This window comes from Aplidium turbinatum, chromosome 6, assembly GCF_918807975.1.
Source record: "Aplidium turbinatum chromosome 6, kaAplTurb1.1, whole genome shotgun sequence".
In the NCBI taxonomy this organism is placed as follows: Eukaryota; Metazoa; Chordata; class Ascidiacea; order Aplousobranchia; family Polyclinidae; genus Aplidium; species Aplidium turbinatum.
In genome coordinates, this window is record NC_137477.1 from 15,090,415 (window position 1) to 15,162,503 (window position 72,089).

At 40.1% G+C, this 72,089-nt stretch overlaps 1 protein-coding gene across 1 annotated transcript; it reads right to left on the reverse strand.

The window, feature by feature from the left end:
• Window positions 1-12,495: 12,495 nt before the first annotated feature.
• On the reverse strand, window positions 12,496-24,356 carry LOC145772439 (uncharacterized). The gene is made up of 3 exons (XM_082584318.1): window positions 18,813-24,356; window positions 17,341-18,046; window positions 12,496-12,743 (listed from the first exon to the last, which is right to left on the reverse strand). Exons 1-3 carry the CDS (start codon window positions 24,354-24,356, stop codon window positions 12,496-12,498), a joined length of 6,498 nt encoding a protein of 2,165 aa, XP_082440444.1.
• Window positions 24,357-72,089: the final 47,733 nt, after the last annotated feature.

Below are 72,089 nucleotides of genomic sequence, written 5' to 3' on the forward strand. Positions count from 1 at the left end.
AGCATTGCCAACGTTGTGCCAATTCATAACAATTTTGGTGTTTTTTTTTCAAATTATGCAAATGTACACCATCATTTTGCTACAATTTTAAATTTTAATAATAAGCTATCAATGCTGCTATTGTTTTTCTAATATCGTAGAAATATAGTATGAATATTTAAGACCAGCGTTAGTCAGAAGTGTAGCCAACGCTTTGCCAACAAAGTAATTCATTTCAGTTTGTTTATGCCAAACTGAGCAGAAAACTAGAAAATGGTAAGAGCAACAAAACACGAACGCGATAACGTGCTTGATACCGAAACAGTTTAAAATTTCCATTAGCCAACACGTTTCCACAAAATAAACAAATTTGCAATGTCGGCTATATGCTGGATGTGTTGGCACATGGTTGTCAATTTTGTCCAACATTGCCAGCAATATGCCAACAATTATAATTTTTCTGACTATGCGTTCAAAAAGGTATCAAACATACAATTTCATGTTTATTTGTTTCATTTTTTAAAATACCAACACAAACTTCTTTTTATGTGGTTTAGTCATGGGTTTAGTAAAAACATAGCTGTGTGATTGGCAAACGTCGGTCAGAAGCATTGCCAACGTTGTGCCAATTCACAAAAATTTTGTTGTTTTCTTTCAAATCATCCAAATGCGGCCGGTAGGACCTACCATCATTTGCTACAACTTTAACAACAGGCTTTCAATGCTGCTATTGCTTTTCTGATAGCGCTACAGTACAAATATAACCTGCTATGAATATTTAAGACCAGCGTTGATCAGAAGCGTAGCCAACGTTTTGCCAATCAAGTAATTTTATGATGTCATACCTCAGAAAGTGTGAAATGCTGTTTCAGCTTCTCAATGCCAAACAGAGCAGATGTCCATAAAAAGCTAGAAGCGACAAAACGCGAACGTTATAACGTGCTTGACATACCGAAACAGTTTAAAGTTTCCTTTACACGTTTGCACAAAATAAACAAGTGCAACGTTTGCTATTTGCTGGATGTGTTAGCACAAGGCTGGCAATTTGCCAACAATTTTTCTGATCCAAAAGGACTTTTGACACTTCATTTCAGCTTCACTTGTTGCATTTTTGAAAATAGGCTATTAGTCTACATGGCTTTTTCATGTGTTTAGTCAAAATACATTACACAGTATAGTGCGATCAGCAAACTTCCAATAGCCTATTTCAGGGGTGTGCAACCTTTATTACAGAAGGGCCAGATATTAATATCTGGGTGAAACCGCGGGCCGCACGTTTATTTAACATATGCTTCCTAGTAGTTGGAGGCACAAAAACTTAGTTTTTCTGTTATTCGTGTTATTCTTATGGCATTATTAGGGGACCTTATCTCTTTGAAGAAATAATAAGTTAAGACGCATAAATTTCTGAAGAAAACTGCTATTCAAATTTATTGTCACACTGACTTTAAACGAGTTCCCTGAGAAATTTGCAGCTGGATTCTTTTCCAGACGACTTCTTCTGTTTTAGAAAAAAATTGTTCGCACAAATACGTTTTTAAAGCCAAAGCCATTTTTGAAGCCATGAATTTTTTCAAATATGGAATGTCATCTTGGTTGAGAAGTTTTCGGTAAGAATCGCCAAGATTCATTTTTAAATACTTTGCTTTCAAATCCGTTTTCTCTTGAAGATCAATCAGTTCGTTGGATATCAGCTGGTGCTTTGTCAATGTCTGTGTTGAATGGCGAAGAGAATAAGATTTGAAGTCCTTGAAACGAGCCAAAAATCATACAATAATTTTTCAAATTGGTCCGCAAGTTTAGTTTTCACCTCAGGATGCATTCCATAGTCTCTCAAAGTTGGAAAGTGGAAAAGATTTCCTGTCTGTATATGGGCTTTCCAAAGTCGTAATTTGTTTATAAAGCCTTTTATGTGACCATACATTTGATTTGCATACACTGATTTTTTTTCGCTGCAGTCTTGTATTGAGATCATTCAGGTGCGTAGTTATGTCAACCAAGAAAGCTAGATCGCATATCCACTTTTTGTCTTCCATTTCAGCTATTGGGTACCCTTTAAGTTTCAAAAAATTCACGACTTCTTTCCACAGTTTGTAAAATCGTCGCAACATGCATCCCTTTCTTAACCAACGCAACTCGAAAAAGTACAGTAGCCTACATCTTTATGTGTCGTGTTGAGACCATGCAGAAACTTTTGAAACTGACGATGGTTGAGCTCTCGTGCTCGAATTAAATTACTGCCTTAACCGCGGGCTCAAGACGTGTTTGAACTTCAAGGATTTTGCGCACAATTTTTGCTGGTGAATAGTACAATGAAAAATAGCTATGTCATCATCAATTTTTCTCTCCTTCAAGGCAGACTTCAAGGGACCTATGAATCCAATGCCAGTTCCGGACATGGATCAAGCACCATCAGTTACGATTCCGCATAAGCTAGACAAGTCCAGTTCTAGCTTCTCAAAAGCATCAATTATTTCAGTAAAGATGTCAGCACCAGTTGTCGTACCCTTCATTGACTGTAGTGACAGAAGCTCTTCCGTTTCGTTCAAGTCTTTGAGCACTCCTTTTTACATATATGGCCATCCGTGTTGTGTCCTTCTGGTCCGTACTTTCATCGATCGCAAAACTCCATGAAACAAAGTTCTTCACCTTATCCCTGAGAGCGTCACTAATATCACAAGCAAGATCATCGATACGCCTCGCTATCGTCCACCGTGACAGACTTATTTTCTCGAACTCACTCTTCATTTTAGGGCACATTTCTTCTGCGACATCGATAAGACACTGCTTCACAAAATTACTGTCAGAATACGGTTTTATAGTTTGAGCTGTTCCCGGTGCAATTCTGTGCCTCTGATCTACTGACGTTCCAAATAATTAAATACAGTCGGATTAGCGGTGGCTGGTGGGAGATTTCTAAAATGGTTAACAGAAGGTGCGAAATGTAACCTGCTATAATCCGCTCTAATGAATTGTTCGCAAGTAGACTACCAGACTAAACTATATTATAAACACGTTTCGCGGGCGGCACACAATTCAAAATTGGCACATCTTCGCGGGCCGCACAAATTTTCTTCGCGGGCCGCACGTTGCACACCCCTGGCCTATTTTATCAATATTGCCAACAATTGCATTTTTTATTTATTATCCGATCAAATTTAAAGGACAAACACTTCACTTCAGTATTACTTATTTCCATTTTTTAAAATATTAATAGCCTACAAACCTTTTTTATGCAGTTTTGTTTAAAAATATGTTTGTGTGAGCAAACATCGGTTAGAAATGTTGCCAACGTTGTGCCAATGGAACAACTATTCTAAAATTTTCTTTCAATTTATGCAAATGTACACCATCATTTGCTACAGACCAGGCCAGTGAGAAGATAAGTTGGGCCCGGTACCAATGAGATCTTTGGGCCTCTAAACAGTTTTAAGAATAACGCACTACATCTAAATATACGCGGTAGTTTGTTTGTTTTTTCGGACACCTTGAAGAAGTTACGGGCTCCTAAAATTATCCAGGGCCCGAGTTCAAAAGTACCCCCTGAACTCCCCTGACACCGCTACTGGTGGGCAATTCCCAGCTTCAGGAGCAGTCATGTTGCGTCGAAATCTCTAGTCAATTTCTTGAAGCGAGATTTCACAAAACGATCGCTACTTTTGCTTTCAACGATCCGGCGAATCGTTTTTTCTTCTCCGCGGTGCATACAACAATACTGCAGGCACAATAATTGTTGTGAAAACTCCATTATGACTCACTACTTAAACTTTGACTGGGCAATATGACGCGTTGAAGGGAAATAGGCAACAAAGCTTTAGAATGCGGCGATGTGTTATATCAACGTGAGGAGATGCAATTTAGCAGAAGAACTTGTTTTTTTTTTGATGAAGGAAGACAAAGGCCATGACTTAATCCTTTGCTAAAGGGATTATAACGTCACTCGATTCACTTCGACTGTTCAAGCATGGCGGTTGTGCGCAATACGCAATTAGGGGAAGTGTAGGACCTATGGAACACTTTCCCAGCCAGCAAGCCCATATGGGCCCCACATGGGAACCCATATGGGCTGATGTACGGGCCCCATGTAAGCTGCCCTTATGGGGCCCATACACATTGTGTCCGTGGGCATCACATTGCCCCCATATAGGCTGCCCATATTCATTTATGGGTTGCTCACACTCAACCCACAAATCTAATATGGGCTGCCCATATGTAACCCATAAATCTAATACAGGCTGCCCATACGTATATCAGCAGTGATGTACGCACATACAAAAAATATTGACGCCGTCAGCGCAAACGCAAACGTTCGAAAAACTATACGCCGCATGCGTCAACGCAACTTGTAAAAAAAGTTGGCGGCGTCAGCGCATACACTAGCGCAAACTCATTTTGTTTGCTAGGTACCAAACATTCACACGGTATAAACCACTCGAAACAAACAAGTTTTATTTTAAATTTTCCACGAAGAAACACAAGCATCTGAAAGTGTTCATCTGACATTTTGCTGCGTTTTGGTTCCAATATGTCTTTGCCCATTGAAAACATTCTTTCAACCGCAGCACTGGAAGAAGGTATTGGCGTGTTGTAGCGAAAAAAAATATTTTGGAAATCTTTCGTTGGAAAAGCGCCCACGGTTAATGGTCCTTTGTGTGGCCTCTCTTCCAAGTACGCTTTTACAACCTCGTCTATGCTGTCTTCGCCAGTGTCCTCATAAAGAGCATGGAGTAGCCCACGGGGTTCGTTGTCGCTGGCTTTCTTCGTCTGGTTGCAGTGGCTCTCAGCTTCAGAGTTTTTTTATATGTGGCGATTGCCTATCAAGAAAATTCTAGTATTCTACTAACTGTCGCTCCTAGTAATATACTAACTGTCGCTCCCTAAAAACCCAATATGAAAAACACTATTTTTAAAATGATTCCGTTTGAATAAGACTGATGTTGCTTTTAATGCCATAATTCTCTCAGTAAGCTCTATGCTTTTTTCTGATAAGATTTTTAAAAAGTGGGTTAATGGAAGACAAAACTGCCAGACACAAACAAGTTTAGATTCTGAACTGCACAACTCTTTGTTATTAGCATTCAGGGATACTTAGCATTAGCCTACTAGTGTTATTAGCAGTAGGCTACTCAAAAGCCTCTCACAATTGCCCCCTGGATGCATGTCTTGCTAAACTGCTCATCAAGTTACAAAACATATCTATTTGAATAAGACCTTCTGATGATCCGTTAGGTGAAACAATTTGTAAAGGCTTCAGATAGTAATAACTATATTTGATTTAATTTGCTCTGCTTTGCTTTTTTGCTTAGCATTGAGCACTTTTTTGTAGTATTGATAGTTTTCATTGTTTTATAATTACATACTTATGCACAGAATGTATAAATTGTCAAGTAAAAGTTACCTTAGCTTGATAGCCTACTGTATGTAGGCCTACACATTACTACGCTACATAGCCTACAACAAGAATAACCGGCAAAGGCAAAGTAATGTACTACATATAACATACAGAGTACAACATCATTGATTGATTGATTGAATTTTTATCCTCGGACTGGGAAAGCTTCTTGCAGAGCTTAAACCTGGCAGTTTCGCATACTTGTAGAGGCTTTGAATCACTGACGCAGGCCCGGTCACCGAGATTGACAGAGTGAAGTTTCCGATTGTTGAAGTCTTGTTGCCGGGGAACTATTCCATCCATCAGATGCCACTGAATGGAGAGCAGTCCTTAACGTGCGTTGCTCAAGCGCACACCCCGAGAGTCGAACCAGCGCCGCTTGATCTTGAAGCTTCTTCGTTCCAGAAGTGACGCGCTAACCAATTGAGCTATCTGGGCGGAATCACGGTCGGAGACCAAATATTTGAGTTTGTTTAGATACATAGGCTGCACTGCTCATTGCCTGAGAAGTTTCTGATTTGCCCCAAAATGCAAGACTTAAAGTGCCTCTGACAGGAAAATAAATTTGCTAAATTTACCTAAGATACCAAAGAGATGACACTAACAAACTTCCTGACCAACAAATCGTAAAAAATATTAACAGGCTACTAAGTTACACGCTTGAAAACTTTCGTTCACTTTCGGCAAATCTGGCACTCATTCAATTGCGAAAATAAAAACGGCAACCTCGCTGTGACGTCACCATGGGTGGGAAGGATACATTCTTTCTCTGTGGTGAGTTGGTAAGGTATGGTACGACTGCTCCAAAACGTCAATGTGTGGGGCTCTATTGATCTAAAGCATGTGCAAATTAAGAATTACCGAAATGAAAAAGTCAACTTATTATTACTATCAGGTTTAGATCAAATAGATTGAGTTTATTTTTATCAAACAGCATCTCAATTCAATTGAAATTGCAGTTTTTCTAAAGTCTTGTAGGGCCACAATTTGGATAATTTATTATTTGTCCTAATCTGGCTATAGCCATTTGCAGTGTAACAGCAGTATCTCACAGACAGTATCCTTAATTTATGGTTGAGGTATTGCCTGCAAATTGCTGTTTATGTGACAGTCAGTGACAAAGACGTGTGCTATCTTTTCATGCTTTCAAACAAAACAAGGTGCTGAGAAGAAAATAGTCAAAGTTTTCTTCAAGTGTTCGAAAGTGGTATGGACCATACAAAACTAGTCGTATATGTTCTCTTCACTTCACTGGAGATGATTTTGTTAACACCACCAACCCGATTTGGATCTTCTCAGCAACGAGTTGCGTGCTGGGAACTGTAGATGGTGCGTTTGCCACAAGTGCGAGTCCATGTCCCAGCCCAGTGTATGTTGCCATGAAATGCCACAGACGAAAGAACTTTTGAAGAAAGACGCATCTAACTGTGTTACTAATTTGACAGATTTTGAGGCACACTTACATCCTGCACTTCTGAGGACTTTTTTTTATGAGGAGCAGGAAGAACTGGAGAAAAAGCAATAAACCGAAAGGAAAAAACGGAGACCTATCAAAAGAGTAAGGATGCTACATTAGGCTAAAAATACCCTAAACGCTAAAGAATGCACACTAAACGAAGTGATTTTATTTTCTTGCAGGCAGTATCGGTAATTAGTCGCTTACAGGCATGTATTAATTGGAGTGGATACTACATTACTACAAGGTGGTGCTCTCGGAAGCAACAATCGGATTGTGCTGCTGTCATGCATTGTTTGGCGAATCCGAAACAATTTTCAAATCCAGATGGCCGTTACACCGGATTTCAATGGCCAACTGAAGGCACATTATGAGAGAGAGAGAACTTTTATTTATTTATGAATAGTGATGAATGATGATGAATTAAATATGAATGATGATTCGTACGATTTGTTCATTTTTCAATTCAAGTATATTTTAGGTTTTGTAGGAACATATCCAGTAGCCTACAGTTTTATTAAACTGCAAAAAACAATAAATCTTCGAAAAAAGCAACCGCTTGTACCAACTCCGACCAAACTGTGATCCACCAATTACATCTAGAAAGCATTTGTTTTATCGGGTAACGACGCCCACCCACGATGACGTAACACCACCAAAGTCGTCCCAGAGCAGTGAAATATGGAGTTTCGCCTGTGGTGGCGCTGCGGAACTGTCGTTTTGTATAAATTTCGCCCTAACCAGTCGAGCTTCAAGGTTAAGATTAAAAAGTTCGCTAAGCATAATTCTGCGCTAGGAAGTGCTTAGAAAAGTTACTATACTTAGGTCCAACCTGTTAGGGGCACTTTAACTAATATAAATTAAAGTGCTCACAATTGCTTACAAACGCCTTTAACACTGCTTGACTAAAAATACTTCACACTACGAAGCCAAGTCATTGTTTACATTTTACATGAAGCGACATTACCATTTACCAACCTACCTACCTACTTGCTTGCTTACATTACATTCCTGTTCTAACCCGTAATTTACTAATTTCTCAGTAGGCCTAAGTTGTTTTAACTAATTCTTTCTTTTTTTCTGCAAGACTTCAGTCTCCATGTGGGACTCTAGCGTCAAAGGCAGTAGTGCGATATACAAACAAACTCCAGCTGACTGAACAATAGATGACACTGTGACACAACACGAGAAGAATGGGCGATTGCAAGACGTCAACATTTCGCAGTTTGACAAAAAAAATTGCAAACAACAACTAAGACATTAAAAAGTATGCGTTGACGCTATGCGCTAAAAAACCGCGAAAACTTTATGGCGCAGCCTCAAGCGCAAACTATCCAAAAAAATGTGGCCGCAAGCGTTAGCGCAAACAAAAAGTCTACGCCGCAAGTATGCGGCGTAGAATTTGCGGCGCATACGTACATCTCTGTATATCAGGTATATATATAACTGCAGACAGATGCCAAAGTGCTCAAACTGCAAGCAGTGAACTTTGCGCATTGCATAACAAGGTGCCCCCAGTAAAGTGCTCAATCGGCGTAAGCCAAGCAAGCCGAGAACTTTGCGCAATGCATAGCAAGGTGCCCCCAGTAAAGTGCTCAATCGGCGTAAGCCAAGTATTTTTTTTTTTTCTTTCGCGCAACGCTCAGAGTTCAAGATGGATACCACTACATCCTGCAGGTTTACAATTTTCCATATGAAATGGATTTGTTTCCTGTCTCATCATTAGTGCGTCCGCTCCGGGAGCCGTCCACACACCCAAACACTCAGCAGGCACACCATACTTATACCTACCAGGGAGGCGAGGGACTCACTACGACCAAAGAGACCCACCGCGGTAGATGGTAATCTGTGGATGTAAATGTTTGGTTAGTGGCTGCCTCAAGCTGATCTGCTTATCTCGACTTTTCTCTTGCTGATCTTGGAGCAGACTAGGAGATGGCGGGTCAAGCATGAGAACTAGCGCGTTTTGGTAGATAATTAATTTTTAGATTTTATTTGAGTTTGTTTGTGTGTGTGTATCTTCTTGTTGCCCGCTTCAAGAAGGGCACCTGTTTGGAGAAAACGGGCCACTGCAGTCTGACATCTCATTTGGCGGAGATGCCAGAGAGGAGCGGCCAGATGGAGGGTAGCTTTCGCTGACCCCAGAGTCATCTTGGAATGGGCCGCTGCAATCCTGTCATCCCAGGGCGAGTGGGACAACGCAGAGGGACGGTTAAAGATCTCCCGCTGCAATCACTCTTCCGGCATCAGGCCGTTGCAGATGAGTGAGAGAGACGGGTTAAAGGTGGGTTGTTACGCCCTTGGCTGTCTAAAACTTCTTCAAAGATGATCTACGACCGTACTGTGCTAGTGAGACCCACCGCTGCAATCAGTCATCCCTACCACCGAGGACGACTGAGAGGGTGGTTGAAGAGTGGATCTCGACTGTTTCTTCTTTCTTCTGACCGTAGGAGGAGGTTTAGAAGGAGTAGAAATGTCAGATGACAAAGGAATGTTATGCTTTTGTGTTATGTCTTTCGTTTTTGTCATGATCACCCACAGGGCTTGAATGGTGGACCGTTTTGTGTCCTGCATATATGTGTCGCCTATGTCCAGAGATTTCTTCTTTTGGATGATGGTGTGTTTGGCGACATTCATCATGGTCAAAAGAATCGGGTTGTTCTTCTGTCCGTCAGGGATTTGGTTGTAGAGGATCAAGTCCTTTGTTATTTCCATGTCTTCGTTGGTTAGGCCAAGATATTGTTGTTTCAGGCGCTCCCATATTCCTAGCGCAAAAGAGCATTTGGTGAGGACGTGAGCAACATTGTCTTCTGGTTTTCTGCAGAATTTGCAATTTGTTATTTTGTCGGAATGTATTGATCTATTAAAGTCTCCCCATTTGTATCCTCCATGTGCAATCCGAAAGGACATGGAGGATAGGTAAGGTGGAAGGAGGAGTTTGATTCCCTTGTTTTTCAAGAGGATCTCATTCCAAGGAATCTTCTTTCCGTTTTCATCAATCTTGTCAATTTTCTTTTCATATTGCGTTTTCAGATTGAGATAGATGTTTTTTAGGAAGTATTTTCCCAGTCGTGTTTCAAGCCTTTGAGTTTGCAAAAGGACTTGAAGATGTCCGCATACATTTCGTTTGGATTTGGGGCATGCGGAATGCTGTTGGAGAACAGATGAGGATTGATGTGTCTCATTCTGTAGCTCAAATTGAACATGGCCCATTCGTGTCAGATTTCGGTGGCGTCTTCTAGTGAGAAGAGGTGGCGAATTCTGTCGATGCGGCTTGTTTGAAATTTTGATTGGATGTCCACCATGTTGATGCCTCCATCTTTGACAGGAGGAAACGTCTTGCTTCTCTGGAGCTGTTCGAATGGTGAAGGATACCAGAGGAAGTTGAAAAGGATTTTGTTTAATTCTTTGATGTGTTGTTGTGTTGGCATCAGGACTCTACTCAGATGCAGAGTGACGGGTACCAAGAGAGTGTTGATGATGGAGATCTTTCCATAGAGGGAGAGTCTTCGTGGTTTGTGGATGTTGGCGATCGTTTGTGTTTTCTTGATGGCGGTCTGCCAGTTCATCTTGTCAAGTTGTGTTTTGTTTGTGCCTAGCCAGATGCCCAGGATCTTGACGTTGTTCAAAATCGCAGCTTCTGAAAAGAGTTGCTGAACTCTTTGGGCCAGGTCAGGTTTGGACGCCAGGATCTGGGTCTTTCCCTGGTTCACTTTCTGGCCGGACATCGTCTGGTAGATGGCTAGTTCTTTGTTGATTTCCTTGAGAGATGGAATGTCTCTTGTGATGAATGTGGTGTCGTCCGCATATTGCTGGATTTTGATTGTCAGCTTGGAAAAGCGAAAACCGTTGATCAGATGGTTTTTTTCTATGCGTCGGGTGAGAACGTCAGCACAGATTATGAAATAGAGCATGCTGAGGGGACAACCCTGTCGTATGCCCCTTTTAACGTTTATTCGTTTTGTTAAAGCTCCATTGATTTCTATCTTGCTTTTTGTTTTGTGGTAAACTAATGACAGGTAATTCATCATTATTGGTTTTACTCCGAGTTTCTTCAAGATTCCATAGAGGAAGGAGTGACTAACTCTATCGAAAGCTTTTTCAAAGTCAGTTATCATGACGTACAAGTCCCTGTGTTGTGTTTGAGATGCTTCCAGGGCAGCTTGTATATTCATTGTAACATGCTCTATTCTGCGGTTTGGCAGTCCACATTTCTGATTCGGACAAATCAAGTTTGTGATCATGGGTGTGAGTCTGTTGGAGAGGATTTTGCTCAAGATCTTGTAGTCTGTGTTGAGCAGAGAGATCGGTCTCCAATTTTTGAGCTTTTCTTTTTCACCTTTTTTAAAGATTAACTTCACTTTTGCTTCTCTCATTGAGGGAGTCATTGTTTTTCTCAAGTAACAATTTGTAAGCATCTCTAGAATGTCGTGTTTCAGGAAATGCCAGCATTTTTGGTAGAATAATGAGCCGAGACCATCTGATCCAGGTGCAGAATCCTTGTTAAGAGAATCGATGGCGGTTTTTACTTCTTTTAGACTGATCAGCTGTTCCGCTTGTTCAGCTGCGTCTTCCTCAATTTTGGCCTCTCCAAGAATGTTTAAGTAGTTGTTTTGTTCTTGAGAGTTTATGTTGTCTTTTACACCCCATAGGGAGTGGTAGAAGCTGTGTACTTCTTTGAGAATGTCTTCTTTCTTGGTGAGAGTTGTGTTGTTTGCGTCGTGTATCTCAGTGATAGAGCTACTTTTACAATTTTGTTCCTCTGCTTTGAAGAAGCTTTTAGATGGCTCTTCATCGCTAGTTGGGATAGTTCTGGATCTGATTTGCGATCCGACTGCTTTATAATCGTAGAAGTTGTTGATTTTCTCCAAGAATTCCGGGCGACGATCTTCCAGGACGTGGTCTGGATGAGCGTCCAGAGTGTGGAGCATATTTTTCGCTTGATTGTAATCTTCTCTACGCTTGAGTGCGACATCTTGCGAGAGTTCAATCAGTCGATTTTTCAACATTTTCTTGCCATGATCCCACCTTATAAGCATGTCTGATGGTTCTACTTGGGGTACGTTTATAGTCCAATTTTCCCAAGCCGTTTCGAGCTCTGTTATAACGTGAGCATATTCTAATATGCTGTTATTGATTTTGTATGAATATTCACCCCATTTGGTGTGTTGTTGATATTGGAGGTGAATTATTGGTAATGTGCAGTGGTCTGATGATGTGAAGTATTCATGTTTGATGTTATGATAATTTTCAAGTGCATGTTCATTTATGTATATTCTATCTATCCTGGTCTTACTGTTGTGGTTTTGGCGCGTGAACAGTCTTTTGTAAGGATATTCTTGTCTGAATATGTCTGTCAATTGGTTATGATGTATTAATGTTCTAAGTGCTGTTTTATCCGGTGTAGTGAAGAAAAATTGCGGCTTAGCAGTGTCCAACGGATCAAGGATCACGTTAAAATCACGAAGTAAGACCACATGTTGATGTTCATATTCCAGCATAGCCTCGGAGAGCAGTTCAAAACATGACTTTCTCTCTCCATTGTTCTGCGGAAGGTATGCATTGAATATGTTTATGTTATTTTTACCACATTTGATGTTGAGGTGATGTATTCGATTTTGTACTATGGTGTGATGTGTGATTTCGGACCTATCGTGTATGTCCTTCTTTACGATGAACATTGTCCCTGCATAGAAGGGGGTTCTATGTTGTTGTATGTTATGTAATTGTTATGTTGAGCCCACGTCTCGAGTTGATCGGTGGGGATTCTGTGTGTTTCCTGAATTGCCAGTACAGAGAGTCTGTGAGATGTAAAGAAGTTTTTGACATCTCGCAATTTCTTGGATATTCCGTTGATGTTCATTGAGCCAACCTTGAGGTTACCCAGTCCGGCGTCCGAATCGTCACTCTCCGTATCTGCGAACATGATTATAGATAGGGTAAAAGCAGGTTAAAGTTTAAGGGGTTGGACTAGACCGTGTAGATGGCTGGGTCGTCGCCGTCTGAGTCCGTGAGCTCACCCACCGAATTGAAGACATTTCGATGGGGAGGAGAGGTCCCGGGCAGTCCAGCCCGCAGAGACTCTCTCGAAGAAATGGACTCCAAGTCAGGTCTTTCCATGCAGGTATATACATCCATGTGACATTTTCCTATTTGTGGTACGTAAGCACCAAAAATAGTACTACTGCCAACCTTGCCAAAGTGCTCCAACTGCAAGCAGTGAGCGTTGCGCAATGCATAGCAAGATGCCCCCAGTAATTTTGCTTGTTCAATTTCATTTTGTGTTTGTTTAAAAGATCAATAAAGTCGTTTGAGACAACTAAAAAATCTCAAAGTCTAGACAAATGCTGATCGAGGTGTATATCATATTAGTATGGGTTGCCCACAAACCTTTGAATCACTGTGTGGGTAGCCCATGGCCTGCCCGTAAAAAATGTGGGCAGCCCATGGCATGCCCATGAAAAATGTGGGTAGCCCATGGTCTGCCCATAAAAAATGTGGGCAGCCCATGGTCTGCCCATAAAAAATGTGGGCAGCCCACGTTCTGCCCATAAAAAATGTGGGCAGCCCATGGTCTGCCATAAACAAAGTGGGCAGCCCATGGTCTGCTCATAAACAAAGTGGGAAGCCCATTAATATTTCATGCTTAGCCCATGATCAATAATTTTATGTGGCTAAATTTATTAAAATGCATTTATATGATCACGCATTTGAAGATTGGAACTTTTATATTCCACCTTGTCATTTAGCAACACATTCTGCAAAAAAGACCATATTGGGCACATATGGCAAAAACACAAAAACCCACATAGAACCCACATGCCCACAAGCCCATTAAAATAGTATATGGGGCCCATATGGGCTTGCTGGCTGGGTTTTTTAAATGGTCATAACTTTTGTATTTTAACTTCAAACTACCTAAATTTTGGATTATATTATGCTGGTGGGTGGTTTTAACTTATTGTTCCCGACAATTTTCACCATATCAAACGTCATATAAAAACCGTTATGGTCTACTTAACCTAGCTGGCATCTTACGTCATGGAAATTGCTAGAAAATGTCCAAATATTGCACCATCGGTCGTAAGCCCTGATGAAATATTGCATTAGCCGCTTGAACACCTGTTTGAATGACTTCATAATTGTCTTTCATTATTGCGTCACAGTTACTGTCTACGTGCATTTGAGATATCGCATATTATTCTAGTCATTCGTAAAATTGTTTGTTGGAAGTCAGTCGCAAGTTTAACTGTTTGCTTGGTGCTTGCTAGCTGGACAAATTTTCCGTCTTTTATCCAAGTAATCTGTTCTGTAGTGACAGTTTTAGAGGCGTACGGTGTTGCGTTCCACTTTCGATAGCCGCGGGTTAATTTTACAGGAATACACTTTTGAAAAGACGTTTCGAAAGAGTGTTTATTTTTCGGTCATTACATGCAGACGAACGGATTTGGGAATCTTATGTTACAATTTTCCCACGAAGAGATTATGGTTTACCGCTGTGACCACTTATGATAAAGCGAAATAAAAATATGTTGCTTGGTTAGCTTGTTACGAGAAAAAACAAAAATTTTGCGAATTGTTCCATTGGTCCCACCCCTATGGGACCAATGGAACACCCGATGGGACCTATGGAACGCTAATGCATTAGAGTTAAAAGCACTGCTCATTGTCAAGCAAAATCTAGATTTTTAAAAAAGCACCACGGAAAACATTCAACACCAATCGAAAAAAACGAATACAAAGAAAAATAACAAAAAATGAAACCCACAAAATAAAGTCACGTGGTAAAGTTGTTAGGCTACTAAAAATATTAAAAACCTAAAAACTCTACCCCTCCAAATTTAAACTTTCTTACTGAAGTGCAGGCGTTCTCAAGATATCACCTTTCAAAGTGAATTCCTTATTCCGAAGTTTTCAGTAAAAACACTATGCAACGAACATTATATATTGAACAGTGTTGCCACTAACAAATTTTGGATAATAGGGCTCACATTGAACAGTAACATTTCGGCAACGACTGCATGCAAAGTAGGGACGGTACATTACGGGACGCGCAACTCCGTTGTTCCTTCAACATTAGAAGGGTCAATTGCCAATTTAACATTTTTTTTGCGCTTTACTGCTGGCTTGCTTTCAACTAAAAACCTTAAATTACTTTAAAACCAACTTCACTCTTCTTATATAACCCATAAAAAGTAAAATATTTTGTAAATTACAAAAAAACGTAACCCTTCTAGTGTTGCGGATAAGCCAAAAGCGGATGAAGTTTCGCATCCCTATGATCTACAATCCCTAATGCAAAGCTTATTTAAAACCGCATTGTCTCTTTCTTAGTTTTTTACCATTTAAATGACAAATCCAGCCAGAATAATGATAGCGCCCCTTACCTATGGAACACCTACAGTATGTGAAACAGTGTTCCATAGGTCCCACATAGCCATGATGTTTAGATAACTGGTTGTAAGTTTGAAATGATGCACTTCACTGTGCTGCATTCTTGTCTATATACTGTTTAAATAAATGGTTTCATCGGAGATTTTGCGCTAAGAGTCCTGCTTGCCCTAAACTCCTGAAGAATTCTTACAAAGTTAGACCTCAAAGGTACATTTTCAAGCTCAAAAACATAAAAAAGCGTTTGCGTCTTTCAAAACAGCTTTTTCCAGAATTTTCGAAGTTGATATCTGCTTACATGTCAAAACGGTGTTTCCAAATATAAATATTTTTTAAAATCCACTTTTGGTTTGGGAGCAAATCTGGTGTTCCATAGGTCCCGGCGTTCCATAGGTCCCACACTTCCCTTACGTGGAGAGCCGAAAGCACAATGCTTATGTGAACAGCGCTAACAGGAATTTTCGCTTCTTGCATCGAAAATATAAAAAAATCGAATTCAATTGAGATATTGATGAAGAGTTTCAGAGTGATTTCGAAATTGGAAGGACAGGCAAGGTGGCCGAAAACGGCAAAAACTAACTTTTGGTGTTTGAAAGACAATATGTTTGAAAGACAACAGCGAATGTTATTATTATTATTATTTATTTGCAATCAGACTCAAAGTCCATAGAATTCAAATTTTTAACAGTCATCACACAAAATATCAGACTAACACAACATCAAGCAGGCTACATCAAACAACGTACAAAATACTGTTGTAGTGAATTTAAAATGTAGAATTAAAGTAGTAATCAGAAGACATAACATTGCGCAACAGTGGATTAATTGATCTTTTGCAACGTTCTACAAATGCATAGCAATTTTTTCTTAATAGAGCATCAAATGTTAACACGTCGTTCTGTACCTGATAGGGTAAGGTGGGGCAAGATGATCATCGTAAAGTTAAAATCTCAATAAAATTCAAAGTTTAAATAATATTTACAAATTCTTAGCATTACAAAAGTATGTGTTCATCAGCGCATCTAATGGTAGCATGCTTTGCATTATAAGCCAACAGCATGAAATTCTATAGTCATTTGAAAAAATATGGACGAGATGATCATCTTGCCCCAGTACCGGGGCAAGATGATCACACATATGGGGCAAGGTGATCATACATTATATGCATTCTGTGAGGTGGGATTTATTATCAAAAAATAGAAAAAACTTAGTGTAGCCACAAATTGAAAAGACAAGCAACTGACATAGGGATGGTAGAAGTAGGGGATTGCTCACTCAAAAGTAAGGTGGACAACTGGAGGGTCATAATGTTATGACAAAATCTGATGCAACTATAGCTTGAGGTCTACTGCCACAATGTCGCATACTCAGGTGCAGTTTATATGACCTGCCCACATGTGTACAAAATGTGTATCGCCAAAATAAATGTAGGAAATATGTGATATCATGTTTATTTAATAGTGTTCAAGTCGTGATAATTCAGGGGTAGACTTCATGTAACACAGGTAACGGTAAATAGCTTCACACTGCTGCAGTAAGGTTTTGAAGATTTCCTAGCACCCAAAATTTTAACCAAATATAGCAATTCATTTGATGAGAATGAATTTACCTAAAAGCAAAGAAAACGTTGTGCAGTTCTTCTAATTTTTGAACTTCTTAGTGACCCTCCAGCTGTCCATTTCTCAAGAAAAATCAATAAAGTGAGTCGTCCCGGTATTCCACTGTCCCTAAACTGACATTATGAAAAACAACGATTGGTATGCAATATGTGAACTGCAAAAGAATCTTTCAAACGAACAGCAAAAAACATTCCAACACACGGCACATTGCTCAACAGCAGGGCCATAGGTACTACACAAGCGGGTATCATGGGATACAATTGAACAAAGCCCACTTCTTTACAGTAGCATGCACAAATGTCAATCAAAGACTAATTTAGGAATGTTAATCGTCTGATTTCGTGATATTTCCTATACAAAAATGTTGATTTTTATTCTGCACCCCAAACATAAATGTGCTTCCCTTATAGTTGGGCCTTGCTTGGAAAATCTTAGACAAAGTTTTTACAAATTAAATGCGGACAGGTTGGCATTAAAATACAGTTGGTGTGATTTTCTCTCACTTCCACTCCTGAAGTGAGGTGACGGCAATTTGTGAACAATATCACTTTTTGTGAATGAAGCACTATCATCTTCATCAATTACAAAGAGAAGCTTTTCAAAATTTCCTGGTAAGCTCTGGATTTTCTTCAGAAATACTCCCTCGTATTCGTTATCTTCAAAAGAGTCGATTCTTGCGATATATGGAACTACTCTCGATTTTCCGGTAATATTTACTACAATGAAGTCTCCTTCTACAATTTCTGTATCACTTAAATCGCAGTCACTGGAGCTATCGGCAAAAGGAATTGGCATTGTATTGCAGTCCTCGTCGCTGGATTCTTGTGGAGGGGGTCTAGCATTTTTGTTTGAAATTTTGTTCAGAATTCTTCTTCGTTTGGGCTTGTTCTTTCGCTGTTCTCGTTGCATCTTTGCATTCGAAATTTCATTTCTCACTGGAGTGTTTGTTAATATTTTCGTTGAGCCAGTTTTTCTCCTTTTGTTGGTATTCTTTCGTGGTGGAGCTTTGGGCAAAGGAAGAAGATCATGTACTGGTGTATGCGGAGACATGGTAGAGGAGCATGGCTGATGATCTCCTAGTTGTGGAGACATGGTGATGGTGGAGGAGCATGATTGGGGATTTGTTGTTCCTGGAAGTTGAGTAGACGGGTTTTCAGTATCCTCAGTCCCATCTCGATGACCCAGATCAGCTATGCTTGTAGCATCCCGCTAGGTGGATGGCTGGTTTTTATCGCTAACCTACCAGTCTAGCCTGACTCTCACCACAAGTAAAAACTACAGTCAACATGAAAATTGTAATTTGACCAGAAAGTAATTAACAAGTGATAAACAGCATAATTTTAACAGTAACTAACCAATAGGAAGCAACTTAAACTAAAGTTTTCTTACCGTCCACCTTGCGACCGAACACCACATGAAAAGAAAGCACAAGAAATCAGCAACTTCGTTGTGCTACATTGTCACACAGGTTCAAGTAAGAATAAATTGTAAACAAAAAAGGGCAAACATGAAATGATAGGAATCGTCCTCAACATTCTCCCCACAAAAACGTAAGTTGCTAACGAACGTTTTTTAACTAAGGACGATGCCACACAAGAGATAAATTGACACTGGCACACGAGCAACTGCCAAACAGTACAGTAGGCGACAGGCAAGCGAAGACAACACAAATAGCAGACCGTGCATGAGCACGAAAGTCGAAATCAAATGCGATCACGACATCGAGTACGAATACAGACTATCCAACGACTAACTTTGAAATTACATAAAACTTAAAGTAGCTAAACGTATCAATGAAAGGCTTAAACTCAAGTACGCCTCTACATTATGCTTAAACGTCGTTGTTGCTTCTAAACAACAAAAAAAACAATTCAAAATACACCAGTAAACTAAACAAAAACATGCACACGAAATGAGAAACTTACTGTTCGTCAGCGAAACCCTCTAACAAACAAAGTTTACGAATATCTCTTACGAGGGTTGAGTGAGCCATTCGAACTCTCACTCTTCGAACCAAATTGTTACTGTCAGGCATTACGGCCTCGACCACACCCTTCGGCCAACATCCACGCTTGACCGATTCGTTCACAACTAAAACAAGATCACCAGGGCGCAAATTACGAGACGTGCCAAACCATTTCTGGCGTGGCTGCAGCAGCGGTAAATAGTCCTGTAACCATCGATCCCAAAATACATCTGCTAAGTATTGTGTCTTTTTCCACGATCTGCGGTACGCATCAGCCTTCATGAACACACCTGGGGCAACTCCTTCGCATAACGATCCAGTAAGGATCATACTGGGGGTCAAGGCTGCTAAATCATCTGGGGTCGCGGCAAGCTTGGTAATTGGTCTGTTGTTTAAAATTCTTTCAACCTCTGTTGCCAAGGTTAGTAAGTCGAATTCTTCTAGTGTAGCTTCTCCGACAACCGAACGAAAGATTTTCCTGACAATACGGAAAAAGGCTTCAGTAAAACCGTTTTGATGTGAGTCCAGAGGAGGCCCGAAATGCCAGTGGATGCCTTCTTGCAACATGGCATCTTGAAAATTCTTGCTTTTCCAAAGCTTGATACATTGGTTCAATTCGCGATTAGCTGCAACGAAATTGCCACCATTATCACTGTAAACATCACGAACCTTGGTTGTTCTTCTGTTGCAAAATCGTCGAAAGGCTTGTATGAACGCAGTCATGTCCAATGATTGAACTATTTCGAGGTGAACAGCTCTGCTGGCTAAACAGTTAAAAATACAAACATATCGATTCACATAGCTTCTTCCGATCTTCACATGCAATGGACCCATTAAATCGGTCCCACAAGCGCTGAAGGGGGGGCTCGGCGTCACTCTGTGAGCAGGCAGATTACCCATTTGTTGCTGACCTGCTTTCGCCGCCCAAAACTTGCAATTTAGACACGAACGTAGCACTCTCTTCACGGTGGATCTTCCTTTCAGAATCCAGTAGGTTTTGTTTAGCGAAGACAACACATAAGGGGTTCCCATGTGTCCTTCTCGTTGATGGCACGTCAAAATGAGGAGAGCGGTAACTGGATGATCACTTGGGAGCAAAATGGGATGTTTTTCTTCATCTGTCAGCGGAGATCTTTGTAAACGGCCGCCAACGCGAAGTACCCCATCGACAAGATACGGATTGAGCGACTGAACAGTTCGCAAATTGGCACATTTCTTTATTTGAGCTTCTTCTACTGGGACAAACGGGGCATCAAAACTTGGGTGATTGTAAAGCGTCTGCATCACGTCGGAAAAGGCTTCAACTTGAACAGCTTTGATGATCACGGACGTAGCTTTTGTTAATTCTTCCATGCTCAACAGACCACACTTGGGAGCATCACGAGCTGATTTAGCTTTCCACATCAGAAACTTCTTAAAACGTAATAACCAGGCACACGTGCGTCGAAGACGACTGAAGTCTGAATAGTACCGCAGCAATCGATGGATCGAGTCACTTGATGGATCAGACAGTTGAGTGGAACAAACCTTCACTTCAGCATCACATTGTTCGATATTGTTCACAAAATCTGGCTGTCCTGGCCATTCGTTTTCGCGCGCGCGTAGAAATTCGGGACCACAAAACCACATGTCTGCATTGGACACCTTAGAGGGCGCCATACCGCGCGACGCTATATCAGCGGGATTTTGGTCGGTGGGCACGTAACGCCATTGCTGCACTGACGTAAGAGTATGTAATAATTCCAGTCTGTTAGCTACAAACGTTTGAAAGCGACTGGTAGAATTATGCAAATACCTTAAAACTACGGTGGCGTCAGTCCAAAACACAACACTACTCAAAGAATACTCTAATTCACTACAAATCATTTTACCAAGTTTAGCACCAAGAACAGCAGCAGTAAGCTCCAATCGGGGAACACTAACGGGTTTTAAGGGAGCTATCCTGGACTTCCCCATCACAAAAACACAATCAATGAAATTATCCACATATACTATACGTAAATAAGCACATGCACCATACCCAGTGGTGGAAGCATCAGTGAAAATGTGCAACTCAATGTAGTCAACCACACGATCTTGGAGCTTGAAGCTCCTTGCAAGAGACACCGCCTCTAAACTAGGGAGTGCCTGCACCCATTCTTCCCAACTATCTTTCCCACCCCCCACGACCGGTAAAGGTTCATCCCACGCCAATTTCAAGCGGCAGGCCTCTTGCAACAATTTCCTAGCAGGCAACATGAATGGTTGGAGAAACCCTAGAGGATCGTATGTCTGCGAAATCATTGATAGGAGCCCTCGTCGAGTACACGGTTTTTCTTTTATATTTACCTTCACCTTTAAACTATCGCTTTCAGCATCCCAGTAGACGCCCAAAGCCTTCTGGGTTGGAAGTTCACGTTGCTCCAAATCGAAAACGCCTGAAGCATGGTCCTTGGATGGAATTGAGCTTAAAACCTGCTTGTTATTGGAAAGAAATTTTGTTAATTTAAAACCACCACTACTCAAAAGCTCTTGCAGTTCTTTCACTAGTCTCACTGCCTCTTGCACAGTTGTACAAGATTTACACATATCGTCTACATAAAAATCGTTAAAAACAGTCTTAACTGTGTCTTGACCAGAGTTTGTGAAGTTCTCCTCAGCTGTCCTTCGTAGGGCGAATGCAGCAACTAATGGTGATGAAGTCGCTCCGAACAGATGCACCCTCATCCGGTATTCAGCTGGAGGTTGAGTCAGATCATGGCCTGGGAACCAAAGAAACCTCAAGGCATCACGGTCCTTTTCATCTACCAAAACCTGGAAGAACATGCCTTTGACATCTGCCACAACAGCAATGGGTTCCTGCCTGAAACGCATCAAAACACCTACAAGACTATTAGTTAAATCTGGGCCTTGAAGAAGCCCATCATTAAGAGAAGAACCATTCCACTTCGCACTGCAATCAAAAACTACACGAAACTTTGTTAACAATGATGTGCAGTGGTGTGGGACATACGAGATTTTTCCTTCTGGAGGCGAATCAGTCAATGGAACAAGTTCACAATACTCATTTTCTATCATTTCGTTCATTTTTTCACAATATTTTTGACACACTTCTGGATCAGCCTCTAACTTTCTTTTTAAACCAGCTAAACGTTTCTCTGCTAACTTTCTGTTATTTTTGAGATCTACCCTGTCCTTTCTCCATGGTAACGCTACCTGGTAGTGATCTCCCACTTTCTTCACAGACTCTTCCATAATCTTGACCGCACGTTTGTCTTCTCGTGAAAGACAAGCATTCTGGGGAAGGTCAAGGTCCTTGAAATCTTGGTCCATTATCTGCAAGACTTGCTGGCAAGACTCATCTGGCAGGCTTAACTCACTGATAAAACTAACACATACTTGGTCAGAGTAACAACCGGGCGTCACTTTGTCAACTCCCCACAAAGCCCAACCTAGGGCCGTATGAAAGCCGAATGGCTGGTCAGTATCACCATAACGCAGTTCAGTGACACGAAATGCGTTTTGCACATCCTGACCAAGCAACAATTCAACTTCATTTACCTCCATCTTAGGGAATGACAAATCTTCTAAGTGTGGAAACATTTTCGCAACTTCATTGGTGGGGATACTAGACCTTACATTCACGATGGAATCCTGCACCAACACTCTGTTCGCTTGAAACACCTCTGACTCGTCAACTCCTCTTATATGCAGGTTATTCATCTGCCACGAAGCTTCTGACACAGCATTAGCCGTGCATATTTTCACCTTGGCCTTGGACAAAGGAGCGCAAAGCTTCTCAGCAAGTGCACGGGTGCACAAAGTTGCTTCCGACCCCTCATCCATATAGGCCCAAGTATGCACAGCCTTTGCTGGATCATGCAGCCACACTCTTACAGGAACCACCTTATGCAATTTCCTGCCCAGTCCATCAACAGAACTTGGACAAGAGTTACACGCCACTAACACATTGTCATTAGTTTCAGGGCTACTGTCACCAACACTCCTCACCTCTCTTTGATGTCTCTGAAAGTGCAGTAAGCTATGGTGTCGCTTGCCACACTCTTGACATCTCTGTTTGGAATAACAATCACCCACACGATGACCTGGTAACAAACAGTTGAAACACAACTTGAGACTTTTGACAATATCATTCCTTTCATTTACCGACTTCTGTTTAAAAACAGCACAGCTTAACAGTTTATGTCCACCATCACATATGTAGCATTTTCCTTCTGCCCTCGGTAAACCTGAGTGGACTTCTTTCACAGCACTTACTGTTACACGTTTATTAAAATGACTACTGGAATGCTGGTCTCTGGAAGTTTTTGCTCTTCCAGCTGGTTTGAGGTCCAGCTGATACAGCTTCTTTCCAAGAGCACACTCAGCGTCCGCAGCAGCACTATCTACCAACTCTCTTAACTGACGAAAACTACCTTGTCCCTTTCTGTACAAGGGAACAAAATCCCTTTGAAGTTGTTCAGGCAAGCGACTGAACAATTTATGGATTACCTCATGACTGTCTAAACTATCTAAACAACCAAGACTGAGATAACTCTGTTCGCACTCAAACATTTTGTCTCTTAGACTATTCAGTGCTGACGAATCATATGCCTTGATGACAGGTCCGTTAAGCATCTCATTACGCACCTGTGCCATCAAAAGGTCATGACTGCCAAACCTTTGGTCTAAGCGATTCCACGCTGTCTGGTAAGCCATACTTCTATTCACATGACCACCAAGGCCGCGAATTGCCCTACCTGCCTCTCCAACACACAGAGATTGCAGGTATGACATGCGTACATCATCATCCTGGTAAACATTCTCTACAAATTTTGTAAATTTACGTTTAAACTCTAAGTAGTCCATCACATTACCACTAAACTTATCTAATGTCACTGGAGGAGCAACACCAAGATGTGGAGGCCGCATGTATGGGGCAGCGACACCTGGGAATATGGGGATTTGCTCACTCTCAACTCTCACTGGGGATTGCACTGGTGGAATACTGTATGAAGTACTAGCACTAGGATCTGGCAAATGCACTGTTGCCCTAGGCTCCTCATGATTATTTACGACCGGTTGAGGACTAGTGACAACTTGAACATGGGACTGATTCTCATCTCTCATGTTATTTGAAATTCTAGAATCACTTAACTCCTTCACTTGACTTAAAGTCACATTCGAGCTATTCCAGTATCTCTGGGCTCTAGATTTGGCCGAATCAGAAAAACTAGTACCAGCATTGATTTTCTCATATAAGAACTTGGCATCTGTCATTGCCAACTCACATCTTTCGATTAGCTCATTGACCAACTCATCGGCATCTGGTTGACCAATGGCAGTCCACATCTCATGTTTGAACTCACATAATTTTCTCTCGACGCTTAGAAATCCTTTCATCGGCAAGGACAATTCCTTGGATGAAGACACTTGTTTATTCACCACAGTTGTCACTTCAGAACCACTTGGCTCACTGACACTTGAATGACTGGCCACAGAACTCACACCGAGTACGGCCCCATTGTCACTTTCTACAGCTACACTGTTACTTGTATCAGACTGCTCAGACATTTTCTTACAACTGGTAACACGAGATCTAAGATAATAATTATGCTGACTTTGGTGCATTCAACCAAATTCACTTAATGAGGCTACACCACCAGCAAACACAAGTTCAACACTTACTTTATCCTTAACATTAAACAATGTCTCACAACTTCAACACAAGTTTAACAGCACAACACAATTTCTCAACACAGCACAAGAGTTAATCAACACTAAGCAAGTTAAAATGACTAGCCTTTCAACTGATTACACAAAGAAACAAATTCACTAAAGACCAAGTGCAAACAGCACTATGACGACACAATTAGCATTGAAATTTACAATGCATAAACACTAGTGGTTACACAAGACACCACAAATCATTTACTAGGAATAATCCAATTTAACACAACACAAATTAAGAGGTCTTTAGTTTAAATCCAATGTAGCATCCCGCTAGGTGGATGGCTGGTTTTTATCGCTAACCTACCAGTCTAGCCTGACTCTCACCACAAGTAAAAACTACAGTCAACATGAAAATTGTAATTTGACCAGAAAGTAATTAACAAGTGATAAACAGCATAATTTTAACAGTAACTAACCAATAGGAAGCAACTTAAACTAAAGTTTTCTTACCGTCCACCTTGCGACCGAACACCACATGAAAAGAAAGCACAAGAAATCAGCAACTTCGTTGTGCTACATTGTCACACAGGTTCAAGTAAGAATAAATTGTAACCAAAAAAGGGCAAACATGAAATGATAGGAATCGTCCTCAACAATGCTTTCCTCAGCATTTGCATCAAATGTGCCAGGTTCATTTGCCAGATCTTCAACTGTAGGTGTAAGAAGCGGTCGATCGTAAACGTCTGCGGAAACGAAATCGCTTTCAGTGAAGGTATCACGGTTAAATGGAAATATTCCTGTGTTTTTAAATCCAGAAACGATATTGCGAGAAGTCATTGCAACTTCTTGAGCTGTTTTTACTAATCCAGGAATATCATGTATTGTCACCGTTTTTCCCGGATTGCTTCGCATCCATCCATCCACTGCAGTAGTATACGCACATTTAAAAGGTCCAAAAACAGTCACATTTAGTGGCTGAAGGCGGTGGGATGTGTGAGGTGAGATTGTGAGAAGAGTTATACCAGCAAAGGCTAAATTATGAATTGACTCCCTACCTGATGCGCATACTTTCGCTTTTCTGACATTCTTCAAAAACAACGTTATCACCTGCTTTTTGTGATTTCGCAATTTTACTTTTAGCTATCAAAATCACGTTTTTCAGCACAAGTCCTAAACAGCTAGTCTAAAATGGCTGAAAGTTACATATAAAATGGCGCTTTGGTAGAGCTACCACTACCTGGCAGCATTGTGTTAAAGCTGCATTTTAAAAGAAAATAAATGGGGGTGATCATCTTGCCCCCGTGATCATCTTACCCCAGCTTGCCCTACAATCTAGCAATGTCGCATCTCGACAAACTGTGGATAATTCTGTACGAGTCGTTGAAAGCAACTCGTATGCGATTTAAAGTAGAAGTTTTATAGTTACACCATAGTTGCAAACCATACATTGGCATACAATATGATTGGTACATTACATTTTTAACTTCGGTAGAGCAATTTCCAAACTTGGACCTAAGCTGATTGGCAGCGACATAAAGAGATCGCACTTGCCTTTTAATATCTGCGTCATCTCTGATGGTATCATCAATCAGTATACCTAAATATTTCACTTGTCCAACAAATTTAATTTGTGTATTGTACAGCCGCATGCATGGAGAAGTCAAAACTTTAAATTTGTGACATTGATGGACCAGTCCAACAGTTTTGTTACAGTTGAAAATAATGTCATGTCTAGAAGCATAGGATTAACACACATCAATGAGTTTTTGGGTACCTTTAGCACTTGGACTAAATACACACAAGTCATCTGCAAAGACGACAACAAGATCAAGCGACGCTCGCTCTGAGTGTTGAATTTGGCAACACTGTACATAACAACATCACGTGCAATTGCAGCAATGCAGCATGCATAATCCCGCATTTTTTGTTTTGCCCAAGCGACGCTCGCTCTATTAAGAAAAAAATAATTGTGAAATGTTTTTTAGGTCATGATTATACAATACTTAAATTTTCAAAATTTTTTTTTAAGTACTTTCACTTTCGGCACAAATGGGTTAATGGAGTCGTTTAAGATTTTGTAAAAAAGAAACTTGGCGTTGCCCTCAACTTTGCCGTGTACGCCTTTAAAGTTCCTAGTTTTCTTTTTGTATTCGCTATTGTAGATCAGGGTTGATTTTTTTAACATATTTTACAGTAGTTTACAAAATTCTTAATGTAATGGTTACCAAATTTATTCATGATGTACCGTAAGTGCAGAAGTATAAAAAAGAATCACTGCTAGGTTAATGGTTTATTTGCAATGTTGCAACAAATGAATGGAGAAGTCATCAACACTACCAAACATTTTATCAACAAAGTACCGTACGTAAGCTACAGTTTGGTAAAATAAACTAGTTACTATTGTGAGTTTAAAAAGGTAGCCTACTGTATCCTTAGCTTGTCCTTTGAGGCTATTGTTTGTAATTAGAACTACAATGCTTCCTTGATTATCTGGTGTAGTTGGGACCATTGGCATAATTTTTTAAAAAAATTTGACAAAATTAGGGGTGCTCTAAATTATCTTATGAAAATTGTCAATATAGGCTAATCAATTGAAAACCTGACCGATGGAAAATGTTAAAACAAATGACTTAGGCTAATCTAATAGTAAATTCAACCATGTTTAACTTATGTCATGAAACGTCGAATCAACATAAAAAAAAATAATTTTGTCGTATGTGTAATCTAATAGACTGCAGCGGTATGTCAAACGATCAGATAGAAATGAAAACAAGTACGGTATTACATGCGAGGCGAAAGTGATCTTACATTAAATATTGAAATATATTCGACTTTAATTTGTTGACATCTGCCTTATAATGCAGCTTGTTATAAATTAATCTGGTGCAACCTATTTTGTACCCTGAAAATATCGAGAAAAAAAACAAAAAAAACAAAGTTGCTGATCGCAGTCCCTTTGAGGACCATTAATTTTTCCCAAAAAAATATTTATGTAGAATTTGTTTGTTTACTCTTCAAATGACATATAAACAACACCTACGCAAAAAAAAATTAAAAAAGGATGTCTATCCTAAAATTAAGCATAGATATCCAATGCTACGCTAGGGTATCAGCAGTGGTAAATTTTTATAGTTAACTGGGGGGTAATCGGCCTAATTTCATGGGACACATGTGTCCCAGCGGTCCTCAAAGGGTTAATAGCACAAAGCCGAAGTCGCTGATCGGAGTTTCCGCAAACACCTCGAGGGTTAGGGTTAGCAGAAACTGCGGAAAAATATTTGCGGAAACTGCGATCAGCGAGGGTTAGGATTAGAGAGCATAGATTACTCAATGGTTAGGGTAAGTGGAAACTGCGGAAAAATGTTTGCGGAAACTGCAATCAGCGAGGGTTAGGGTTAGAGCATAGATTACTCTATGGTTAGAGTTAGGGTAAAGGTTAGCGGAAACTGCGGAAAAATGTTTGTGGAAACTGCGATCAGCGAGGGTTAGGGTTAGAGCATAGATTACTCTAAGGTTAGGGTAAGGGTTAGCGGAACTGCGGTTAGCGGAAACTATGGAAAAATGTTTGCGAAAACTGCGATCAGCGAGGGTTAGGGTTAGAGCATATAGATTAGTCTATGGGGATGCAACCTAGTTCGTACCCTCAGTTCGTACCTTGAAAAGATCGAGAAAAAAATAAAAAAAAGTGGAAGTCGCTGATTGCAGTTTCTGCAAACATTTTAAAATTTTCCCCCTGAAAAGATCGAGAGAAAGATAGCACAAAGCCGAAGTCGCTGATCGCAGTTTCCGTAAAAATTTTTCTGCACTTTCCGCTAACCCTAACTCTAACCATAGACTAATCTATGCTCTAACCCTCGCTGATAGCAGTTTTTGCAAACATTTTTCCGCAGTTTCCGCTAACTCTAACCATAGAGTAATCTATGCTCTAACCCTAACCCTCGCTGATCGCAGTTTGCGCAAACATTTTTTCGCAGTTTCTGTTAAGCTTTACCCTAACTCTATCCATAGAGTAATCTATGCCCTAACCCTCGTTGATCGCAGTTTCTGCAAACATTTTTCCGTAGTTTCCGCTAATCGCAGTTTCCGCTTACCCTAACTCTAACCATCGAGTAATCTATGCTCTCTAACCCTAACCCTCGCTGATCGCAGTTTCCGCAAATATTTTTCTTCATTTTTCGCTAATCCTAACCCTCAATTGTTTGCGGAAACTCCGATCACGATCAGCGACTTTGGCTTTGTGCTATTAAACTGCGATCAGCAACTTCGGCTTTTTTAAATTTTTTCTCTCGATCTTTTCATGGTACAAACTGAGGGTTCAAACTGTTCAGGGTACGAACTAGGTTGCACCCGTCTATGGTTAAAGTTAGGGCATGGCGATCTGTATACACAGGCCTTGACAACGTACAAACTGGAGACCTGACTGAAGGCCGATGTATTTTCAATTTCGAAGTTTAAGCTAAATTCACTTTATATTCCTTTTAAATGATAATTTAAACAATTTAAATTGCCAAAGTGTGATCACTGAATCCCAAATCACTGCAAAACTCCTAAAATTATGTTGACAAAATGACAATATTTTCCGAAACAGCGGTGCTGCCAGACGCTTTTTGGATTTCCAGTACAAGTGCCAAAATCTATTCCGTTATTTGAATGGTAAAAACAGCACAAAAGTAACTCAAACTCTCACAAAATATAGACAAAGACTCTATTTATCATCTAATACTCAAACTATCAACTTATACTCACGATTTTGGCTAAAACAGATCGGCCTTCAGTCAAATTTTAAGCTGCACGTTGCCATGACCTGTGTATACAGATCGCCATGAGTTAGGGTTAGCGAAAAGTGCAGAAAAATGTTTGCGGAAACTGTGATCAGCGAGGGTTAGCGTTAGGGTGAGAGTTAGCGAAAACTGCGATCAGCTACTTCGGTTTTGTGCTATTTTTCTCTCGATTTTTTCAGGGGGAAAATTTTAAAATGTTTGCGGAAACTGCGATCAGCGACTTCCGCTTTTTTTAATTTTTTTTCTCGATCTTTGTAGGGTACGAACTGTTCAGAGTACGAACTAGGTTGCATCCAAATTAATCACATCCAAATTTGTTTCTGCGGGTCATTGTCTTGGAAACAAACTCCGTGACAAGTTCTTTCTTGTTTAATTTCTCCGCCAATTTGCGATGACTAGGGGAAGGTGGGGTGAGTTGAGCGATGGGGTAAGTTGAGCAACCCCTAGTTCCGGGAAAACGGAAAAGCTAAAACGAATTTTTCCGCCACAAAGTTATTTTACCCATAATGTCTTTTAAGCCACTATATCGATCTAAACAACTGTATGACACCGTAACATGACTGTAAGTGTAACATGTAACATGACACCGTATATACAGTAGTTGAGTAGCATAATTATTACAATAGTCAATAGTAGGCTACTGTGATTAAACTGACTGGTCTGAAAATAAATTTCTTTGCAATAGTCAATAGTATGTTAATTGAGTTTCAGGCAAAATTTAGGTAGGGGTCCGCAGAATTAATAATTTGTCTAAAGAGGTCCGTGACAACAAAAAGGTTGGGAACCACTGCTCTAAAAGAACATTTTGTTCTAAATGCATCTATTGGGCAGATAATCCAAAAAACGAATTTTTTCCATTTTTTTCCAAACTTGCAATGCATCCAGCACGTCCATCATTTCAATGCGAACCCGAGCTACCCCTTCCTCAAGATTACCATTGCGCATCGCGTATGAACAGAAAGTTACAGAACCCTGGCTCTGAGTGGTAGATTGGCGTGAGCGCGCAGCTTGTTCGGCTGGGGCGGGAGTCAAACTAGTGGCGATACAGGGAATAAGCACAGTGTTAAGAGTAGGAAACAACTCTTTCGAATACATTGCGTCGACCCCACTTTCAATCTGCGATAGCATGGATTGAATACTTCCCAAACAGGTATCGATAGCTGTGATAGCTTCAGGAAGCAATAATTCGTTTTTTTGCAAAATTAAAGAAAGTGGTTTTATGCAAGCAACTACGTCAAACTTGACGCATTGGAAGATGATAGTTTGAAGATTACAAATTTCCCGCCGAATTCCTTCTAATTTGCTTGCATCCTTCTTCATGGTGGTATTGAAAGGTTGGGCAATTTGATGGTTTAAAAAACCGATCAACGTTTCCAAATTTTTTAAGTAGGCGTCAATAGCGTTGTGTTGGTGCTCTAACCACCGCGTGCCGAGGGAACGTTTGTATCGATATACTGTTTTGTTTGCTGCAGTGGCGTGTCGCCTAAACAATCGCCATTTCAGGTTAGCCCGTTTGAACAGATAATATACAGTTTCCAGCAATGTTTCAGCTTTTTTATTAATTTCGGAATGCTTAAAGCTATCTTTAACGGCTAACTCAATCTTATGTGACGAGCATAACATTAAAAGCAAATGATCGCCTACTTCTGCCTTTTGCAAGTTGAACGCGGCCTTGTTCATGCTGGCTCCATCGGACCCAATGCCCATCAGTCGGCTGTTTTTTCGGAAATTCGAAGTTCCCCTTCGAATACGCTTCGTCGAATGCATCCTTCAAACCCTTTGCATTACAGTCCTCTGGTTCCTCGACAGATAGCACGTGAAAGGTAGGTTTTCCCAAAGAACACGTTTTAATGACGAAAACTTCTTTTTCGTCCATAGTTTTGGCACTTGACGACCCATCGTACAAAATACTGAAATATTGCTTGCTTTTACTGTTTAAAGGCACAGTAACCTCGTCTTGTATTAATGCGTTGGATAAAAAATGAATCATTTCTCTACAAGCCTTATCAGTAGAGTATCCAATTCCCAAGTCAGCATTAAAAACGTCTTTTTCAAATTTATATAGTTCTTCGTAAAATTTGAAAGATTTATTGTTCAAAGCCAAGAAATGGGCCATTTGGAACTTTTTCATGAGTTGGTCCCGTTGCTGCAAATTTAGCGCCTGAATATGGTGAAGAATGCTACTTTGGGTACTTGAAACAGCACACGCTGCAGTCTCCCCTGGAGTCAAACTTTCGCTGCTGGTGCTAGTTTCTTGAAGACGCAAAACTGCCCGTTCATGAACGCGCGATGTCATATGATCGGAAGCATTACTTTTCTTTACTGCCGAAGTACCATTTATCCAATTTTGTGCTACTTTTTTAACTGGGCCTCGTAGCTTTTCTAATTCCGATTTGTTTCCTTCATAAAATTCTTTACAAATTTTACAAAATACTACACTAACTTTTCCTTCTGTCCCCTCTGTTTCATAACCTATAGCAGGTAAATTCCACTTTTTAACTGTATCTTCCTTTACCATGATACATATTGGCAATGACACTGGTAAAGAACAAGCATTCGATGAAAGAATAACTTTTGCGTAACAATTAAGCCAGTATTTATAAGGTTGCAAACTTTTTTTATAGTTCACATGAGCATTGTCAGCGCATAAAATTGCACCTGTAGTTGTTACGCAACCAGACATCTATCACCAACCGCAATTAACAAAGCTCACTCTAAAGCGCGTTAACCTATTACTTACATGTATTCGACGTCTGTTGATGTTGTGTGGTTCGTTGTGAAAGCGGCGCAATCGTTTCTGATACAGCTGGACCAGATAATGGAAGGCGAAGCGCGATTAGGAGTAAATGCTTACAAAAATTTGACGTCTGTTGGCGCTGATTCAATGTAAATACGGTGATATTTCTATAAAAGATTCAATTCTGCCAGCTGGCAAGCAATAGTAACATTGAATCAACCTCCTAGTCTGGTGTGGTCTAAGAAAATTAGGGTTATTTTTGTAATGTTGTGGTCTTAACAAGCGCTCGTGTGGCCTCGGCATTTTTATTGCCGAGGCTAATGTGCCATTCATGCATCTGCCTCGGCAATCACCTCGGCAATTGCCGAGGCTAATTTCGAAGACTGTTTATGTTGACGTATAATAAAAAATGATTTAATGTGAATTTTAAAGAAATGTTTGCTTTTATTGACCCAATTTTAGATGTTTCAAAAGTCTAGAATGGTGGTGTTAAAAAATCTGGATTCTAGCCGACTTTGGTCATGTAAAGTGGTTTATTGCAGCAAATCAACCAGACCAAGACTTGTTTAGGGTCTGAGTATGGAGCGGTTTGTCGGACCGCAAACCTCTGAACTTTTTTGATAGCAGACAACAGTATCAAAGTTGCCAGGTGGGTAAATGGTGCAATAAACATTTACATAATGCAGTGAAAGTTAAAACTACTTAGTAACACGAATAAAAACTCCCACATGAACCAGACAAAAATTTGGTAAAAATGATGCAGTTTAAACTTTATTTTTATTTATTTATTATAAATAAAAAGTATAAAACTAATTGTAAATTTTGCGACTTTTCAGAACTACTGTAATTAACCTCTGCCTTGGGGGTGACGTTGCGATTCTAAGCAAACCACGTCAACAATTGATAGGCCTATAATAGCAACAGTCACTAACTTATTACAGTTCTTAGGCCAGCGATCGAGTAGTTAAAAGTAAAAGTTAGCAATACCAATTATATACCTTTACCCAGATTGCTTATAGTTATTATTTTTTGCAACATCATTGATCAAAAACTTCATTTTTTTTTCAAGTACACAAAAAGTGATCTTGAAAGTGATCTTGATCTTCAAGCTCACGATCTTGATCTTGATCTTCAAGATCACATAGTTTGGTGATCTTGATCTTCAAGATCTTGATCACCAATACTGGTGATCTTGCCCATCTCTGGTTGTTAGAAGCAACAGAGTTTGTATAATTGCTTAGAAGCTAACGTTCTGAAATGATCAGGATCTTGTCCACAGCATTTCTGGGCCAAAATACAAAAGTCTTTTGTAAGTTTGTTTAAAAATGTTTAATTTTTTCAAAACATTTTCCTTTGTTGTGGAGCTGTTGGGGAATTTTTATGAGAGCTTGCATTTCTTTGTAAAAACGCTCTATCTTTTCACACATTTTATGATGAACTACTGTAAGAATGTTGGCCTTTCTAAAGAGAGCAGAAACAATCTCTGTGAGGCTTTTCTGATTGTACTTTTTCCATCTCCCAACTGTTCATCATGATGAGCAAGAAAACTTAACAAAACTTGTTTGTAAGTTGGCAACTTAACTCCAACATTTGGGCTAAAAATTATTCTAAAGTGCCTAAAAAAACAGTTTTTTGCAATAATTCAAAAAGTAAACGTTTTACAGCATAAAATGCTTAATATCACCTATAGGAAATTGATCATTGCGGTTATTTTAAGCACAAAGCCAACTTCCTATGATACTCATAAGTCGAGATGACATTTTTGCCAGTCGCATCAAATCTTATCGGGGCTAAAATAGTAAAACGCATATTGCGACCCCTAAACAAATTTCGATTTTTATAAAACTTCACCATGCAGCCCAGACAACGAGCAGCCCTGACATGCTCCCCACTCCACAGAGATACGATCGATTTAACCATTGCCGCAGCGGATGGTGCAGGTGTTGACGACGTATATATTGGAGATGCACTCAATAAGGTCTGTAGGGCCATCGAAATGACACAGGACCTCAGCTATGCATTAGGGTGCGGCTGATGCCCCGACCTGAAGCAAAACACCCTAACTTTTTTTTATAGGTGACACTTGGTACAAAAACAATATTTATGAAGTTTAAGACCAATCTATTAATGTTTAGGGGGTCCAGATTTGAATTGAAAATTAAGAAATTTGGTGCTTAATCGCCATAATCGGGTAGTTTTACAGGGGTGCAACCTAGTTCGTACCCTGAACAGTTCGGACCCTCAGTTCGTACCCTGAAAAGATCGAGAGAAAAAATTACAAAAAGCCGAAGTCGCTGATCGCAGTTTAATAGCACAAAGCCGAAGTCGCTGATCGGAGTTTCCGCAAACAAACTCGAGGGTTAGGGTTAGCGGAAACCGCGGAACTGCGGAAAAACTATTTGCGGAAACTGCGATCAGCGAGGGTTAAAGCAGAGCATAGATTACTCGATGATTAGAGTTAGGGTTAGCCGAAACTGCGGTTAGCAAAACTGCTGAAAAATGTTTGCGGAAACTGCGATCAGCGAGGGTTAGGGTTAGAGCATAGATTGCTCTATAGTTAGGGTAAAGGTTAGCGGAAACTGCGGAAAAATGTATGCGGAAACTGCGATAAGCGAGGGTTAGGGTTAGAGCATAGATTGCTCTATAGTTAGGGTTAGGGTAAAGGTTAGCGGAAACTGCGGAAAAATGTTTTCGGAAACTGCGATCAGCGAGGGTTAGGGTTAGAGCATAGATTAATCTATGGTTAGAGTTAGGGTAAAGGTTAGCGGAAACTGCGGTTAGCGGAATCTACGGAAAATGTGTGCGGAAACTGCGATCAGCGAGGGTTAGGGTTAGAGCATAGATTAGCCTATGGTTAAGGTTAGCGGAAACTGCGATCAGCGACTTCGGCTTTGTGCTATCTTTCTCTCGATCTTTTCAAGGGGAAAATTTTAAAATGTTTGCGGAAACTGCGATCAGCGACTTCCGCTTTTTTCAATTTTTTCTTTCGATCTTTTTAGGGTACGAACTGAGGGTCCGAACTGTTCAGGGTACGAACTAGGTTGCATCCGTTTTACAGTGCTACATAATCCTTCATTTATCATGGCAAATTCTGTATTTAAGGTCATCTAGGCTCCACAGTTGCAATGTTTGACACAGTATTATTATGTTCCATACTATTTTTTAACAAGTAGGGTTTAGTAAGCAGACAACCAAACATTATTTTGAGAAGTAATGTGGCAACCTATTGCAAAATATACTTGATGTAATTGCTGGAAAATACAAGTATTAAGCAGTAGAACATAGTCTGTGTATTAACCAGTACAACACACAACTTTTATTAAATGTGAGTGACTGAAATCTTCCTGGTCCCTACATGTCAGCTTTACCTTGTGAATCGCTAAAAGTGAAAGCATGCCTCTGTGATGTCATAATACCTTCAAAATGACTTACCACTATTTAGCTCAGTCAAATACCTCCAGTTTCAGTCTCGTAAGTGCAGATCATTTCTAAGGCATTATTCCCAGGTTCAGAATAAGGTTAAATGTAAGGAGTCGTTACATAGCACTTCTCTTATATCAAGACAAGGCTCTTAACCATTTTAATTGTGACAACATAGGAATGGTGAATTACCTTAGACATTTAGTATGCTATGTGGTGAAACATTCATAGAATCGTATTTATCAATTGCAGATCAGAATCAATACGTGTAGTTTGTATTCAGTTGGTAGGCTATTTAATCGAAAAAAGTTTGCTAGGCTATGTCTTCTTATGCACAACATGACCCTCGGCATGTTCTACTCGCTACGGTTCCCACAAAAGCAGATCAAGATATAAAACGTAGCAACTAGCAAGTTACCAACATACAAGCAAGTGATTTTCAAATTAATGCAAACAAGGTTATCAGGAAGGCAGATGATTACAGTACAGTTGAGCAAGTTTTTACATTTTACTTGTGAGCTAACATTTCTTCAGTTGCAAAGCAAAAAATGTCAGAAAAAATAATTTCTGTTTACAAGCAAGAATTTCAAATAAAGATTAAGAGAGACAAAGGCAAACCACTAAAAACATACAGGAATTTCAGAAAAAGCTTAGCAAAACCTTTCTTTTCTGGCCATGCAATGTCATGGTAAAAAATAGTAATGAAGAAGACATGCTATCCCTTATCAGTATATAAGCAACCAGGAAGCAAGTATGGCTGGAAATGATAGTGTTAGAAGCAAAAGTTAAAAAGATCAGTACCAGGCGATAACAGCAAGATAGACGAGTAGCAAAGGAGGAGGCCCGAGTTAATGACATAAATAATGCTATTAATTTAGAAGCTGAGGATGACGTGGACAACGAGCCATGCACATCTTCAATGATTTGTGAGATAGAGGAAAAACGCTCTCATGAAAGAAGATCAAATACAGGAACAGCCATCTTCATTCCTCCTGACATAATGAAATTTCCAGGATTAGTCTCTGCAGCAATCAGAAACAGCATTACACCAACTGCCTTATCTGTTACTCTCCATTCTGTGGTTCAAGCCTGTTCTGGAGATGCTTCGTAGCTAAATCTCCACCTATCTCAGTCACACAGATACAGAGTTGAAACAGCGCAACATATTTCAGAAAAAATTCTCTCCGTGTGGTCACCACCTGCTGTTGGTGCTTTACATTGGGATGGAAAACTTCTGGAGACTTTAACAAGCAAGTAAAAGCAAGATGAAAGGATCCGAGTTTTGATATCTGGCATCGGTGGCATTAAATTGTTGGGTGTTCGGGTGTTCCAATAATCCCAACCCATTCAACAGAAACAGCTGGAGCACTTGGGTCTAAAGTTATGATGCAGTTGCTTAAAGATTGGCATTGCAAAGATTTTGTTACATCTCTTGTTTTTGACACAACAAGCTGTAATACAGGGCATAAAACTGGTGCTTGTATACAACTTCAAGAAGACATAGCAAGGTCGCCCCTTACTTTAGACCTGCGTGTAGGCACCATGTGGGTGAAGTAATTCTTTTTAAGGTGAAAACCTGTGGTGAAATGATATGTAATTATGTATCATAGAGTACTAAAACAAAAATGTTGGAATGTCACTTTGTAATATCTAAATTTTACCTAAAAAGCAACAAAGGAGTGCTTACATTAAATTTATTATGGCTAAAGCCTACACAGCGCTGTGGTAAATGGCATTAAAAGTATAAAACACTGATTTATGGTATGTTTTGAACAGGGTATTCATTCAAAGAATTTGCAATCCGAAGACACCATTTTTGAAGTTTGTTTGCCCTAATTCTGCAAAAATTTCAGAAATTCCGTTACACAAAGTATGCAATATTACCCCTAAATTGACACACTGGTTCTAAGTGAAACCTAAGTTGCTGTTTACAGCATAAAAACTATAACTTGCAAGGATTTACAAAAATTAGCTGGTATCACATGAAAATATAAAAATCACTCAAATTTTTTAAAGCATAAATCACTCAATTTAATGTCAAAATTGAAATTTGGTAAAATCGATAATCCTATAAAAGTTTGATTGCAATCTGGACCCCCTAGACCTTATTCAATTTTGCTGAAACTTCATATTTAAGCTTTGTACACCAAGCCTCACTTCCAAAAAAAAGTTAGGGTTGCTACGATCAAGTTTTAAATTTTACGGGGCGTCAGCCGCACCCTACAATGCATTCGTGCCGGACACTGCCAAAGGCATTTCGAATGTCCAGAAATGCAACCAACACAGGCCTTTTGCGTGACTGTGCATAACTGATTAACTTCCACCGAATGAGGTCGTGTGGCTTCTTGCGTCACAATGCTCTGGGCACGGGTCGGAAAACTTCTACAATGACGCTACTATTTTCTTCTGCGCAAAGTTTCACCAGGCTTATTTTTGGGTTTATTTTTGCAAGTTCTACAATGACGCTACTATTTTCTTCTGTGCAATGTTTCACTAGACTTTTTTCTTTGGGTTTATTTTTGCGTGTCATGTGAGCGAAAGTTGATTTTCCCTGGGCCTTTTCTTTCTTACTGTAATACCAAAACTTGACAAATTTTGCTGCATCTTGCTGTGATAGCCTACTCATATGATCTAATTTGTAACGATTCTTGCCTTATCAATATCACTCGGAGATCAAAGGGTCATTATTTGTCAGCTGTCCCAGCCAGTTAACCCACCATCTCAGATTGTTTTGACATTTCATCAGCAGATTAAGCTCAAAACACTGAACTCAACAAAAAAAAAAATTTTTGAAATCCATTATTGTTTGGTGAAGTTATGCGAGTTTGAAATTTTGTATTTATTGTGATCACTCAACCAGAACGCTTGCCCCCATTTACTAGTACGAACACTAAAAATTCAATTTCTTATAATCTGATTATGTTATTACCTTTAAATTCAGCAAGGGCTGTGTCTAGGTCCTACTTGATAAGCTTGTAAATTTTTAGCACTTTTTGCATGTGGCCTGCATAGTTAAGGGGTAAAGATGGAGGTGTAGCCATAATGTGCACTCATGCGTAACAACAATTTTAAACTGCTATATCTAGATGAGCACACCAGCTAGAACTGCAAGAGTGGGCTCAAATGAAAGCTATTAAGTAGCAGTTTATTGCTTCCAAAAATCTTGATTGCTTATTGTGCCTTATTCGTTTTGGAGACAAAATAATAATGAGATTATATTTTCAGATAACTTGCGCCAACAATAGGGTGCACACAACCCCCCTGTTGTTTACTTTTTGTACTATTGACTTGTAAATTTGTGAGAATGTCCCACTAGCCAAGAAACTTTGATGGCCCAAAAATCAGTAAAATTGGGGCACGTTGAAGTGGACCACCATCCCATTTAAATTTTTAGGGTTGCCATTTAGTTAATATTGAATTATTTTCACATTTCTTAGCAGAATTTGTATAAAACTCATAAAAGTATGCCTGTGCGATTATTTATTCTACAGGGAGTTAAAAGAATATGCTTGTCTATACGAGATCTCTGTGAATTCACGTTTTTTAAACGTTGCAATATCTAAAAGTACAACTCCAGTGAGTGGAAGTAGTCTAAAATACTAATTTCGCACTGGAAATACATCAAATACATATAGAAAGCTAATAGTAGTAAGTTTGCTACAAGAAAGCCTGGTATTGAATCTGTAGCCCATATCAGTAACTGCAAACTTTTACTAACATATTTTGTCACAGCAATGTGATCGACTAGCCTAATCTGTGCAAGAGGATACCGTATTTACTTGATTGTAAGCCGCATGTGATAGTGTTAAAAATTTAATATAAGCCGCCCTTGAATGTAAGCCACAAATACTGTTTACACGCAAAGCTGAAACTGTTTATAGGTTTATTTTAACTCTCACGTTCATTATTGACCATAAATAAAACTGACAACTCCTTTTTTTCTTTCAAATGCACGTCATAAATGCATGTGACAATTTAAAATGCACGTCACAACTTCGCAGTTGTTGGCATCAGACAACGCAGTACGGCAAAACATCTATGGCAAAGTCGACAAGGAAAAAAGCAAAAAGAAAAAATGTAAGCCTCCTTTGATTGTAAGCCGCCCTTGAATTTAAGCGCAAACATGATGGAAAAAAAAAACTTTATAAGCCGCGGCTTACAATCAAGTAAATACGGTATTAGTTTTTTCTCTTTCTCAAATTAGGTGCGTCTTTTCTGTTGGCTTCCACTATATATTTGTAAAGTGTTTTGATAGTGTTCCTTGTTTCTGGCACTATGTAGGTAGTCGGTGCTCAGCTTAACTCCACGTTCAGCCACATCTTTTGTGACATTGATGGAACCAATAGCTTTCTGATACGACTCTGATTCAGACCATTTCTCTAACTGCTAAAAGAAGAAAATCATCATTTATCTTTAAAACAGAGAAAAAGAACCAATAGTCCTTTGTGATAAAATCTGTCAGTTTTGATTCCAAATTGACTTCTGATGGAAAACGTGGTTTTCCGTAGCCAGTGCCAAACCGATCTGCTGGTGAAAAAACAGAATCTTTAGGTTTTACGCGTATAAGTTCATCAGCCATCTGACGTTTTTCCTCTTCCTGAACTTCAGAGCTAAACAGTGCGAGTGGTACCATCTCAGTCAGAGAGATACCAAAAGTGATGTTTGAAGCTACATTCAGCAGCATCTGATATTAACTTATGCACTGTTCCATATCTGAGAAAGTTCTTGTACATAGTCGAACAGTTCCAAAGAGCATCTACAGCAACTCATTTTACCTCATTACAAGGATGAGATTTTGCATTGCTTAAATGTTAGAATTCGAAAAGCACAGCCTTGGCTCTATAGAGTCTATACTAAATTATGGAAAACGACATTCAAACTTCATGCATCCTACATTCAGAAGACACCAAATAAGCATCGAGGATATTTTGCGACTGAGATCTTCTCAGCCATTGCTTTCCAATGATGTATTACAGTATTACACATGCCAATACCACCTGTGCTCTTCGAGTAAATAGCGTTCAAAAATTGGGTCACGCATGAATGATTTTGAGGACCACTTTCTTTCTTTACCCCCAAATTGGGGTAAGCACATGAATTTTTTGCAATTTTTCTTGATAAGTAAAGAAACGATAAAAGAGGTAACCTTTTTTCAAAATTTCATTACAATAAAATAATTACTAAGAAAGTAATTTGGTTTTGAAGTTAGTTAATAACTTTGATATTAATTGTTCCGCTTCATTGACAACAAAAGTAGCCATTTTATATTGGCTTTAATTTCGTCAAACCTCAACCATTTTCCAAAAAAATTAGTTCTCTAGTATCAGCACGAAAAGTTCTTCCTGCATATTAAATTTGTGCAAAATCTGAGATGTTGGGTTAAAATTTCCATTTTTTTGGGACAGTTGACATGGAATGACCCCAAAGCCAGACATTGTGACGTAAGACTTGAAATAAGTTGTGCCTTGCACGTGGTTAGTGTAGAAGTACCCCGGTACTCCCATCGATTCTTAGCGAGAAATTCACCTTTGTTACACTGATTCAATGCCATCAATCGTTGAAGCAACGTAACACTCGAAAGTTTTCCTGCTTGAATGGAAGCTAAGGAATACAGTATTAACATTTTCTAGTTGCACGCCCTAGAATGGGCGGAAATTATATTCTCGCAACAATTGTTCGTGCTATGCAAGCATGTTTGAGCAACTTGTGTTCTAAAACAGGGTTGTCCAAAGCCTGGCCCGCGGGCCGCATGCGGCCCGCGACCTCCTTCAATGCGGCCCGCCGCCTCTTCTAGAAAACTTTTAAAAATTACCGTATATCCTCGCATATAAGCCGACCCTAGAAAAACAACCTTAAAATGGTAAATTTATAAAAATCCGCATATAAGTTTTATGTTTAATTTGTAATGAAATGATATCTGTTATGAAAGAGTACAATGTCCAACGACACTACAGCACTCTTCATGTCACTGGCTATGATAAATACACTGGTGAGGCGCGGCGAGCCCTACTCAATGATCTCAAATCAAACCTGCGTAAGCGTCAAGAAAACATGTTTCAATTAGTGAAGCCTTCGTCTTCTACAACCATTGCTTCTTATGATGTATCACTTATTCACTTTTGATGGCTAAATCAAAAAAACTTCAATGTATTCAATGCTCCGCTGACTATAACTATATCAGAAGCCGATGACGATTTGCAGCTTGAATTGTGTGACTTGCAAAGTGACCAGTTTTTATTAAGCAAAGCTACACTGCCAATCACTCAATTTTGGCCTCTTCTTTCTGAAGAGCATTATCCTAATTTACGCCGTTTTGGATTGCACTTGCTGTCAATGTTTGGCAGTACCTACCTTTGTGAAGCAGCATTTTCCGCAATGAAGTCGATTAAATCCAAAGAGAGGAATCTACTTAAACAAACATCTCTCGAAGCCTGCCTTCGTTTAGCCTTAACCTCAGTTGACATTGACACAAAGGAGCTGGCTTCCAAAATGCAGGCACACCCATCTCACTGAATTTTAAGTAAACTGTACCGTTTTACGTACTTCCTTAAATATTTTTTACGAATAAATTTATGGTTTATTCTTATTCATACTTGTCAGTTATTTATAAGGTTTCCTGGTCTACTGACGTTGCTTAAAATTTCCAAAACTCTCTTATTCGTAGTATTCACATCTTAGCTTCTTTAATCTATTCCCCAATATGTTTTTATGATAAATATAAAGATTCATTTACACATGTACGTGTTTTACTTTACATCTGGTACGGTGAGACAGTGTATAAGAGGAAAAATGTCAACTGCGGCCCGCGATCTAATTTCCTTGCCGAATGCGTCCCGCGTCCCATAAAGTTTGGACAACCCTGTTCTAAAAGCATGTATGGCTGGTTTTGAGTGTGCTTTTGCTGGCCGATGTTTATCGGCGGAAAATAGCCGATACAATATATCGGCTACACCTGATATCGGCGATACATATCGGCTGACCAATATATCGGTCGAGCTCTAATTTTAAGAACTAGTGACAGATTGCAGTCAATTTAACGGTAAAACCAAACGATTTTCTAAATATTTGACAAATAAAAAGTAGTTTACATTGATTCAATTCATTTCGTTTCCTTCTTTTCATCTCTAAAGTAGTTTGGTGTTTGGCCTCCATCCTATAGTCAGTAAACACATCAGTTTCTATTATTTCAACATTACTCATATTCCATCTAATGGCAGAGCCGACACAATAAATGTCACAATCGAAGTTATCCCATTTGCCATTGTATTTCAGTAGTCTTGTTATAAAAAATCGTCCATGGTCACCACCTAATGAAACACCATGGACAGTGTTGCCATCACTACAACTGAAGCACGCCTTGAAAATCCTGTAGCCTTCATGGCAAAGATATAATTCTTCACCATCTGAAATTAATTTTCTTTTTGAATTTGTGCCAGTCATGACGATCTTACTATCAGATTCACTGTGATGAAAGCTATGATGCTTTTTCTTCTTTCGAGGCACATAGTCTTTGTTCAAATCATCTGAAATAAAGTCTTTTGTATATCGCCAAGCTTTATAATGTAGGCTACTTCGAATTATATGTTGGTCACTTTGAACTTTAGCTCTTAATACGCGTAGATACTAAACTGAGCAAACAGCAAACCGCACCTCGTTATTGACACTCCCAAGAAAAAACAAGGCTGAAGAAATCAAGTAAAACGTTTTTCAATCATAGTTACTATGCTTCAACGGCACCATGCTGGCTTTTATCAGCTACCGTACTTCTGTTTCTTTTGTTATCTTAGGAGCAGCGCTCTTGTTGCAACAAGTAGATTTTTTAATTGAGATTGATCCGCAATGAAGGTCAAACTAACGCAAATCTGAAGTTAGAAACATTTGGTTTAGGATTTTTTTAAAAATAATTTGCGGGGCAGCCACCCCGAGCTAAATTCATGGGGGGGCGCTTTCCCCCCGGAGTCGGCGCCTATGTCTTCAGTTACATATACATCTTCAGTCTCATCTACATCTTCAGTCTCAACCACATCTTTATTGTCTGTCACACTTTTAATTTCCCCTTCATTGCTAGCATTCATTTTTTTGTCAACGATGCATTCCAGTTTTAGGTCCGTGTATTTTACGCTAGATATCGTCTCATCCACATCCAATTTAACAATGGCAGTATCAATTCTCATACTAATAACAACTCCACAAATTGCATCAACATTAACTGGTATTGCATCAGAATATTTGTACTCTTCAGTGTCAAAGTATGTCTTAGGAATAGAAACTCTCACATTTTATAGAAACAATTCTTGCCTTTCTTGTTTTTGCCAGCTCAGCCATTTGATTTTCAACAATTTTCAGTATAAAGGAATACAGAAAAAGACCACTGACACCTTAGCATTGTTGAAGGGTGCCACACTTGCATTGTTGAACCGTAGCCCGGACCAGGAAGGGAAGGGTTCAGTAGCAGATTAGAGAGAGATACGCGTAGATAGCTCAATTGGTTAGCGCGTCACTTCTGGAACGAAGAAGCTTCAAGATCAAGCGGCGCTGGTTCGACTCTCGGGGTGTGTGCTTGAGCAACGCACGTTAAGGACTGCTCTCCATTCAGCGGCATCTAATGGATGGAATAGTTCCCCGGCAACAAGACTTCAACAATCGGAAACTTCACTCTGTCAATCTCGATGACCGGGCCTGTTTCAGTGATTCAAAGCCTCTACAAATATGCGAAACTGCCAGGATTAAGCTCTGCAAGAAGCTTTCCCAGTCCGAGGATAAAGATTCAATCAATCAATCAGATCATCTGCTCGCCATCAGAAAAAACGAGACAGATGTCGTCCGCATAAGCCAAACAATACACTAGAACGTTTCTTTGGCAGGAAGATTGTAGCAGCAATCCGTTTTGTCACGGATGCCCCTGAGGAGCACCTCGATAACCATATTGAATAGCAGTCCAGAAAACGGGCAGCTCTGACATACTCCCCACCCCACAGAGATATGATCGATTTCACCATTGCCGCAGCGGATGGTGCAGGTGTTGACGACGTATGTCAAAGATGCACTCAATAAGATCTGTAGGGCCGTCGAAATGACACAGGACCTCAGCTATGCATTTGTGCCGGACACTGCCATAGGCATTTCGAATGTCCAGAAATGCAACAACACAGGCCTTTTGCGTGACTGTGCATCCGAAAGGATGGCATCAAGCCTAAACACATGCTCATAGATGCCCTCTGTGGGCATGAATCCCTTCTACTCTCGGCTGATAACATTCCTCCCATCGCTGCAAACTTCGGGCCAATACGGTATCATAGATTTTATAAATGTTTCGGCAGATGGAAATGGGCCGTCAGTTGCTGACCTCATGCAGGTCACCCTCAGGGTCTTTGCATATGAGTGTGATCCTGCTGGTTCTCCACCATTCCGGTACACGTCGGTTGATCCGGCAGGTCTCAAAAAGGCTGGCCTAGAGTCCCCTCTTGGGTCCAAACACAATATAATTTACAGTTTTAAATTCCTTTCTTCTTAATCTTCTTTCTTCTTAAACTGGACAATAGTTTGCTGGTCTTCGGGGTAGAGATGGGGATAACGAGCCCGGGCTGGAATTGTGAATCCTGGTGCTTGATAAGGGTGGGAAAGGTTAACTGAGCTAGAAATTATTGAAATTGGTAAAAACTGACTGACAATATTGGTATAGAGAAGGTCAAAAATTAGGCTTGGATTTTTTTTTTAAAATATTGTAACTGCTTTTTTTTTTTAAAATTTACGAATAAAGGTTACTATTAACATGGAAATGAAACACAAATAATTACAGTTTTAAAGTCTTTTTGTCCTTTTTTCTTAAGCTAAAAATACTGGTTATATAAAAAGCTGGTTATTTCAAGGTTTTAAAGTTAACAGCGACGTTTTTATGTTTGGAAAATTAAACTAACGATTTAAAGAACTAATGGCAGATTGCGATCAGTTGAATTTAAAATCAAACAATTTGCTAAGGATTTGACAAATAAAAACAATTTACGTTTATTCTGCGTTACTGAACAATATTACAATGCAAATGTCGGTTAAAATTGAAAAAAATTAAAAATAAAGTTTGATTTCGAATTAGTGAGAGATACTGCTTTAAGAGCAATTGATTGAATTTATGATTGTGACGTCACTTAATAAACTTTAAGCCAGCTAGCAGAGTGACCATACGAGATGTTGTACAACTAAAATAAAGGACAACAATAAAATATACATGTCAAGAGGTCACAACAATTGATGGAAAACAATCAGTTTAGTTACTTTAGTTCGATGATGAGAGAATCCGGATGAAAAGAAAATATGAACAACACGTAATTTAAGTTTAAGGAGAAAGAAATGAAATTATATTAAGGGAGCACTGGCAACACTAGGATTTTCACAAAATAATGCTAAAAAGCTATGATGGAGAAAATGATCAAAATGGGTGAAAATTTGAGTAAAATCAATGGGTAAATTAACTAATTTTACAAAAATTTTGTAAACACACAAGCTGGTTACACAGTTTAACTAAAAATTATTTAAATTGACAAAAGCTGAGCGACAATATTGATACAAAGAAGTTCAAAAATTAGGCTAGGATTTTTTTGTTTTTAAATGCTGCAACTGGATTTAGAATTTATGTATTGATGAAAATTACTATAAAAATGATAAGAAAACACAACAGTTTTAAATTCCTTTCTTCTTAAACTGGAAAATAGTTTGCTGGTCCTTGGGGTAGAGATAGGGGTAACAAGCTCTGGCTGAAATTGCGAATCCCGGTGCTTGATAAGGGTGAGAAAGGGTTAACTAGGGTAGAGGGTGGGTGCTAAGGTTTTGTTGATTGGGTAAGGATTGAGTACTGAAGTCTTCTGGGTTGAATTTTTGTGAATTTATTGAATTTGGTTCCTGTGAATATTCCGAATTTGCTCAAAACTGTCCAGTGTCCACTAGAATTGCCAATTTTCTTAAATCTGCTAAAAAGTTTGAATTCCAATTTCGTGCATAAATTTGTATTGGCTAGACTAGAGCAATAAACTGACTAATTTTCCATTTCTGTCTTTTTGCAAACCAACTCTTCAGAATATCGACTTTTAAGAGCCAACTTTCCAATTTTCGAGAGCTAAATTATTAGCTCTTGAGAGCCTAGAAGCGATAAAGCAATGCTCCACGACGTCGACGTTTACACATCGTGGCGGCGCTTTCGGTCCGCCGGCCGTCGTGGTTGCACTTGAAATCGACTCTATCGAATGGCTGGTGTTCTCCACTGCCTGGCAACGTGGGCACACCATGTGTGTACCGGCGGACGACGACAACGATCAAGTAGCATCCGAGTAAAGGGCAAGGCATGGAAAGCATGAGGAGGAACTTGGTTAGGACGTGGGCCACATTGTGGATGGGGTAGCTACGATGTGGTGCGGAATTGCGGATCGGACACGCGTCACCGGACACCGTTATCTTAGGAGCAGCGCTCTTGTTGCAACAAGTAGATCTTTTAATTGAGATCAATCCGCAATGAAGGTTTTGAATTGAATAATTTGCAGGGGCAGCCACCCCGAGCTAAATTCGGCAGGCACGTGGTCCACGATCTCCCTCAATACTGAATTGTGACATTCCGTGACGACAGGCGTTACGGTAGGGCAGTAATTCAATAATAAATATGTGGGGTAGAGTGTCTTCCGCTTTCCCACATGCACATCACATGGCAGGTAGATAAGGGCGGCCATGGCTTGGTTTAGATTTCATTGGCAAGAGGTTTAGTCTGGCTTTGTAGGCAAATACGCGGTCCGCATGATCCAGGAGCGCTGGGTCCAGGAATTTGAGAATCCATCCCAACATAAGACTTCAACATTTGGTGGTTGCCAGTTTGACTTAATTTTCTCAGAAATTTTATCAACAACTTTATCTCGATACCTTGTGAAATCAGACAAGTCATTACATCTTATGGTATGATATTGTACATAATTGTTTTACAGTTGTTTGTTGCCATATTAGTTACCACTTACCATACTAGTATTATTAGGATACACAACACATCAGCATAGCACAGTTGCAAGGAAAAATGATTTGGAGCAAAACTAGGGATTTTGTTTTTGTGTTTTTTAAAAGGACACTTTAAGATGGTTTCTAAACAAAATTACTATCACTCACCGGTAAGCTTGACTGTGATGAAAGTTGATTTTATCAGAATCTCCTTCGCATGCTGTTACCAGGCTGTGTACAATGGATGCTACCTTTGCTGGTGGGATGTTGTTCCTGATAGCTGTTGATGTAAGCAGCTCAGATTTTAAGACATCATATGGTACAGTGATAGTGGTTCCGGTTTTTATAGTACGCCCATGAGCTCTTGTAGGCTCTGATAACGTTGAGGGATATTCAGTATCACTCAACATATAACTTGCTTTTTCCTGTTCTTCCGATGAGTCTGAAGCAGTAACAGAATGTAAAGGTAAGCATGTGCTGTCTTCCAACCTATGTTTTTCCTTTATTTGTCGATGTTGCTCCTCGGCCTTTCTTCTTTTGATGTTTTGACTTGTTGCAGAAAATACTTTATCAGAACCCCCCAAGCTAGCTGTTCTTGGTCCCATCCTATTGATCAAAAACTGTCCGTCTTCTTCAATTAGGATCTTGTCCATAGCATTTCTGGGCCAAAATATAAAAGTCTTTTGTAAGTTTGTTTGAAATTGTTTAATTTCTTCAAAACATTTTCCTTTGTTGCGGAGCTGTTGGGGAATTTTTATGAGAGCTTGCATTTCTTTGTAAAAACGCTCTATCTTTTCAGACATTTTATGATGAGCTACTGTAAGAATGTTGGCCTTTTTGAAGAGAGCAGAAACAATCTCTGTGGTTTTTTTTGGTGCTTTTCTGATTGTACTTTTTCCATCTCCCAACTGTTCATCATGATGAACAAGAAAACTTAACAAAACTTGTTTGTAAGTTGGCAACTTACTGGTGTTAATGTGTTGGTCCAAAATTGTTGGAGCTGTCCCCAGGAGAAAACATCTAAGGTCTTTTGAAGATGCAACCGTCATTACAGTCTTCTCCACATTTTTTTTTTATCCAAACTGGCTCATTATTACATTAACTTAACTCCAACATTTGGGCTAAAAATTATTCTAAAATGCCTAAAAAACAGTTTTTTGCAATAATTCAAAAAGCAAACGTTTTACAGTATAAAATACTTAATAACACCTATAGGAAATTGATTATTGCGGTTCTTTCAAGCCCAAAGCCAACTTCCTATGATACTCATAAATCGAGATATGACATTTTTGCCAGTTGCGTCAAATCTTATCGGGGGGCTAAAATAGTAAAATGCATATTGCGACCCCTAAACAAACTTCGATTTTTTATAAAACTTTACCATGTTGCTTTATTTATCAAACCTCACCACCAAAAAAAGGTAGAGGTGTTCGAAAAAAGTCGAGGCACCAGCCTCGCCTGTGACGTGACGTGGCTTTCAGTTTCGAGGCCTGCATAAAACTGAAGAGACTTCCAATGAACTTCGTCTTCCACATGAAACAAAGTTGGTCGAACCATCTGGATTACAGGCATCAGGAAGTCTAACCTGATTCGCTAAGAGACATTTCCTTTTTGATCTTGACAAAAGAAAATGGCGTCAAAAAGTTTTGATAGTGGAGAAGAGGAGAATCGTCAAGTCAGCTTGAAAATGTCTTCTTGGTTCCAAGCTTCATGGCACGAGCATCACGTTCCTGACTGAGACAACAATCTATGATAACTCTCAGGTCAGAAAAGAACACAGAGGAGTTTGAAAATCTTGTGACAACTTGTTTTATTTTTTGAATGATTGATTCTAGTCGGTTTGTGGTGTTTGATCCATAGTGGCAAGATTGCTTTAACCCAATGACCCATTCATGCCGAATTTTGTGCCAAGATTTTGCAAAATAGTCTATAACAGGTGGTAGTATTGCCAATACTTTTAAATTTTCGTATTCCTGAATATATTGCTCTTCTGATTGTGAATATGCAAGTCTCGAAAGAACTTCCAAACAATCATGTTTTTCACCCAAACAAATGCCCATTTTGTCACAATGCACTTCATGGCGCATCGCTTTTAAAACGTGAAATAAACAAAACTGTAGAAAAACATCTGGAATTAACTGCTTATAAACCTGTCGTTCCATCATGTTTTTGTCAGTTAGAACAGTTTTTGTTCTTACCCAAGCAGGATTACTTGATTTGAACAGATCAAACAGGCAACAGAATCTCTTTGCTCTCAGATACCAACACAAACACGGAGACAATTTCGCTTTCGTCATTTCCATCTAAAATCATTTGTATAAACACCGGCATCCATCGGCATCGATTGTTCAGTTTGTATGTGGTATGAGCAATAATCAAGTCTAGATATTGTTCAAACTTGCTCCGCATGACCTTGTCTTGATAATAAAGTGCTTGCAGAGTATCATTTTCATCAACAATGGTGTGAAGTAGCACATCTGCATAACAAACTATTTACAAATCAATTATAAACAGATTAGGTTTGGGGTCATTCCATATCAAAACAGCCAATATAAAGATATCTTGTATATGGTACCTCTTAGATTTTGCTGAAAAGTTGTCATAATGTGCCTTAGGCTACCAAACGAAAGATGGGGGATAACAAGCCCGGGCTGAAATTGCGAATCCCGGTACTTGATAAGGGAGGGAAGGTTACTAGAGTAGAGGTCTGTTGGGTACTAGTCTTCTGTGTTGATTGGGTAGGGGTTGAGAACTGGAGGGAATTTTGATTGAACTGGGATGAATTTTCTTTAATTTTTCGAATTGGTTCAAAACTGTGTACTGAAACTAGCTAATTTCCTAAAGCTGCTAACACTTTTACAATAGACTTTCCTGACCAAGTTTTGATTTGTATTGACTGCAGAGCAATAAACTGGCTGATTTCCAACAACTTTTCCATTTCTGTTTTTCTTCTTGTAAACCAACTCTTTTGAGAGCCAACCGAGAAGCGATAAAGCAATGCTCCATGACGTCGACGTTTACACATCGCGGCGGCGCTTTTGTTCCGCCGACCGTCCTGGTGGCATGTGAAATCGACTCTATGGAATGGCTGGTGTTTTCCACTGCCTGGCAACATGGGCACACCACGTGCGTGATGACGACGATCAATTCACATCCGAGTAAAGGGAAAGGCATAGAAAGCATGAGGAGGAACTGTGGATGCACCCCACCCATCGGTGGCTGAAAGAAATATAGAATGCAAGGAACTTTTGTTACTACATGAATGTGTTGAAAGCAGAGCGAGTTTGATCCGAGCGGGCAAACATGAACGCCGAACGGTGTTTTCAGGCAAAGACCGTGTGATATTTCAAAAGAATTGTTTGATTAAATGCATACATTTCCAGTAATGAGAGAAGTTATGTAATTGATATTAATCCAGTCCCAATTCACAATAAACATGAGGTAGGTTATTCCTTTCCGTTTTATTGTTAATTGTTTTGCTTTGTTGAGACTGAAGCATGTTGATGAAACGACATTGATTTATAGACAGGTTGATATAAGGTGCTAGTTAGATCGATATGGCAATAATTGTAAGGTTATGATGTCATATAATGTCTACATGGTTTGCTGTCTTACTGCAACGTTTCTGATGTTGGAGAAAGAGTTTCTGATCGCTGAAGTCGTCTTTTCTATGACGTATCCCCTCCATGAGTGAGCCCGGCGTTCCAAGCTTTCCAGACACGGAAGGTTTCTTCGATTGAGAGGGAGGCCACCGCTGCTACCCCACGAGCAGGAATGCCCAAGGCTGCCAGTGCTCGAGAGCTCGTCGGGGCATAGCTCCTGATGGAGCCCACGACGAACGAAAGTGACATGACGTCCCTGCAAGGGAGTTTCCTGTCTTTATGTCTACACATAACTCGCTGTACTTGACGCGTTTCCTGTCGGCTTTCAAATGGAATCTGCGCCGTAGTCGAACTGGCATGCGACGTCACGTATGACCGTGATACCATCAGGACGTTGTAAGACAGTGTCACGGCGCAAGATCATCACTGCCCACTTCCACGTGCTGTAGAACCGTACTATCTATGGCAAGCCTGGGTTGCCACTCGGCAGGCACGTGCCCCACAATACTGAATTGTGACATTCCGTGACGACAGGCGTCACGGTAGGGCAGTGATTCAATAATAAATATGTGGGGGAGAGTATCTTCCGCTTTCCCACATGCACGACACATGGCAGGTCGATAAGGGCGGCCATGGCTTGGTTTAGATTGCATTAGCAAGAGGTTTAGTCTGACTTTATAGGCAAATACTCGGTCCGCGTGATCCAGGAGCGCTAGGTCCAGGAATTTGAGAATCCGGACAGACAGTGGGCACTGATCGTCTTGCCCTGGTCAGGTTTGGATTCCCACTGTCTGCTCCACCACAAGTCATTGTGTTAATGGAGATTCGACACCACTTTTTTCCTTATGGGAGGTGTGATTGTGGAGCTCCGAGCGGGCGAACCAATGTACATTCATGCGACAGGTGGCTGCCGGGACACGGCCTGCAGGCTCTCGCCTGTAGGGTACCGTCAGGAGGGTTGTCACTATTTAGGTAACTGGCCAGGTGATCAGGCGTGGGATCTGGAGTGTCGAGCCTCAGACAGGCATGACGCCTAAGCTGCCCGAGAGCGACGGCAGAGACAATGCTGTCAGGTGACGTCAGCATCTTGAAAGCATGAGCTACCGAAAGTGTGTCACTTTCGCGACACAAGTTCATGATGCCCAAACCTCCCAATGCAGGCTTGCAGTAAAAGAACTCGCTGCAGGCCCACTTAGGAAGACGCCACCTTCAAACACCGCAAAACCAGTCGGTCAAGCTTCAGAAGCTCATACTGTCTAAAGCGCCGCACTCGCAGATGGTATGACGCGGACGAGAGAATGATAGAAGTAAGTGCCAGAAGTTTCTGGCTTGGGGTGAGAAAAGATTTCATTAAAGAAGAAATGTGTTTCTCCAGAGTGGAGATGAAGGGTTGGGTTAAGGATGCGTCCGAGGCGTAACCGGTTTGAGCGCCGAGGTATTTATACGTCTAGCCTTTGGGGATGATTCCAATTTCTTCCCTGGTTTAGGAGAAAGGTTTCTGGTCGACCCGCAGACACAGGGTGCCACACTTGCATTGTTGAACCGTAGTCCGGACCAGGAAGAGAAGGGTTCAGTAGCAGATTAGAGAGAGATCATCTGCTCGCCATCAGAAAAAACGAGACAGATGTCGTCCGCATAAGCCAAACAATACACTAGAACGTTTCTTTGGCAGGAAGATTGTAGCAGCAATCCGTTTTGTCACGGACGCCCCCTGAGGAGCACCTCGATAACCATATTGAATAGCAGTCCAGAAAACGGGCAGCTCTGACATACTCCCCACCCCCACAGAGATACGATCGATTTCACCATTGCCGCAGCGGATGGTGCAGGTGTTGACGACGTATGTCGGAGATGCACTCAATAAGATCTGTAGGGCCGTCGAAATGACACAGGACCTCAGCTATGCATTTGTGCCGGACACTGCCAAAGGCGTTTCGAATGTCCAGAAATGCAACCAACACAGGCCTTTTGCGTGACTGTGCATTCGAAAAGATGGCATCAAGCCTAAACACATGCTCATAGATGCCCTCTGTGGCATGAATCCCTTCTACTATCGGCTGATAACATTCCTCCCATCGCTGCAAACTTCGGGCCAATACGGTATCATAGATTTTATAAATGTTTCGGCAGATGGAAATGGGCCGCCAGTTGCTGACCTCATGCAGGTCACCCTCAGAGTCTTTGCATATGAGTGTGATCCTGCCGGTTCTTCACCATTCCGGTACACGTCGGTTGATCCGGCAGGTCTCAAAAAGGCTGGCCTAGAGTCCCCTCTTGGGTCCAAACACAATATAATTTACAGTTTTAAATTCCTTTCTTCTTAATCTTCTTTCTTGAACTGGACAATAGTTTGCTGGTCTTCGGGGTAGAGATGGGGGTAACAAGCCCGGGCTGGAATTGTGAATCCTGGTGCTTGATAAGGGTGGGAAAGGTTAATTGGGGTAGAAATTATTGAAATTAGTAAAAACTGACCGACAATATTGGTATAGAGAAGGTCAAAAATTAGGCTTGGATTTTTTTTTAAAAATATTGTAACTGCTTTTTTTTTTTTTTTTAAATTTACGAATAAAGGTTACTATTAACATGGAAATGAAACACAAATAATTACAGTTTTAAAGTCTTTTTGTCCTTTTTTCTTCTTAAGCTAAAAATACTGGTTATATAAAAAGCTGGTTATTTCAAGGTTTTAAAGTTAACAGCGACGTTTTTATGTTTGGAAAATTAAACTAACGATTTAAAGAACTAATGGCAGATTGCAATCAGTTGAATTTAAAATCAAACAATTTGCTAAGGATTTGACAAATAAAAACAATTTACGTTTATTCTGCGTTACTGAACAATATTACAATGCAAATGTCGGTTAAAATTGAAAAAAATTAAAAATAAAGTTTGATTTCGAATTAGTGAGAGATACTGCTTTAAGAGCAATTGATTGAATTTATGATTGTGACGTCACTTAATAAACTTTAAGCCAGCTAGCAGAGTGACCATACGAGATGTTGTACAACTAAAATAAAGGACAATCAATAAAATATACATGTCAAGAGGTCACAACAATTGATGGAAAACAATCAGTTTAGTTACTTTAGTTCGATGATGAGAGAATCCGGATGAAAAGAAAATATGAACAACACGTAATTTAAGTTTAAGGAGAAAGAAATGAAATTATATTAAGGGAGCACTGGCAACACTAGGATTTTCACAAAATAATGCTAAAAAGCTATGATGGAGAAAATAATCAAAATGGGTGAAAATTTGAGTAAAATCAATGGGTAAATTAACTAATTTTACAAAAATTTTGTAAACACACAAGCTGGTTACACAGCTTAACTGAAAATTATTTAAATTGACAAAAGCTGAGCGACAATATTGATACAAAGAAGTTCAAAAATTAGGCTAGGATTTTTTTGTTTTTAAATGCTGCAACTGGATTTAGAATTTATGTATTGATGAAAATTACTATAAAAATGATAAGAAAACACAACAGTTTTAAATTCCTTTCTTAAACTGGAAAATAGTTTGCTGGTCCTTGGGGTAGAGATAGGGGTAACAAGCTCTGGCTGAAATTGCGAATCCCGGTGCTTGATAAGGGTGAGAAAGGGTTAACTAGGGTAGAGGGTGGGTGCTAAGGTTTTGTTGATTGGGTAAGGATTGAGTACTGAAGTCTTCTGGGTTGAATTTTTGTGAATTTATTGAATTTGGTTCCTGTGAATATTCCGAATTTGCTCAAAACTGTCCAGTGTCCACTAGAACTGCCAATTTTCTTAAATCTGCTAAAAAGTTTGAATTCCAATTTCGTGCATAAATTTGTATTGGCTAGACTAGAGCAATAAACTGACTAATTTTCCATTTCTGTCTTTTTGCAAACCAACTCTTCAGAATACCGACTTTTAAGAGCCAACTTTCCAATTTTCGAGAGCTAAATTATTAGCTCTTGAGAGCCTAGAAGCGATAAAGCAATGCTCCACGACGTCGACGTTTACACATCGTGGCGGCGCTTTCGGTCCGCCGGCCGTCGTGGTTGAAATCGACTCTATCGAATGGCTGGTGTTCTCCACTGCCTGGCAACGTGGGCACACCACGTGCGTACCGGCGGACGACGACAACGATCAAGTAGCATCCGAGTAAAGGGCAAGGCATGGAAAGCATGAGGAGGAACTTGGTTAGGACGTGGGCCACATTGTGGATGGGGTAGCTACGATGTGGTGCGGAATTGCGGATCGGACACGCGTCACCGGACACCGTTATCTTAGGAGCAGCGCTCTTGTTGCAACAAGTAGATCTTTTAATTGAGATCAATCCGCAATGAAGGTTTTGAATTGAATAATTTGCAGGGGCAGCCACCCCGAGCTAAATTCGGCAGGCACGTGGCCCACGATCTCCCTCAATACTGAATTGTGACATTCCGTGACGACAGGCGTTACGGTAGGGCAGTAATTCAATAATAAATATGTGGGGTAGAGTGTCTTCCGCTTTCCCACATGCACATCACATGGCAGGTAGATAAGGGCGGCCATGGCTTGGTTTAGATTTCATTGGCAAGAGGTTTAGTCTGGCTTTGTAGGCAAATACGCGGTCCGCATGATCCAGGAGCGCTGGGTCCAGGAATTTGAGAATCCATCCCAACATAAGACTTCAACATTTGGTGGTTGCCAGTTTGACTTAATTTTCTCAGAAATTTTATCAACAACTTTATCTCGATACCTTGTGAAATCAGACAAGTCATTACATCTTATGGTATGATATTGTACATAAATTGTTTTACAGTTGTTTGTTGCCATATTAGTTACCACTTACCATACTAGTATTATTAGGATACACAACACATCAGCATAGCACAGTTGCAAGGAAAAATGATTTGGAGCAAAACTAGGGATTTTGTTTTTGTGTTTTTTAAAAGGACACTTTAAGATGGTTTCTAAACAAAATTACTATCACTCACCGGTAAGCTTGACTGTGATGAAAGTTGATTTTATCAGAATCTCCTTCGCATGCTGTTACCAGGCTGTGTACAATGGATGCTACCTTTGCTGGTGGGATGTTGTTCCTGATAGCTGTTGATGTAAGCAGCTCAGATTTTAAGACATCATATGGTACAATGATAGTGGTTCCGGTTTTTATAGTACGCCCATGAGCTCTTGTAGGCTCTGATAACGTTGAGGGATATTCAGTATCACTCAACATATAACTTGCTTTTTCCTGTTCTTCCGATGAGTCTGAAGCAGTAACAGAATGTAAAGGTAAGCATGTGCTGTCTTCCAACCTATGTTTTTCCTTTATTTGTCGATGTTGCTCCTCGGCCTTTCTTCTTTTGATGTTTTGACTTGTTGCAGAAAATACTTTATCAGAACCCCCCAAGCTAGCTGTTCTTGGTCCCATCCTATTGATCAAAAACTGTCCGTCTTCTTCAATTAGGATCTTGTCCATAGCATTTCTGGGCCAAAATATAAAAGTCTTTTGTAAGTTTGTTTGAAATTGTTTAATTTCTTCAAAACATTTTCCTTTGTTGCGGAGCTGTTGGGGAATTTTTATGAGAGCTTGCATTTCTTTGTAAAAACGCTCTATCTTTTCAGACATTTAATGATGAGCTACTGTAAGGATGTTGGCCTTTTTGAAGAGAGCAGAAACAATCTCTGTGGTTTTTTTTGGTGCTTTTCTGATTGTACTTTTTCCATCTCCCAACTGTTCATCATGATGAACAAGAAAACTTAACAAAACTTGTTTGTAAGTTGGCAACTTACTGGTGTTAATGTGTTGGTCCAAAATTGTTGGAGCTGTCCCCAGGAGAAAACATCTAAGGTCTTTTGAAGATGCAACCGTCATTACAGTCTTCTCCACATTTTTTTTTTATCCAAACTGGCTCATTATTACATTAACTTAACTCCAACATTTGGGCTAAAAATTATTCTAAAATGCCTAAAAAACAGTTTTTTGCAATAATTCAAAAAGCAAACGTTCATTAAAGAAGAAATGTGTTTCTCCAGAGTGGAGATGAAGGGTTGGGTTAAGGATGCGTCCGAGGCGTAACCGGTTTGAGCGCCGAGGTATTTATACGTCTAGCCTTTGGGGATGATTCCAATTTCTTCCCTGGTTTAGGAGAAAGGTTTCTGGTCGACCCGCAGACACAGGGTGCCACACTTGCATTGTTGAACCGTAGTCCGGACCAGGAAGAGAAGGGTTCAGTAGCAGATTAGAGAGAGATCATCTGCTCGCCATCAGAAAAAACGAGACAGATGTCGTCCGCATAAGCCAAACAATACACTAGAACGTTTCTTTGGCAGGAAGATTGTAGCAGCAATCCGTTTTGTCACGGACGCCCCCTGAGGAGCACCTCGATAACCATATTGAATAGCAGTCCAGAAAACGGGCAGCTCTGACATACTCCCCACCCCCACAGAGATACGATCGATTTCACCATTGCCGCAGCGGATGGTGCAGGTGTTGACGACGTATGTCGGAGATGCACTCAATAAGATCTGTAGGGCCGTCGAAATGACACAGGACCTCAGCTATGCATTTGTGCCGGACACTGCCAAAGGCGTTTCGAATGTCCAGAAATGCAACCAACACAGGCCTTTTGCGTGACTGTGCATTCGAAAAGATGGCATCAAGCCTAAACACATGCTCATAGATGCCCTCTGTGGCATGAATCCCTTCTACTATCGGCTGATAACATTCCTCCCATCGCTGCAAACTTCGGGCCAATACGGTATCATAGATTTTATAAATGTTTCGGCAGATGGAAATGGGCCGCCAGTTGCTGACCTCATGCAGGTCACCCTCAGAGTCTTTGCATATGAGTGTGATCCTGCCGGTTCTTCACCATTCCGGTACACGTCGGTTGATCCGGCAGGTCTCAAAAAGGCTGGCCTAGAGTCCCCTCTTGGGTCCAAACACAATATAATTTACAGTTTTAAATTCCTTTCTTCTTAATCTTCTTTCTTGAACTGGACAATAGTTTGCTGGTCTTCGGGGTAGAGATGGGGGTAACAAGCCCGGGCTGGAATTGTGAATCCTGGTGCTTGATAAGGGTGGGAAAGGTTAATTGGGGTAGAAATTATTGAAATTAGTAAAAACTGACCGACAATATTGGTATAGAGAAGGTCAAAAATTAGGCTTGGATTTTTTTTTAAAAATATTGTAACTGCTTTTTTTTTTTTTTTAAAATTTACGAATAAAGGTTACTATTAACATGGAAATGAAACACAAATAATTACAGTTTTAAAGTCTTTTTGTCCTTTTTTCTTCTTAAGCTAAAAATACTGGTTATATAAAAAGCTGGTTATTTCAAGGTTTTAAAGTTAACAGCGACGTTTTTATGTTTGGAAAATTAAACCAACGATTTAAAGAACTAATGGCAGATTGCAATCAGTTGAATTTAAAATCAAACAATTTGCTAAGGATTTGACAAATAAAAACAATTTACGTTTATTCTGCGTTACTGAACAATATTACAATGCAAATGTCGGTTAAAATTGAAAAAAATTAAAAATAAAGTTTGATTTCGAATTAGTGAGAGATACTGCTTTAAGAGCAATTGATTGAATTTATGATTGTGACGTCACTTAATAAACTTTAAGCCAGCTAGCAGAGTGACCATACGAGATGTTGTACAACTAAAATAAAGGACAATCAATAAAATATACATGTCAAGAGGTCACAACAATTGATGGAAAACAATCAGTTTAGTTACTTTAGTTCGATGATGAGAGAATCCGGATGAAAAGAAAATATGAACAACACGTAATTTAAGTTTAAGGAGAAAGAAATGAAATTATATTAAGGGAGCACTGGCAACACTAGGATTTTCACAAAATAATGCTAAAAAGCTATGATGGAGAAAATAATCAAAATGGGTGAAAATTTGAGTAAAATCAATGGGTAAATTAACTAATTTTACAAAAATTTTGTAAACACACAAGCTGGTTACACAGCTTAACTGAAAATTATTTAAATTGACAAAAGCTGAGCGACAATATTGATACAAAGAAGTTCAAAAATTAGGCTAGGATTTTTTTGTTTTTAAATGCTGCAACTGGATTTAGAATTTATGTATTGATGAAAATTACTATAAAAATGATAAGATAGATAAATTAGATTTTATTGGCAAGAGGTTTAGTCTGGCTTTGTAGGCAAATACGCGGTCCGCATGATCCAGGAGCGCTGGGTCCAGGAATTTGAGAATCCATTCCAACATAAGACTTCAACATTTGGTGGTTGCCAGTTTGACTTAATTTTCTCAGAAATTTTATCAACAACTTTATCTCGATACCTTGTGAAATCAGACAAGTCATTACATCTTATGGTATGATATTGTACATAATTGTTTTACAGTTGTTTGTTGCCATATTAGTTACCACTTACCATACTAGTATTATTAGGATACACAACACATCAGCATAGCACAGTTGCAAGGAAAAATGATTTGGAGCAAAACTAGGGATTTTGTTTTTGTGTTTTTTAAAAGGACACTTTAAGATGGTTTCTAAACAAAATTACTATCACTCACCGGTAAGCTTGACTGTGATGAAAGTTGATTTTATCAGAATCTCCTTCGCATGCTGTTACCAGGCTGTGTACAATGGATGCTACCTTTGCTGGTGGGATGTTGTTCCTGATAGCTGTTGATGTAAGCAGCTCAGATTTTAAGACATCATATGGTACAATGATAGTGGTTCCGGTTTTTATAGTACGCCCATGAGCTCTTGTAGGCTCTGATAACGTTGAGGGATATTCAGTATCACTCAACATATAACTTGCTTTTTCCTGTTCTTCCGATGAGTCTGAAGCAGTAACAGAATGTAAAGGTAAGCATGTGCTGTCTTCCAACCTATGTTTTTCCTTTATTTGTCGATGTTGCTCCTCGGCCTTTCTTCTTTTGATGTTTTGACTTGTTGCAGAAAATACTTTATCAGAACCCCCCAAGCTAGCTGTTCTTGGTCCCATCCTATTGATCAAAAACTGTCCGTCTTCTTCAATTAGGATCTTGTCCATAGCATTTCTGGGCCAAAATATAAAAGTCTTTTGTAAGTTTGTTTGAAATTGTTTAATTTCTTCAAAACATTTTCCTTTGTTGCGGAGCTGTTGGGGAATTTTTATGAGAGCTTGCATTTCTTTGTAAAAACGCTCTATCTTTTCAGACATTTAATGATGAGCTACTGTAAGGATGTTGGCCTTTTTGAAGAGAGCAGAAACAATCTCTGTGTTTTTTTTTGGTGCTTTTCTGATTGTACTTTTTCCATCTCCCAACTGTTCATCATGATGAACAAGAAAACTTAACAAAACTTGTTTGTAAGTTGGCAACTTACTGGTGTTAATGTGTTGGTCCAAAATTGTTGGAGCTGTCCCCAGGAGAAAACATCTAAGGTCTTTTGAAGATGCAACCGTCATTACAGTCTTCTCCACATTTTTTTTTTATCCAAACTGGCTCATTATTACATTAACTTAACTCCAACATTTGGGCTAAAAATTATTCTAAAATGCCTAAAAAACAGTTTTTTGCAATAATTCAAAAAGCAAACGTTTTACAGTATAAAATACTTCATAACACCTATAGGAAATTGATCATTGCGGTTCTTTCAAGCCCAAAGCCAACTTCCTATGATACTCATAAATCGAGATATGACATTTTTGCCAGTTGCGTCAAATCTTATCGGGGCTAAAATAGTAAAATGCATATTGCGACCCCTAAACAAACTTCGATTTTTTATAAAACTTCACCATGTTGCTTTATTTATCAAACCTCACCACCAAAAGAAGGTAGAGGTGTTCGAAAAAAGTCGAGGCACCAGCCTCGCCTGTGACGTGACGTGGCTTTCAGTTTCGAGGCCTGCATAAAACTGAAGAGACTTCCAATGAACTTCGTCTTCCACATGAAACAAAGTTGGTCGAACCATCTGGATTACAGGCATCAGGAAGTCTAACCTGATTCGCTAAGAGACATTTCCTTTTTGATCTTGACAAAAGAAAATGGCGTCAAAAAGTTTTGATAGTGGAGAAGAGGAGAATCGTCAAGTCAGCTTGAAAATGTCTTCTTGGTTCCAAGCTTCATGGCACGAGCATCACGTTCCTGACTGAGACAACAATCTATGATAACTCTCAGGTCAGAAAAGAACACAGAGGAGTTTGAAAATCTTGTGACAACTTGTTTTATTTTTTGAATGATTGATTCTAGTCGGTTTGTGGTGTTTGATCCATAGTGGCAAGATTGCTTTAACCCAATGACCCATTCATGCCGAATTTTGTGCCAAGATTTTGCAAAATAGTCTATAACAGGTGGTAGTATTGCCAATACTTTTAAATTTTCGTATTCCTGAATATATTGCTCTTCTGATTGTGAATATGCAAGTCTCGAAAGAACTTCCAAACAATCATGTTTTTCACCCAAACAAATGCCCATTTTGTCACAATGCACTTCATGGCGCATCGCTTTTAAAACGTGAAATAAACAAAACTGTAGAAAAACATCTGGAATTAACTGCTTATAAACCTGTCGTTCCATCATGTTTTTGTCAGTTAGAACAGTTTTTGTTCTTACCCAAGCAGGATTACTTGATTTGAACAGATCAAACAGGCAACAGAATCTCTTTGCTCTCAGATACCAACACAAACACGGAGACAATTTCGCTTTCGTCATTTCCATCTAAAATCATTTGTATAAACACCGGCATCCATCGGCATCGATTGTTCAGTTTGTATGTGGTATGAGCAATAATCAAGTCTAGATATTGTTCAAACTTGCTCCGCATGACCTTGTCTTGATAATAAAGTGCTTGCAGAGTATCATTTTCATCAACAATGGTGTGAAGTAGCACATCTGCATAACAAACTATTTACAAATCAATTATAAACAGATTAGGTTTGGGGTCATTCCATATCAAAACAGCCAATATAAAGATATCTTGTATATGGTACCTCTTAGATTTTGCTGAAAAGTTGTCATAATGTGCCTTAGGCTACCAAACGAAAGATGGGGGATAACAAGCCCGGGCTGAAATTGCGAATCCCGGTACTTGATAAGGGAGGGAAGGTTACTAGAGTAGAGGTCTGTTGGGTACTAGTCTTCTGTGTTGATTGGGTAGGGGTTGAGAACTGGAGGGAATTTTGATTGAACTGGGATGAATTTTCTTTAATTTTTCGAATTGGTTCAAAACTGTGTACTGAAACTAGCTAATTTCCTAAAGCTGCTAACACTTTTACAATAGACTTTCCTGACCAAGTTTTGATTTGTATTGACTGCAGAGCAATAAACTGGCTGATTTCCAACAACTTTTCCATTTCTGTTTTTCTTCTTGTAAACCAACTCTTTTGAGAGCCAACCGAGAAGCGATAAAGCAATGCTCCATGACGTCGACGTTTACACATCGCGGCGGCGCTTTTGTTCCGCCGACCGTCCTGGTGGCATGTGAAATCGACTCTATGGAATGGCTGGTGTTTTCCACTGCCTGGCAACATGGGCACACCACGTGCGTGATGACGACGATCAATTCACATCCGAGTAAAGGGAAAGGCATAGAAAGCATGAGGAGGAACTGTGGATGCACCCCACCCATCGGTGGCTGAAAGAAATATAGAATGCAAGGAACTTTTGTTACTACATGAATGTGTTGAAAGCAGAGCGAGTTTGATCCGAGCGGGCAAACATGAACGCCGAACGGTGTTTTCAGGCAAAGACCGTGTGATATTTCAAAAGAATTGTTTGATTAAATGCATACATTTCCAGTAATGAGAGAAGTTATGTAATTGATATTAATCCAGTCCCAATTCACAATAAACATGAGGTAGGTTATTCCTTTCCGTTTTATTGTTAATTGTTTTGCTTTGTTGAGACTGAAGCATGTTGATGAAACGACATTGATTTATAGACAGGTTGATATAAGGTGCTAGTTAGATCGATATGGCAATAATTGTAAGGTTATGATGTCATATAATGTCTACATGGTTTGCTGTCTTACTGCAACGTTTCTGATGTTGGAGAAAGAGTTTCTGATCGCTGAAGTCGTCTTTTCTATGACGTATCCCCTCCATGAGTGAGCCCGGCGTTCCAAGCTTTCCAGACACGGAAGGTTTCTTCGATTGAGAGGGAGGCCACCGCTGCTACCCCACGAGCAGGAATGCCCAAGGCTGCCAGTGCTCGAGAGCTCGTCGGGGCATAGCTCCTGATGGAGCCCACGACGAACGAAAGTGACATGACGTCCCTGCAAGGGAGTTTCCTGTCTTTATGTCTACACATAACTCGCTGTACTTGACGCGTTTCCTGTCGGCTTTCAAATGGAATCTGCGCCGTAGTCGAACTGGCATGCGACGTCACGTATGACCGTGATACCATCAGGACGTTGTAAGACAGTGTCACGGCGCAAGATCATCACTGCCCACTTCCACGTGCTGTAGAACCGTACTATCTATGGCAAGCCTGGGTTGCCACTCGGCAGGCACGTGCCCCACAATACTGAATTGTGACATTCCGTGACGACAGGCGTCACGGTAGGGCAGTGATTCAATAATAAATATGTGGGGGAGAGTATCTTCCGCTTTCCCACATGCACGACACATGGCAGGTCGATAAGGGCGGCCATGGCTTGGTTTAGATTGCATTAGCAAGAGGTTTAGTCTGACTTTATAGGCAAATACTCGGTCCGCGTGATCCAGGAGCGCTAGGTCCAGGAATTTGAGAATCCGGACAGACAGTGGGCACTGATCGTCTTGCCCTGGTCAGGTTTGGATTCCCACTGTCTGCTCCACCACAAGTCATTGTGTTAATGGAGATTCGACACCACTTTTTTCCTTATGGGAGGTGTGATTGTGGAGCTCCGAGCGGGCGAACCAATGTACATTCATGCGACAGGTGGCTGCCGGGACACGGCCTGCAGGCTCTCGCCTGTAGGGTACCGTCAGGAGGGTTGTCACTATTTAGGTAACTGGCCAGGTGATCAGGCGTGGGATCTGGAGTGTCGAGCCTCAGACAGGCATGACGCCTAAGCTGCCCGAGAGCGACGGCAGAGACAATGCTGTCAGGTGACGTCAGCATCTTGAAAGCATGAGCTACCGAAAGTGTGTCACTTTCGCGACACAAGTTCATGATGCCCAAACCTCCCAATGCAGGCTTGCAGTAAAAGAACTCGCTGCAGGCCCACTTAGGAAGACGCCACCTTCAAACACCGCAAAACCAGTCGGTCAAGCTTCAGAAGCTCATACTGTCTAAAGCGCCGCACTCGCAGATGGTATGACGCGGACGAGAGAATGATAGAAGTAAGTGCCAGAAGTTTCTGGCTTGGGGTGAGAAAAGATTTCATTAAAGAAGAAATGTGTTTCTCCAGAGTGGAGATGAAGGGTTGGGTTAAGGATGCGTCCGAGGCGTAACCGGTTTGAGCGCCGAGGTATTTATACGTCTAGCCTTTGGGGATGATTCCAATTTCTTCCCTGGTTTAGGAGAAAGGTTTCTGGTCGACCCGCAGACACAGGGTGCCACACTTGCATTGTTGAACCGTAGTCCGGACCAGGAAGAGAAGGGTTCAGTAGCAGATTAGAGAGAGATCATCTGCTCGCCATCAGAAAAAACGAGACAGATGTCGTCCGCATAAGCCAAACAATACACTAGAACGTTTCTTTGGCAGGAAGATTGTAGCAGCAATCCGTTTTGTCACGGACGCCCCCTGAGGAGCACCTCGATAACCATATTGAATAGCAGTCCAGAAAACGGGCAGCTCTGACATACTCCCCACCCCCACAGAGATACGATCGATTTCACCATTGCCGCAGCGGATGGTGCAGGTGTTGACGACGTATGTCGGAGATGCACTCAATAAGATCTGTAGGGCCGTCGAAATGACACAGGACCTCAGCTATGCATTTGTGCCGGACACTGCCAAAGGCGTTTCGAATGTCCAGAAATGCAACCAACACAGGCCTTTTGCGTGACTGTGCATTCGAAAAGATGGCATCAAGCCTAAACACATGCTCATAGATGCCCTCTGTGGCATGAATCCCTTCTACTATCGGCTGATAACATTCCTCCCATCGCTGCAAACTTCGGGCCAATACGGTATCATAGATTTTATAAATGTTTCGGCAGATGGAAATGGGCCGCCAGTTGCTGACCTCATGCAGGTCACCCTCAGAGTCTTTGCATATGAGTGTGATCCTGCCGGTTCTTCACCATTCCGGTACACGTCGGTTGATCCGGCAGGTCTCAAAAAGGCTGGCCTAGAGTCCCCTCTTGGGTCCAAACACAATATAATTTACAGTTTTAAATTCCTTTCTTCTTAATCTTCTTTCTTGAACTGGACAATAGTTTGCTGGTCTTCGGGGTAGAGATGGGGGTAACAAGCCCGGGCTGGAATTGTGAATCCTGGTGCTTGATAAGGGTGGGAAAGGTTAATTGGGGTAGAAATTATTGAAATTAGTAAAAACTGACCGACAATATTGGTATAGAGAAGGTCAAAAATTAGGCTTGGATTTTTTTTTAAAAATATTGTAACTGCTTTTTTTTTTTTTTTTAAATTTACGAATAAAGGTTACTATTAACATGGAAATGAAACACAAATAATTACAGTTTTAAAGTCTTTTTGTCCTTTTTTCTTCTTAAGCTAAAAATACTGGTTATATAAAAAGCTGGTTATTTCAAGGTTTTAAAGTTAACAGCGACGTTTTTATGTTTGGAAAATTAAACTAACGATTTAAAGAACTAATGGCAGATTGCAATCAGTTGAATTTAAAATCAAACAATTTGCTAAGGATTTGACAAATAAAAACAATTTACGTTTATTCTGCGTTACTGAACAATATTACAATGCAAATGTCGGTTAAAATTGAAAAAAATTAAAAATAAAGTTTGATTTCGAATTAGTGAGAGATACTGCTTTAAGAGCAATTGATTGAATTTATGATTGTGACGTCACTTAATAAACTTTAAGCCAGCTAGCAGAGTGACCATACGAGATGTTGTACAACTAAAATAAAGGACAATCAATAAAATATACATGTCAAGAGGTCACAACAATTGATGGAAAACAATCAGTTTAGTTACTTTAGTTCGATGATGAGAGAATCCGGATGAAAAGAAAATATGAACAACACGTAATTTAAGTTTAAGGAGAAAGAAATGAAATTATATTAAGGGAGCACTGGCAACACTAGGATTTTCACAAAATAATGCTAAAAAGCTATGATGGAGAAAATAATCAAAATGGGTGAAAATTTGAGTAAAATCAATGGGTAAATTAACTAATTTTACAAAAATTTTGTAAACACACAAGCTGGTTACACAGCTTAACTGAAAATTATTTAAATTGACAAAAGCTGAGCGACAATATTGATACAAAGAAGTTCAAAAATTAGGCTAGGATTTTTTTGTTTTTAAATGCTGCAACTGGATTTAGAATTTATGTATTGATGAAAATTACTATAAAAATGATAAGAAAACACAACAGTTTTAAATTCCTTTCTTAAACTGGAAAATAGTTTGCTGGTCCTTGGGGTAGAGATAGGGGTAACAAGCTCTGGCTGAAATTGCGAATCCCGGTGCTTGATAAGGGTGAGAAAGGGTTAACTAGGGTAGAGGGTGGGTGCTAAGGTTTTGTTGATTGGGTAAGGATTGAGTACTGAAGTCTTCTGGGTTGAATTTTTGTGAATTTATTGAATTTGGTTCCTGTGAATATTCCGAATTTGCTCAAAACTGTCCAGTGTCCACTAGAACTGCCAATTTTCTTAAATCTGCTAAAAAGTTTGAATTCCAATTTCGTGCATAAATTTGTATTGGCTAGACTAGAGCAATAAACTGACTAATTTTCCATTTCTGTCTTTTTGCAAACCAACTCTTCAGAATACCGACTTTTAAGAGCCAACTTTCCAATTTTCGAGAGCTAAATTATTAGCTCTTGAGAGCCTAGAAGCGATAAAGCAATGCTCCACGACGTCGACGTTTACACATCGTGGCGGCGCTTTCGGTCCGCCGGCCGTCGTGGTTGAAATCGACTCTATCGAATGGCTGGTGTTCTCCACTGCCTGGCAACGTGGGCACACCACGTGCGTACCGGCGGACGACGACAACGATCAAGTAGCATCCGAGTAAAGGGCAAGGCATGGAAAGCATGAGGAGGAACTTGATTAGGACGTGGGCCACATTGTGGATGGGGTAGCTACGATGTGGTGCGGAATTGCGGATCGGACACGCGTCACCGGACACCGTTATCTTAGGAGCAGCGCTCTTGTTGCAACAAGTAGATCTTTTAATTGAGATCAATCCGCAATGAAGGTTTTGAATTGAATAATTTGCAGGGGCAGCCACCCCGAGCTAAATTCGGCAGGCACGTGGCCCACGATCTCCCTCAATACTGAATTGTGACATTCCGTGACGACAGGCGTTACGGTAGGGCAGTAATTCAATAATAAATATGTGGGGTAGAGTGTCTTCCGCTTTCCCACATGCACATCACATGGCAGGTAGATAAGGGCGGCCATGGCTTGGTTTAGATTTCATTGGCAAGAGGTTTAGTCTGGCTTTGTAGGCAAATACGCGGTCCGCATGATCCAGGAGCGCTGGGTCCAGGAATTTGAGAATCCATTCCAACATAAGACTTCAACATTTGGTGGTTGCCAGTTTGACTTAATTTTCTCAGAAATTTTATCAACAACTTTATCTCGATACCTTGTGAAATCAGACAAGTCATTACATCTTATGGTATGATATTGTACATAATTGTTTTACAGTTGTTTGTTGCCATATTAGTTACCACTTACCATACTAGTATTATTAGGATACACAACACATCAGCATAGCACAGTTGCAAGGAAAAATGATTTGGAGCAAAACTAGGGATTTTGTTTTTGTGTTTTTTAAAAGGACACTTTAAGATGGTTTCTAAACAAAATTACTATCACTCACCGGTAAGCTTGACTGTGATGAAAGTTGATTTTATCAGAATCTCCTTCGCATGCTGTTACCAGGCTGTGTACAATGGATGCTACCTTTGCTGGTGGGATGTTGTTCCTGATAGCTGTTGATGTAAGCAGCTCAGATTTTAAGACATCATATGGTACAATGATAGTGGTTCCGGTTTTTATAGTACGCCCATGAGCTCTTGTAGGCTCTGATAACGTTGAGGGATATTCAGTATCACTCAACATATAACTTGCTTTTTCCTGTTCTTCCGATGAGTCTGAAGCAGTAACAGAATGTAAAGGTAAGCATGTGCTGTCTTCCAACCTATGTTTTTCCTTTATTTGTCGATGTTGCTCCTCGGCCTTTCTTCTTTTGATGTTTTGACTTGTTGCAGAAAATACTTTATCAGAACCCCCCAAGCTAGCTGTTCTTGGTCCCATCCTATTGATCAAAAACTGTCCGTCTTCTTCAATTAGGATCTTGTCCATAGCATTTCTGGGCCAAAATATAAAAGTCTTTTGTAAGTTTGTTTGAAATTGTTTAATTTCTTCAAAACATTTTCCTTTGTTGCGGAGCTGTTGGGGAATTTTTATGAGAGCTTGCATTTCTTTGTAAAAACGCTCTATCTTTTCAGACATTTAATGATGAGCTACTGTAAGGATGTTGGCCTTTTTGAAGAGAGCAGAAACAATCTCTGTGGTTTTTTTTGGTGCTTTTCTGATTGTACTTTTTCCATCTCCCAACTGTTCATCATGATGAACAAGAAAACTTAACAAAACTTGTTTGTAAGTTGGCAACTTACTGGTGTTAATGTGTTGGTCCAAAATTGTTGGAGCTGTCCCCAGGAGAAAACATCTAAGGTCTTTTGAAGATGCAACCGTCATTACAGTCTTCTCCACATTTTTTTTTTATCCAAACTGGCTCATTATTACATTAACTTAACTCCAACATTTGGGCTAAAAATTATTCTAAAATGCCTAAAAAACAGTTTTTTGCAATAATTCAAAAAGCAAACGTTTTACAGTATAAAATACTTCATAACACCTATAGGAAATTGATCATTGCGGTTCTTTCAAGCCCAAAGCCAACTTCCTATGATACTCATAAATCGAGATATGACATTTTTGCCAGTTGCGTCAAATCTTATCGGGGCTAAAATAGTAAAATGCATATTGCGACCCCTAAACAAACTTCGATTTTTTATAAAACTTCACCATGTTGCTTTATTTATCAAACCTCACCACCAAAAGAAGGTAGAGGTGTTCGAAAAAAGTCGAGGCACCAGCCTCGCCTGTGACGTGACGTGGCTTTCAGTTTCGAGGCCTGCATAAAACTGAAGAGACTTCCAATGAACTTCGTCTTCCACATGAAACAAAGTTGGTCGAACCATCTGGATTACAGGCATCAGGAAGTCTAACCTGATTCGCTAAGAGACATTTCCTTTTTGATCTTGACAAAAGAAAATGGCGTCAAAAAGTTTTGATAGTGGAGAAGAGGAGAATCGTCAAGTCAGCTTGAAAATGTCTTCTTGGTTCCAAGCTTCATGGCACGAGCATCACGTTCCTGACTGAGACAACAATCTATGATAACTCTCAGGTCAGAAAAGAACACAGAGGAGTTTGAAAATCTTGTGACAACTTGTTTTATTTTTTGAATGATTGATTCTAGTCGGTTTGTGGTGTTTGATCCATAGTGGCAAGATTGCTTTAACCCAATGACCCATTCATGGCGAATTTTGTGCCAAGATTTTGCAAAATAGTCTATAACAGGTGGTAGTATTGCCAATACTTTTAAATTTTCGTATTCCTGAATATATTGCTCTTCTGATTGTGAATATGCAAGTCTCGAAAGAACTTCCAAACAATCATGTTTTTCACCCAAACAAATGCCCATTTTGTCACAATGCACTTCATGGCGCATCGCTTTTAAAACGTGAAATAAACAAAACTGTAGAAAAACATCTGGAATTAACTGCTTATAAACCTGTCGTTCCATCATGTTTTTGTCAGTTAGAACAGTTTTTGTTCTTACCCAAGCAGGATTACTTGATTTGAACAGATCAAACAGGCAACAGAATCTCTTTGCTCTCAGATACCAACACAAACATGGAGACAATTTCGCTTTCGTCATCACCGGCATCCATCGGCATCGATTGTTCAGTTTGTATGTGGTATGAGCAATAATCAAGTCTAGATATTGTTCAAACTTGCTCCGCATGACCTTGTCTTGATAATAAAGTGCTTGCAGAGTATCATTTTCATCAACAATGGTGTGAATTAGCACATCTGCATAACAAACTATTTACAAATCAATTATAAACAGATTAGGTTTGGGGTCATTCCATATCAAAACAGCCAATATAAAGATATCTTGTATATGGTACCTCTTAGATTTTGCTGAAAAGTTGTCATAATGTGCCTTAGGCTACCAAACGAAAGATGGGAGATAACAAGCCCGGGCTGAAATTGCGAATCCCGGTACTTGATAAGGGAGGGAAGGTTACTAGAGTAGAGGTCTGTTGGGTACTAGTCTTCTGTGTTGATTGGGTAGGGGTTGGGAACTGGAGGGAATTTTGATTGAACTGGGATGAATTTTCTTTAATTTTTCGAATTGGTTCAAAACTGTGTACTGAAACTGGCTAATTTCCTAAAGCTGCTAACACTTTTACAATAGACTTTCCTGACCAAGTTTTGATTTGTATTGACTGCAGAGCAATAAACTGGCTGATTTCCAACAACTTTTCCATTTCTGTTTTTCTTCTTGTAAACCAACTCTTTTGAGAGCCAACCGAGAAGCGATAAAGCAATGCTCCATGACGTCGACGTTTACACATCGCGGCGGCGCTTTCGTTCCGCCGACCGTCCTGGTGGCATGTGAAATCGACTCTATGGAATGGCTGGTGTTTTCCACTGCCTGGCAACATGGGCACATCACGTGCGTGATGACGACGATCAATTCACATCCGAGTAAAGGGAAAGGCATAGAAAGCATGAGGAGGAACTGTGGATGCACCCCACCCATCGGTGGCTGAAAGAAATATGGAATGCAAGGAACTTTTGTTGCTACATGAATGTGTTGAAAGCAGAGCGAGTTTGATCCGAGCGGGCAAACATGAACGCCGAACGGTGTTTTCAGGCAATGACCGTGTGATATTTCGAAAGAATTGTTTGATTAAATGCATACATTTCCAGTAATGAGAGAAGTTATGTAATTGATATTAATCCAGTCCCAATTCACAATAAACATGAGGTAGGTTATTCCTTTCCTTTTTATTGTTAATTGTTTTGCTTTGTTGAGACTGAAGCATGTTGATAAAACGACATTGATTTATAGACAGGTTGATATAAGGTGCTAGTTAGATCGATATGGCAATAATTGTAAGGTTATGATGTCATATAATGTCTACATGGTTTGCTGTCTTACTGCAACGTTTCTGATGTTGGAGAAAGAGTTTCTGATCGCTGAAGTCGTCTTTTCTATGACGTATCCCCTCCATGAGTGAGCCCGGCGTTCCAAGCTTTCCAGACACGGAAGGTTTCTTCGATTGAGAGGGAGGCCACCGCTGCTACCCCACGAGCAGGAATGCCCAAGGCTGCCAGTGCTCGAGAGCTCGTCGGGGCATAGCTCCTGATGGAGCCCACGACGAACGAAAGTGACATGACGTCCCTGCAAGGGAGTTTCCTGTCTTTATGTCTACACATAACTCGCTGTACTTGACGCGTTTCCTGTCGGCTTTCAAATGGAATCTGCGCCGTAGTCGAACTGGCATGCGACGTCACGTATGACCGTGATACCATCAGGACGTTGTAAGACAGTGTCACGGCGCAAGATCATCACTGCCCACTTCCACGTGCTGTAGAACCGTACTATCTATGGCAAACTTGGGTTGCCACTCGGCAGGCACGTGCCCCACAATACTGAATTGTGACATTCCGTGACGACAGGCGTCACGGTAGGGCAGTGATTCAATAATAAATATGTGGGGGAGAGTATCTTCCGCTTTCCCACATGCACGACACATGGCAGGTCGATAAGGACGGCCATGGCTTGGTTTAGATTGCATTAGCAAGAGGTTTAGTCTGACTTTATAGGCAAATACGCGGTCCGCGTGATCCAGGAGCGCTAGGTCCAGGAATTTGAGAATCCGGACAGACAGTGGGCACTGATCGTCTTGCCCTGGTCAGGTTTGGATTCCCACTGTCTGCTCCACCACAAGTCATTGTGTTAATGTAGATTCGACACCACTTT

Bases quoted from the DNA above. Each gene is read 5' to 3' on its own strand.
- LOC145772439 (XM_082584318.1), bottom strand. From the start codon at position 24,356: ATGTCTGAGCAGTCTGATACAAGTAACAGTGTAGCTGTAGAAAGTGAC. The intron at 18,047-18,812 runs GTAAGAGATATT...CCATCCACCTAG, and splicing joins GAATGGCTCACTCAACCCTC to CGGGATGCTACAAGCATAGC. The intron at 12,744-17,340 runs GTGAGAGAAAAT...TCATGTTCGCAG, and splicing joins ACCTCACTTCAGGAGTGGAA to ATACGGAGAGTGACGATTCG.